Source organism: Pipra filicauda, unplaced genomic scaffold, assembly GCF_003945595.2.
Source record: "Pipra filicauda isolate LSUMZ 115617 unplaced genomic scaffold, ASM394559v2 scaffold135_size2527700_pilon, whole genome shotgun sequence".
In the NCBI taxonomy this organism is placed as follows: domain Eukaryota; kingdom Metazoa; phylum Chordata; class Aves; order Passeriformes; family Pipridae; genus Pipra; species Pipra filicauda.
Window position 1 is genome coordinate 2,216,981 of NW_024103829.1, and position 72,089 is coordinate 2,289,069.

General features: G+C 36.7%; 1 protein-coding gene and 1 long non-coding RNA gene across 12 annotated transcripts; one reads left to right on the forward strand and one right to left on the reverse strand.

Annotated features, from left to right (window-relative positions):
- Positions 1-905: 905 nt before the first annotated feature.
- PTBP2 (polypyrimidine tract binding protein 2) lies at positions 906-50,358 on the reverse strand. Of its 11 annotated transcripts, none has more exons than XM_039378358.1 (17): positions 50,233-50,357; positions 48,633-48,663; positions 36,101-36,176; positions 24,909-25,081; positions 24,359-24,502; positions 21,757-21,771; positions 20,635-20,799; positions 20,448-20,558; positions 19,832-19,856; positions 17,804-17,880; positions 11,351-11,546; positions 5,425-5,564; positions 3,942-3,975; positions 3,408-3,500; positions 2,816-3,032; positions 2,636-2,713; positions 906-2,496 (listed from the first exon to the last, which is right to left on the reverse strand). In XM_039378358.1, exons 1-17 carry the CDS (start codon positions 50,238-50,240, stop codon positions 2,364-2,366), a joined length of 1,716 nt encoding a protein of 571 aa, XP_039234292.1. In that variant the 5' UTR covers positions 50,241-50,357; the 3' UTR covers positions 906-2,363. The 11 variants fall into 11 exon arrangements, with proteins under 11 accessions (XP_039234292.1, XP_039234291.1, XP_039234290.1 ...); XM_039378357.1 differs by having other exon boundaries at positions 906-2,493; positions 5,425-5,579; XM_039378356.1 differs by having other exon boundaries at positions 5,425-5,579.
- A 60-nt stretch (positions 50,359-50,418) lies between these two features.
- Positions 50,419-52,215, forward strand: LOC113998235. Its single transcript, XR_003544391.1, has 3 exons — positions 50,419-50,466; positions 51,409-51,533; positions 52,149-52,215. It is a non-coding gene; the product is annotated as an uncharacterized LOC113998235 (long non-coding RNA).
- Positions 52,216-72,089: the final 19,874 nt, after the last annotated feature.

The following is a 72,089-nucleotide window of genomic DNA, read 5'->3' on the forward strand; positions in this document are numbered from 1 at the left end:
ATATATTGGGTGTAATTCTGATAAAACAGGAAGAATCCAGTGCATTTTATTTAACATATTAAGACTACTGCAAGCCCTACGTTATACCATGACCTTTAAAAAGCCGATAGCTATTTACTGATTTGAAAGTCAACCCAGAGAACAGACATCAGTTCACAAGGTATTCCAACATCAGTATATCTACAGTGGTTGTACTGGAGAAGTGAAAGAAAAATGCTTTGATTTGAACATTGACAGCTTTTACCAAATGCTCCAGGATCATACAGCTACTCTTTAATGGAGACTGTGTAAAATCCTATTTCTAATCGAAGAGAAAAAAACCCACAACAATCAGTTCAAAGTAATATAAAGAAACGCTACTGAAGTGTCCAAACTGTTTTCACATTAATTTGAACCCATGGCTCTGAAAAGGTGAAATATCCTGGTCTCAAATATGTATGGTCCACTAATCTCATGTTAAATTTTGTTACTTTCACCCATGAATATACCATATGATTAGTAGAAAATCTTTAGCAGACACAAAAAAAATGAAAGATGAAACTTGCAGCAAGAGAGCATGGCAAACCTGAGAGATCTATTAGTGCATAAATTTGCTTAAAAACTAAAAAGATAGAAAGAGAGAGCTAACGAACTACAATAAAAGTTATGTCTTTAAAGCAGTAGGTTATAACAGGGTGGGAAATGTTTAATATGCACATATACCTGCAAAGGGGTCACTATCTTTCTGAAAATAAAGAGCTGATATTTGTCACAGCATCAGATTTATGGTAAAAAGCCATAAAGAGTAGTTTTTAATATTATGCTTTTCCCACCCTGGCAGAGAATAAACATGAATTTAGAAGCACAGTAGAAGTGAAAAACAAAGAAGAGGAGAGAGAGAAAGCAGCAGAGAAAGACAGAAAAGGTGAATACAGAGCTACAGAAGTGTTTATTGAGCATGCTACAGAGGTAAGCAGAGTACACACAAAATGAAATTAAACAACCATCAAACCTCCCAACTTTGTTAGAAAATTAATTTTTAATTGTGCCACTTCCAAACTATACTGAATTTTACAATTCTAAAGATGTAAAAACTCAACTAATAGAAAATATACATGACCTTTTTTTCCTCTACATAGGTAACAGAATCTATGAATCTTGAAACTAAGTACATCAATTTCAAAAAGTATTGGTCATTTAAACAGAATCAAGGTAACAGTTCAGACTGACAGAGAACTGCTTTCAAATTAAGTGGATCTGCAGATTCTGAGTCATGTTTATAGTAAAGTCAGATCAATTTCTAAATACAAAATATTTTGAAGAGATTTATTAAAACTGAATATTACAATGCAAGGTAAATTAAGACTAAAGGCACATAAACTTTGGTCCCACCTGGTTGTCAGTTTTAGGAAACTGCCACAAAATTTCCTGCAAGCATTTGCAGCAAACTTTCTTCATCATTGAAAAATACATGCACCATTTCCTGAACTAGCTTGACCAGTCTGTACATGCTCAGAAATCCACAACCATATTCCATATCTTAATTACAAACTAAAGATGGCAATATATATTGAAATGCACATAAGTCATGTCAACTTCAAAAACATCTACGAAAAATATTCAGCCACAAACAAGACATTACTTAGTGCTGACATTTATATGATACATCCCACAAGAGTGTGTACAAAAAGGTTAAGATTCCACAATGCTTTTCACGTAGGGCTCAAAGTCACAGAAGTCACTTTTTGTCCTTTGAGAAATTAATATTCTGTACCTTGTTAATTTTAACTAATGCCTACATTCATAACTGAATCTAGACCAGAACAATGTAATACAAAAGGCCTTTTAAAAAAAAACACAAAGCAAAAAGTAGCAAAAAATCAAATAATGTAATTTTACTCTGTCAGCATAATGCATCTAATCCAATTAAAAAGAAAAATAAGTGACAAGCCAGCATATAAAGAAATCAAGCAGGAGAAACAAAAACTTAACCTTTTTACACACCCCTGCCTAAACATATTTAAATTATCATGTAACAATGTGCCCCAGACAACCAAATTTGCTTTTTACTAGTTATGCAATTCCAGCAGTACTAGTTTTCCTTTTTAAGGCACGTACGTCAACTAAGTTGAAAAAATGTGGTATTATCTTGAAATCTTTTAAACAAAACAATGGTTTATCTAAAGAACAGTTGACTACAGCAGTTAATATCACTGCTTTTTATTTTTTTTAATTTTTTAATTTTGAAAACAATCAAGGAATGATAACAGCATGAAAAAAAAAATAAAAAAACAGAAGACAAACTCTGGTCCCCACTTTCCTGAACAGTCAATAGGTGACAACACCAAACAATGCAATACACCTTCATTCTCAATCTGCCTTTTTTAAATAGTTGACTTAGAGAAAGAAACTCTCAGATGGTGACTTTCTCCCAAATTGTAATTGTGAAGATCAATCAAAGCCTGAATAGCTTCTTCTACTGTTGACATCTGAAGAAGTGCCATCTTGTGATCTCTTCTGAAACAAAATAATGGAATTAGGAACTTGAACACCACAGTGGTTGCTTCTAATGTTTGCTATCTGATATGTGCTTTTTCTTAAGATGTGCTGCAAAAACTCTTCTGTCAGAGCTATGTGTAGCAGAAAAGCTACTTACTGAAAAAATTTAAATGCTTTCACAGTGCCTCCGGTGTTAGCAAACAATGTGCGTAGATCCTCTTCCGCTACTGATGGTCTACAGACAGAAAGAAAATAAGCATAAGCAGGGAATCATTAGTCAATTCAGTGTGTTGTGAAGCACATTAATATTACTGGCTTACTGACAGTGGACACTTACGGAATATTGGACAGATGAAGTGTTGCAGAAGGAGGGAATATATTTTGAAAGTTCTTTGAACCAGGTTTCTTGAAGCGATGCAAAGGTGAATTACCAAAATCTTTAGTCAGCCCTTGGTCATCAAGTCCCTCTCGAGGTAGTTGTACTGTGTGATGTTTAGAAAGGGTAACCCGAATAATCTTTCCATACATTTTTTGTCCATTAAGATGGCTCATGGCTGAAAAAGACAAGTTTACTCAATTGAGTGTTACTTCCGATAGCTTGTGGTACATCACACAAGCAAGAAAAACACCCAAGCAAATCAAAAGGTCTATTATGCTAAAAGACTGAAATCAAGAATTAGGTCTGCAGACGCTTCAAGAATATTCAATTTTATTTAAAGATAATAATGTGATTCAGCTGTTGAATTCATTTAGGATATCGTGCAGACCTTCTGGAACACAAGTGCATGCAATAAGATTTTGGATCTGGTGGGTAACCAGGATAAAAGACAAACTGATAAATAATAAACACACTTAGTTCACCTGATCTTAAACAGCCTGGTTTCCAAATACTTAGACTAAAGAGAAAATAAACAGAAAACTAATCTTACCCAGCTGTGACTGGTTTCCATCAGCCATCTGTATAAGAGCACTATCTTTCTTATTGTATAAAATCTTCACGCGCTGCACATCACCATAAACACCTTTTCAAAGTCAAAAGTAACCCAAAAGAAAAAGTTCATTTTAAAGCCAGTCACCTAAGTAATATATTTTGACATATCAATGGAACATTCAGACAGCAACAAGATCACTCACTCAAACTCAACACACTCACAAATGAATAAAGGAGATAAAGATTTCGAATAGTGAATTTTGAAAAGAATAATTTCTGAAAAACCCTCAAAGCTATGTGAATGATATTAAATTAAAGATCATGCAAAATATATTAGCATGCATTAAAAGAAAAACTGTCTATGGAGAGTTTTAAACAGCAAAAGAAAAATAGCAAAAGATTTACTATTCAACTTTAAGCCAAAGTGCTAGCTACAAATAAGAATTAAGGTGAAATAAAAAACCAACCAAACAAAAACCATAAAAATCAAAATCAAATCAATAATAAAAGTATAGTGCTAACAATAACATACCGAAGAGGGTAAACAGACTTTGGGGCGTAACCATCTTTAGAAGGAGAGAAGAGCAAGCAGCGTAAGACAAGAAGAGAGAAGAGTCGAGGAAGAGCGGAGATGAACAGATCATCCATAACGAAGGGTGGTTCCCGCAGAATGGTGAGGTGGTCATGGATCATGGTTTCAAGGCGGTTAATTGGGGCAAGTTGGTCCGAGGAACATTTTGTTCAAGCACAGAAGCATGAACATAGGGAATGAAGACAGGGAACATAGACAAAGACGAGGAGAAGGGCAAGACAGGGAAGGGCACGGGGATTTGGGTAAAGACAAGGAACGGGAAGTTGAACACAAAGGGAAAAGGATGAAATGGGGGAGGGAATACAGCAATGCAGAAGAAAAAAAAATAAGGAAGTGGGGAACAAAAAAAAAATAAAATATAGGTCAGTACATAGGAAATGCAGGAATTTGGTCAGAAAATGGTTGGTTTATGTACTGTACAAGAAAAACTGAGTAAAATGTAGTCACCCAAGACAAATATGGGTAAAGTACATTCATATTAAGAGTAAACTACAGCATTTCATCTCAACATGAAAATAAATTAAAAAAAGCATGCAATAGAAATTTTAAAATTTAAACTTTAACTGCGTAAGCATGGCTGGTTATGAAATGCAGGCAAAAAATCTTTCAAAATGGCACTCTGATCTAAAACATTTTAACATGCAAGACTGTGGATGACAAAATAGTATCAGATGATAAATAAAGCTTCATGATTTACAGTGACAGAGGCCAGTTAAAAATGGAACAGCTAGACTGATACAAACTTCCCACATTTCATACCAGCTTTCACAGCCATCAAAATAAATGTAAAGGACAGTAAAAATGCAAAACTAAATTAATCCCTTTAGATTTCAGAGTTAGCAAGAAAGATATAGTTAAGGTGAAAATGCTTTGCTACCACATTTTTTTTTTTTTAAAGACAAATGAGTAACTGCAAAGAAAAAAAATTACTAAGAGAGACTGGAAGAGTGCCTCGTCAAGATCTTTGGGAGAACCTTCAAAGAAAAATGTGTTAGAGTAGTTTACATAAATTAAGACCTCAAAATGTGAGATAAAAGCATGAAATGAAACAGCAAACAATTAGAAACAAAACAGAAATTCTAGTTTACATGATTATAATTGCAAAAGAAATCACAGTTGCTATTTTGTAAAAATAAAGCTTTCAATTCAAATGTCAAACATGCAGTGGAGTTACCACATTTTTCTTAGGAAAAAAAACAGGTAGCTGACTATAAAAGGATATTTAAAGTTGTTAGCTACCTAGGAAAACAAATGTATTTAACAATAATGGCTTTAAAAGTAACTTTGGGGATTATTAAAAAAAAAGAACAAAAAATACTTCGAGCTTAAAATCCAAATGTAAGAGGACAAATGCAAAGAAATTATAAAATACTGACAAATGAAGTGTGACTGAAGAGTGGAAAAGTAAAATTGTTTTACTGACCTCTTCATTTAAATTGCTAACCAGGAGGACTGTATTGCCACCAGCTGCAACTCCAGGCATTCCTACACGACCAGCAGCAGCAGCTGCAGCTGCAGCAGCAGCATTTGGAATAGCCAAAGGACTCAGAGCCCCTGGAACAGCTGCAACAGGAAGCCCTAATTTTAAAATAAAGCGTATTTTACGAAACACACACAAGTCGTTTAAAAAGAAGTTCCTATATCAACACAAGTGTTGCATACAACACTCTACACAGCAGACGATTCCACTCTTAAAGTAATTCAAATGGTTGTAAAATGGGTTGCTAAATTAACATAAAGAGAAATGTGGCGTTTTTTAATTCAGATCAAGTCCACAAAGTTATGAGGTGTAAAAATACTTTCTTTTCAAATCAACATTATTGTGTACCAAAACAGTTTCCATTGCGCTCCACAACGCTTCAAGAGTCTAGTTTATCAAAGTGGTCTAAAGTAAACGTTGATTAAATCAGTGAGAATAAACACTAATTGTGCTCTCTGCATCATGACATCTTTCTTTTCCATCACCCTTTGAGAGACATTCCTCACTTCCATTTGATGCTTGACTAAATATGCAACACTGCAGGTGGCCACATAAAAAGGTGTATGTATCTCTCACAGCCTCAGCACAAAGGTGAGGAAGAAACCTTCTAAATTCAAGATTCAAGATGCTCCATGGCTTTTGTGATCCAATTCTCTGAAGAAGCACATAATTATTAGCTAAACCTTCTGTTGTGCTTTCATTTTTTATTCTTTCAAGGAAACTCGGACCCTGTAGACACATGTTGGTTTTGTCTGGTCAAGTCCCTGGAGTACCAGAAAAGTGTGTCACTCCCAGGATTCATGAAAGGTTCTTGTGATAAACATGCACTATACATAGTTATATAGGAACAGCTTTATCATATTTGATCAACACTGTATTTGCACATCATATACAGTCCAGTAAAGGGGCACTAATTTAGCAAAATATGTTTCCAGGACAGTAAGGCACGACATGTCCACCTGAAGGAAAACAACTGATTTTACACTAGGTCAATAGCAGTCACATAAGTTTTAGAAAACGTCAAGCTACTATGTCTTACTAGAGCATATCAAATCTTCTAGTACGTCTAGGCACCTCTCCCTAGCCTTAGGAAGCTTTAAGCCAGTCCAATATTTTTAGAAATAAAGGAATCTAGAGACGACTAGTGAAGTTTTAATGGTTCTTTCCCTAGCTAGGCACAGCATAGTTGAGTAATTCATAATTTAAAAGGCAAAATTCTTCATGGAATTCAAATTCTTAATTTTCAGTTAAAACCAAAGATTAATTTAACACTATTCCTACAAAAATATTTTGAATTATTATCCTTCAAAATGATTAGTAAGAATCTTAAAAGAGGCACTAGCAGAAAGTGTTAACAAGGAAAGCCAGAGATGACAGCAAGGGATAAAGATGAACCCTAAGCACAACAACATATTTCCAGCTGTAATATTAAACATATATAAACTGGGGGTAAAGTATTATTTCTTATCAGTATTTGTGATAAGTAGTTCTTACATAAAATATTTTCTTTGTCATGGTTCAGTATAATACAGCTGTTGTTTATCCGAAGGTTTTTTTACATAACATCTGTAACTTTTTTGGAGGGAATGAGGAGGGAGATTATAGATACATTTTTATATGTGAGGTACAAAAACAGAAAAAGAAAAAAACATCGCTTCTGATAATTCACTTGCAACCAGCTCATTTTGTCCACTAGTAATTCTCTCCTTCTTTCAAAAGATAATAAGACTCATTGAAAATATGTCCAATTTACAGTCTCAAAGATTTCTGACACCTTATTTCATCACAGCCAAGGATGTAGTAGATGAATGAGTAATGATGCGTGTGGGTTAGGATCATCTATTTGATTGATATGTTTCTAACTGATTACATAGCACACATAGATCTCATTTCTCGGAAAGGTCAGACAAATTACAAAGTCACAGCAAACAATTCTTGTTCTGTAGACTCCACTGCACTCTGATTTGCCATTCTGATTTAAGCAAGTCGAAGATTTTTAATAAATAAGAACAGCTTCTATTATGATTATTAGTCACAATGTAACACACTGTTTAAGATTTGAGGACTTATCTGAAACTACTTAGAAATGTTAGCTACTTTGTTAACATGTTCAACCAGTATTAGACATCTTTGTCCCTAGCTTTATTTTAGCTTCCAACAACTATAGATTACAGGTTTTTGTTTTTTCAAGATATTAATGAAAACATACAAATATTATATACCTTTTTCCTCAACGAAGTTGAAATACATGTCACATTATTTATCTTCCCTCAGTTTACCCTTTTGCATTACTTCTGAAATGCAAATTAGTAATGGTATTTTAATAGTAGGCAAATTAAAGCTAAACTAAAGATATAGTATGAACTTACGTGAAAACCACAGGAAGTGGTAGTCATATCAATGCAGGTAAGCACAACTGTGACTGAGAACTGGATTTAGTCCCTGGTCCTGTTATGAACCCTTTTTGTGGCTCTATGTCAAGTAACCACCATCTTTTTGTAACAGATATTGACCTGATTCTCATACTTAGCCTGAGTGGCTTTGAGGAAGATAACAGGTTCTTTTAAAATCTCTGCATAACAGCTTACAAAGCTGCAAGTGTTACTACAGTACATCCTAAAGTTACGTTTACTGAAGAGGAAGTTTCCTTCTATCCAGAAGGAAACTGAGATATGTAATGGTTTAGTATTAATGCACATTTAAACATCAAGAGTAACAAGATTCACATCCTGTCACTAAAACTCAACTCACAAAATTATGTTAAACCTAAATCTCACTTTTGACACGTGAATTACAGTATACTGTTAAAAAGCCAAAAACAAAAAGGCACCCAAGTTTTGTACAAGTCTCCAGCATATATTAGCTTATTACAAGCAAAAGGCAGAAGTGAGTCCTTACCACATTTACTGTTAGTGATCTCATTATATACATAGAGCAGCTAGAGCAAGCATTTTTACAAGAATGCCACAGGTTCAACTCATGGTATTCATTTTGAGCATGCAAAAGAACCTGAAGAGCATCACATTAAACTCAAAACAGAGCCTGGCTCCCTCGTGGGGGAACACGCCCTCCGGGAATCACATATGAATAGGGCATGGCAGACACTGAGTATACACTGAAGACATCTTTATCAGCATTATAGAAAGAAATTCAACATTAAGATAAAAAAAGATGAGGAGGAAGGTTGCTGCTATCTTTCTGCCACATTTCACATATCATAGTTCGCCAACCTCCATCTTCTATGACTCTTTAAGTCTTCCCACCCTTCTCCTTTCGAGACCTGAACAAAAACGCAGCTATAATTTCTACGCACAAGCATATATTTTCAGGTTTTGAGTTTTTCTATCCTCTGTCCTCTTATTTACATCACTTAAATTTTGTGCCTTTTTACACAGTTAGCAGCCCAGAATGAGAACCCTGTTCTTCCATATTCAAACTAGGCCATTCCCATTCTAACAACTATCCTAAATTACCAAGGCACCAACAGTATTGTGGAGTCTTTTTGTGAAGTTTTTCAGCTGCAGAGCTCAAATTCCGTAAAACCAGTAAAAAATGCCATCTAAAAAAATTCCTCTAATAGCTATCCCCATTTGACAGAGGATGAAGATTTAATACACCAAGCTCAGCCAACTGGCAACAAGCAGTTAGAAAATATACCCAGTTCCCTTAAGTCTCTTTCAAAACAATGAATGCTTTTACAGAAGAAAAAGTCAACCATGATATATAATCTCCACTACCCATCAAAATAAACATGACTGACTTCACTGATGCTCTGAAAATGTTTCACAGCTGCAATGAAAGTTACTCATGTCATGTACCTTTTATTTTCCTGCTGCTTGGAAAAACAGTACGTTTAAAGAGGTGCATCCAGAGAGTAAGAAATAAAATATTTAATTAGTTATTATGACTGTCATCTTCATAATTTTACTAGAAACTACCTTTAATATACACAAAAGAATGAGTGATTAAAATCAAAATGTTAGAGAACTTGTGTAGTTTTGCAGACAATCACAAAAGCATCTAGGTGACTTTCAGGCCTAAACCACTAAAAAATAAAATCTGCTAAAGTCACCTGGATAACTGGAGAAAGTACAAGAAGCCCAGTTAAACATATCTAGAGTAATGCAATGATCCGAGCATCCTCTGAGTGTGATTTCACTATGCCAAGCAAATTAAACCTGTTAATTTGATGCATACTGTAAGTATTATATACAAAGAAACATGTAAGTAAGCCTGAGGCTAGAAAGCAACTTCTCGGGATTCAGGAAAATGTCAGAATTAGTTACATAAGTAGTGCTGCATTTGGCACTGTTTTATAACTCACGAATCTTTACTCTCTCCTCTCCTAAATCCCTGCCTTACAACAGCTAGTATTACAGGTCTCATTTAATAAGCATCTTTATTTTGCTTTTGTCCTCTTACTACTCATACTGCAGCCCCATGCCTACGTTCTAGTCATTATGCGCTGACAAAAGAATTACTAACTGCCTCAAGGGTTTTTCTACAGCACTCATCTCTATAGTGTCAAACTTCCTCACAAACACTCATCCGCTTTCCCTACTGAACCATGAAATGAGAGATTTTAATATTTAAACTATGGGAAGTTAAAAGAGAAAAAAAAGAAAATAAACTTTAGCTACATGTTTTTCTGAGACTTTGGATTCCTATGATATTTTTTTACTTTCCAGAACTTTTGCTGTAGCTGCAAGTGATACATTTTGCAAGTCATACTGGAGATGTGAACTCAAGCACTTTGAAATTTGTAGGAAGTGGGTCTGTAGGTACTTTACAACTAGATATGAAAAGTATCCTTCAGGTAATCTGATTTCAGAAAAGGGGAAAATACAGCACAGCATTCAGTAGCCCTAACTATAGTATTCATCCTCTTCCTGGGCTTACATCATTCACTAAGCGTCTTCTACCTTTTGCAACATACCGAGAACAGAGGCCCCTCTTTTCTACATTAACTCAGACTTACTTGAATTTGGCCCAGCCTGTACAAAAAACTATGAAATCTATGTTATTCTGATGTTTTCTTCAGAATAAAAACGGGAAATTACAAAAGAAAAAAAAAAGAAAAAGACTAAGTGGGAAGAACAATGATCACAACATACTCAATCAGCTTTTATGGAAGTAATGATTCTTTATCTGAGTACTATTACATTTTTAAAAAGTGAAAGGTGTTCTCACCAAAAAACAGCAATTTGACAGAAGTAGGAGTATGCATTGATTATTTTGGTAATAGTCAGAAGATAAGATACATCTGTATTTTTCCCAGATCATTTCACCAAGTTATGATGAACTCAAAGGCCTACAGAATATTAGAACTCAAGTACCATAGCACTAGAAGTGCAACTACAGATTTTTTCCTTTTATTCACAAAATCTGCAGATTTAGCACCATAGTGTTTGGGTTTTTTAACCAAAGAGCATAATCTTTCCTTACTGAAGGTAACCAACAAAATCTTATTTTCATAATCTGATATTACAAACATTTGCATGAAGGAATCACACAAATCATGTTAAGTCTCTCTAACAAAGTTGGTGGGAGAGTGAGCAAGGTGGCCAGTAGCAACTGACAGGAACATACGAAAGAAGGACAGACAGATTTGGGACTAAAGTTGTACTACTTTGACTTTTCCTAATACTTTTTGCATTTCTCATTTTGTCATGCATTCTCCCATTCATTTTTGCAGTACTTCTAAGACAATATAATTTGTTACTATAATTCAGACTGCAATACAGACTGAACCCTGAGTGGGCCTTTGGATACTATTGCAATTTAAGACCTTTAGTTGTTAGAAGGATTAGTAAACATTTTCATCAAGTGGCTTTGCAATACAGAAGAACAATGAATGTCAGCATCGTACCTAGAAGAGAGGTCTCCTTTGCAAATGCTGCAGCAATAGCTGGGTCCAGTGTTGGCTGTCCATCACCAGATGGAAGGTCAGGACGAGTGTAGTCCCTGCTTTTGTCGTTGTTGTACTTGACATTCAAATTCACCAGTTTGGAAAAATCAATCCGTAGGGTACAGCAAGCATTATAAATATTTTGACCATCTAAGGCCTGTAAAAAGGATCACAATTTATTTCAAAGACACACAATACAGGTTGGTTGCACAACATTTTTTTTTTTTTAAACAGGGTGAGTGTATAGATGCTTATCCATCTTGCTGTCTAGTTTAAGACCGATTAAGATTAAAACGCATTAACCTCTCAAAATGATTCCAGGAAGGTCGATGTTTACCTCTTTTACCTAGAAACTGATTATGCACCACAAAAACAAACATTTTAATGCTGTGGAACTTAAATTTTGTTTGTTGAATACAGCTAATTAACCAGTACAGCTTAAATTCAGACAAAAGGCCAAATAGATTTCTCAAGGGGGGGGGGGGGGGGGGAAAAAAAAAAAAAAAAATCAAGAATCTCATAAGTACTCAATAATATGGAAAGTTGACCTAAGGAAAAAAAAATAAAATCTAGACTTAACTACCATGTTAGACAGTTATCTGTTAAAACAGAATATATACACTGTTCTTGCATGCTTTCCTTCTCCTACTAAAGGTAATTAGTGCCAAAATGGAATGATAAGCAACTTTAACTGCTAACCTGATGTTACTAACACTTTTTTAAAAAAATCCCATTTTCACAATTGATGAGTACTTCTGAAATGCCTATGAACAGTGAAATTCACATGAACTCTGAACACACCACCACTTAGAACTCTATGAAAACAGTCTCTAAAAAAGCCAATACAAACGTTTTCTCCATCTTCACTGTATATCATGCAAATTGATATACTTGGATTTTAGTCCATTTACATTTTGGGCATACCTTCCTTTCAGTTGAAGCACTAACATTAAATATTGGGAGATTTAAAAAAATGGAAACTTTTGTAACAAAGTCAGTTTAATTCTTAAAAAATGCTAGAACATGAAGATACAACTATACAACTCACCTTAAGAACTAGCATTCAATCAAGTCATTATGTTAGCTATAAGACAACCTTATATATATACACATGGTGAAAAAACCAAATAAATCACATTTTCAAATACAAAAATCAGATCTTTTATTTCTCTACATTAATGATGGACTGAAATATATCCCTTCTGGACCCAAGCTTGGTTACACCTGCAATGTACTTTCCCAATATGTTCAAGTTATGGTAAGACTTACTATTTTGAGCTAAGCAGTGCACAAACCTAGTGTGCCTGCTGGCTATGGAAGCAACATAGCTGTTTTCATACAGTGATACATCTGGAAACTGAACATCTTGAAGACAACCCTCTGCTACGTCTGGGTCAGCAAGGCTGTCCCTACAAAATGTATTATCACAGCTGACATCTCTAGGGCTCATGAAATCACTTAAAAGAATTACCTCCATTAGCAGTCAATGGAAAAAATATGTAAGTCCACATAATAAGAACTTCCAAATTATGGGAAAATAAAATCATACAGAAAAAAAGTATAGAAACTGGACAATGTACACTTCATTTCAACAAATACTTAGCAATTAAAGAGAAACTCCTTTAATTGAAATTTAATTGCTTGAAATTTAATTGTCTGAAACTCAGCTTAAAAAATGCTTTATACAGTATTGGAAAAGGAAAATCTACTGTCCTTTTTATAGAATACAAGCTACATTGTTGGGGTGGTGGTGGGTACCACCATTACAGCACAGAGAATTTGCTAGCTCCTTTATACAGAATCCAAGCCTCCAAATGCTGGTATTTCAGAAAAGAATCTCACCTTAACACTTACACCTAAAAAAGTATATACTGAGAATCAGTCATCACTATTAGAAGACTTCTTATCTTCTAAAATCCACTAAGATATGGATTAGTTCAGTTTACACAGCCAGAGTTTATATACTGTCAAAGACAATGCCATTGCCATCGAGGAAATACCCATTTCACATAATGAAGAAAACAGGTACATATGAGACCGAAAGGGAGTATCCTTTAGCTTTGTCCAAATAACAGGACCGTGACAGAAAGCTGCAAGTCTTTAAAACACAATCAAGATTCATCCTATACCTCTGAGTGGAGTCTGCTGACTTATAGTTGGCAAAAGACTATTAAATTGATGAAAATATTTTAGACTTAAAAAGTGGCAAACCAAGATATCCCTGTGTTAGTAGTTTCCAGAGTAGTCAGTGTTTAAAAGGAGTTCCATAAGTAGCTAAAACTTCTACTGAAACAGCACAAACTCCTCTTTCTGATAAATACAAAGAGACCTAAGTACATACAAAAGGTACTGCAGAAGAGAAATGCCTTGTAGTTGAGACACATATAGCCTGAAAGAACATCCTGAACCAGAAAGGAAGGAGATGCACTCTTAATGAGCACTGTACTCACACTCCAGGAAAGGCTCCAAGCACCAAATCCAAACCAAAAATACCTCACCCCACCCACCTCTACCAATAGCATCACAAACCTCTAAAAACATTGCTACCATCCAGCATTTTTTTCAAGATTAACTGTTCACATGTAAATTCGCAACTATGAATGTGTAACCTGAGCTCCTTCTTGTATAACAATAAAACAATGTGCAACAAACCCTCAAACCCTGTTCCTCTCAGGCAGACATCCTGAAAAACATGAGAAGGCCAGCCATACTGTTAGTGAATGTACATACAGACATTATCTCAAAGACCTCTATTTATGCTAAGAAAATTCTTTCAGTATTTATACATACATTCACATGGGACACCATGCCACACCACACACATGCCAAATCAAGGAGGATCGAGTATCATGGGACCCTTCTACAAATCTGAGTGTCATTCTTTATCTTGCCTGTGCCAGCAAACCCAAAACCAAAGCCTGAACAACGGAAGTATCAAAACTTCCGTAATCATACAATACTAGGAGTGTAATGATACCAAATAATTGCTAGGCCCCTGCCATTCCTCCCTCTCTGTTTTTATTAAAAAGTACCCTCCTCTTGGACTTTCACAAAGGGGAAAATGATTCTGATGAGTTGCTCATCAAGAATCAATCAAGAATTGCCAACAGCTTGTCAGCAGACAATGGACAGATTCATTTAGGAGCTGTAGTATTTAGGAGCACACAAACTAGAAGGCTAGTAAGCACATGCAGAAAACAAATAGAAAACAGCAATTTAAGAACAAACAAAAATCCCTTTCTCAATCAGACTGACACATAATCCAAAGAGAAAGGCACAGGCCTGAACTGACACAATGACGTCAACTCCATAGTGCAAACAGAGTCATCCATACAAGTTTCTCTATGGCCACTTATACTGTATTTTGGGGAAGGGGAAAAAAACCACCAATACAAAAACCCAAACCAACCCCCCCCCCCCAAAAAAAAACAACCCCCAAAAAACCAATAAAAACCCCACACCAAAGACAACTCCTAATAACCAAATATGCCCCATGGCTCTACATCAGCCACAGAAATTAAAAAAATGAGCCAATCAGAAATAATGAAACTCACGTTATCCAATACTAGTGAGAGTTCCAAAATAGTGGAATATTCCTAGTATTCCTAGACAACTACTATAATAGAAACGTTCAAAATATTCAGAAAGGGTCTCAACAACCGGGGTTATACTCACAGAGAATCTATAATCTGCTCAGGTCTCAAGGCAGCACTTTTTACTGAAGGCAAGGATAGGCAAACAAGGCCTAATACAGAAAATAGCAGAAATAGCCTGTGGAAGTCTTAAGGATCCACAATAGAGTACTATGACTGTCTGCCACAGACAGTAAAAAAGATTGTACAGGAAACGTCAATTAAATGGAGGTCTGCACCACAAAACACAATACTCTCCCAATTTCTTGAAAATAATGTCAAATCATCCTCTCTTTTTGCTCATAGCAATCAGAAGGATGAAGAGATGAAAACTGCTGAGAAAAGAACTGCAGACTAAGAGGTGAGACAAGAGACTGTTCCAATGGGAAAAAAAGTTAAAGGAGTTCAATAACTAATATTACAGAATTTTCTGATGCTGATGACACAATCAACCAAAACAGAGCTTTTCTGCAAAAGGACAGTAATGAATTCTATCTAGCCAACCTGGGCACATGACATTAGGATCTCTCATTTCACAACATGACTGGATGTTGAAAGAAGTGGTAATGGCAGCAAAGGTGATCTCAGAGGGCAAAAGCACTCTACAAAATTACCAAGTGTTGTAACACCCTGAATGAGTGATGCAGCTTTATGCAGGTAAGACTCAGATTTATCAGTAGGCTTCAAAGTTGAAGAACCTTCCTAGAATCACTACTTTCCTCAGGCTTCCCTCACCTAAATGAAGGGGTTTCTGATGCAATCAATGAAATTCACTGCTGCTCTTCACGTGTTCAGGGTTCAAGATGCCAGAAAATCCTTGTGAAAGAAGAGTCCCTTCAAAAGTGCTATATTGATAGGAACTATGCTTTGATGAGCTTCTCCTAAGGCCTTATAGACCATCAATCTGTGGAATGAAACTCCCCCACAGGAGGTGGTCAAAGCAGCCCTCTAAAAATCAGGAAGATATACTCTTTAGCTAATTCACACATGGTACCTATAAGACTGACAAGAACATAGTCTGGAAAACAGAAAATGATTTGACATTTTAATATTCTCATTTCCCAGTTCAGAAACTGAGCCCAGAGACTAAGAAGGTATTTTTGGAAACACAAGACTTCAAGCCACAACAAATATTGTATCTGCCCCTCATGCTGTCAAGCACTGCAGGTATCATTCAAGACCAGAAATATACCTCTTTCAGGATGAGGGTAGCTGGAAAGCATTTACCAAGGTCCAATAAAGAAAAATCTAATTAGAGTGGGAAAAAAAAAAAACATGGCAGAGAAGAGCAACACAACAAAACTACTGCCTTCTCTCCATAATCATGAAATACAGGGAAAATTTAGTCCCTACTCTCTCTCTTCCCAAAGCAGAAAAAACGAAAGACAAGATCTTTAGAAGGACATAACAGCTTAAGGCATAAAAAAACCAGGAAGCAATACTTACAAAATATACTCCAGCTCAAATAAGTATCTCCAAGTAACTGAAGGTCATGCGGTAAATATTTCTTGGGAGAAATGTGTCCCAAGTGCATCCTACAGATACATATCTGAATGAAATTAATTTCTTTTGAGAGAAGTGTCTTGAATACAAGAAGTTTCTGTGGCTAAAAAGTCTATGTAAAATCATTCCATTCTCAAAAATTATGTGCAGTTCTTTGACTGAAGGACCTGTTGCTGCACTTCCTGGGCTTTCTGATACAGCACTCCAGTACTCTTCTGTTTACCTGAATGCTACTTATCATTTTTGAGCACAAATTGTGCTCCTCAGGATTAAAGATGTCCAAAAATGCTTAATACAATAATAGCGGATAATAGCGCTGAAGTTAAGTACCTGATCTAGAGGTGTCCATTCTTCCATTCTGCATAGATTTTAGGGCAATGTAGCCTAGCAGAGATCTTTTGCATATCAGTGCAGAGTTACTCTGAAGCTGTAAGTCAAAACAACTGGAAAGATGACATCTTGAATGTACAGTCAAATCTCACTGGAATCTCTGCAGAGGTACTCAATCACCTATGGGCCAAGTAAGGTTCAACTGGCTAACTATAACAGAAACTCTCAATTAGACTAGTGATATTTTTAACTTGTGTTAAGATGACTATCATGCACTATGTATGAGTTTCAGTTAATCATCTACAGACGAGGCATTAATAACTGTTAATATCCATGATTTGGCAAGAATACTTTCAGTACACTTACACAAAGGCATCACTCTGAATTAGCCAGCTATTCAGACAAACACCAGCACTCTAATCTTTCCACGGTGTATCAAACTACTGATATTCAAATATTTAAGTTTGCTGCTTATCCTGAGACTACTCACCATTTACAATGAAAATGAGCTATTTTTTTATGCTGCAATATCTCCTTACACATACAGACATCTCCAGGACAAAACCTTCTTCATTAGGAGAAACAGCAGTTCAATGTGCTCTACTGTTGCACGTTATGAGTTCCTTCTCCACCCCTGGCTAAACTGCTGCATTACAGCTGCATTACACCTGAAGTTTGCAGTCTTCACCCTCACTTGCCAGTATAACGAACCTATAATGATCCAATCTGAGGGTGATGATGAAACATGTATCAGCGTAGGCACTATCTACTTTTACAGGAAATGAGCTTCTCACAAAACAAGTGGAGCAGGAATGCAATTTTTCACTAGTTGCTCATTCAAATAGCAAAAGACACCCCACAGGGCTAGAGGTTTCGTACTGTACATTCTTGTCAGTGTCACTATCTTCTCAGAACCTTCAAATGCATAGCATCTCTCCTTGGTACTTACATCACTTGAGTTTTTCAAATTGCTCTTTAACTTCCTTAATAAGTCTTCAATTTCTATTAAGGCCACATTCTGATTTCCTGTGAAGAGTGCCAGTGGAAAATTAAATTTCCCCATTACCTTCTATAGTCAAAATGGATGGAAAACAAATTGAAAACTTTTTTACTCTTATACCATGCTTTTAATTTTGAATTCCATGCAACTTAGGTGTAGCTGCCATATCCTCTTGCTTTTACTTTTACTATATTTCCAGACATATTTAAACTGAAGTCCTATCGTCTGACTGCTTCTTTCCTTTACGTACATTTGTTCTGGTGGCACTTCACATTTTATCACAGTAGCTCAAACATAAGAACTGTATTTATTTTACTCTAGGGTGAGGGCAATGGGGAAATCAAACCTTCCTTAAAATTTAGCTTCCTTCAATAACTGCAGTTGGTATCACTCTTAGCATTTTGTCTATTTATGTACAGATTGGTTAAAATATGAAACTATAAACGCAAGACCGTTTCAATTTGTCACTAAGGCTCTAAGGTCACTCTGACAATGACTGTACATGCAGAAGTTACTTATTCAATGAAGTTTAGTCATTCACACGTGAGCTACCACTAGTCAACAGGTACCCTAATCAAAACATGCAAAACTGGAGAAACAAATACATGCTTTTTCTTTTTTAATTATGACCAATACAGTATCCCACGAGCTAGTATCAGTTTGCCAGAAGTCAACAACAGCAAGAGATTCTTAGGCTCCTTTCATACTTTTACATACCTCACTCTTTAGTTATTTGTCATCTTTTAATAATATATTCCTAGAATTATACTGATAATTTTCAAATCACTACAGTCCATTCCACAGATGTCATGTTTCCATTAAGTCTTCTGATAATATATGTAAGACTCAAAAAATGAAGTCAAAAGACTTATCATTTGATGTCACATTTTGCATCAAAAATGCACTTTAAAAGCAGCAATAACATCTATGACTGAAAATGACCTTTCCAAAGATGAACCAAAATTGAATTACAACCTTCTGCAACAAACACATTTAGCAGTCAACTGTTTATTGAATATTTCAAATATGAATCTCAATGTCTAGAATTGATTTCTGCAGCATTTGTAGGTTCTGTACTACTACATCTAGCTTCTGTACTACTATTCTAAACCTACTTAAAACCTGCAAGGTGTATCCCACCCATACAAATTCTTACGTAGCACAGTGACATATCTGCATCTCCTTCTACTCTGAGGCACAATCTAATATTTGATATTCCTTCAATTCTGAAAAGGACATCCCTAATTTAAATTGTGCTCCAGATCTACAAGTATTTCCAGACTGCTTTTCAGGAGTAGATTATGCTAAAATAGATCACCATAATCAAGCTGCAAACCATCTTATCTCTTCTCTCTTCTTCTGTTTTCCTCAATAGCATGAAAACTTACACTCTGTTTTTTGAAAATGTCTCATTTTTTGAGATTCCCTGTCCTGACCAGCTCACAGTTTTTTACTTAATGCCCAGTATTTCATTTGGTGATAAGGACAAAAATTACCATCCTCCACCACTTAATGAAGTCTTTATTTCAATACAGTCCTTATTCTTTACAACAGAAAATTAAGTCCATTTTTGTCTTTCCTCTACTAAGAGATATTAATTGCTAACTTACCCTGAGGTGTGAGCTTTTCGCTTTTGTGAAATTCTCAGCTATTCTGTCATCTATGGGCAATAAGCACTTTCTATGCTGCCAAGCAAAACCTAACCAGCACATCAATTTTAATCAGCCTTCCTCAAACCCAGACTGCATGTGAAGGTTTGAAAACATAAATTAATTCCACTTATCTCTTGAAAGTTATCATAATAATAAAAATCTAGCCTTCACCTTTGGTTTGACTTTCCTATTGCCACAAATGTGAACATATCCCATTCAATTAATTAAAAACATCTGGTCTAGATGACATGCTGTTGATTTTTGTCATAATTTATCCATAGGCTCTCTCCTGCCATAATGAGTAAAACCAGTTACCTGTTCTTACCTCTGCTACAGGACAGGAGAATTTCCTATAAAACAAAAGCAAGATCCTGCTCATCCGTCACTGCTGCAAAGCTTCTTCACAGTCTGGTCACAGGCAAAACTGCACTCACTCTTCTGGGTATTTACGGTTATAACGGAGTCTAGATTATTTTTTTAGGATACTATAACTAAATACTTTCACAAACCTATAACTAATCCACAAAGCACATCTTTGTTTTGATGCTTAGAAGGTATCTAACAACAACCCAATGGCTTACTATATTTGCTGCTTAGAGTGAATTAATTATGCATCACTGTTAAATCCCACATTTTTATTTTCGGTTGACATTTTCACAATTGCAGTCTTGCATGTTATTTCATCTCTGTGCAGTCTTATTATAATATTTGTTCATACAGATGTATAAAATACTTTAGACACAGTATCTGTAAATAAACTATTGTGTGAAAACTGATTTCACACAGTGTAACAACATTATATAATAACTCCCAATTATTTTTTAATCTCAAAAAATTGACCCAACTGGTGGAGGTGTATGACATGTTATTCTGTTAGATTAACATTTTACAGTGCTTAGAGTACAGGACTATCTCCAGACTTAAAAGACAACTATACTTACTTGTTTTGCTTGCTGTGCGTTTACTGGATCACCAAACTGCAGTAAAGCTTGAAACTGGTTATTCTTTGTGAATGTGATTATCTTCAATACAGCACCAAATTTAGAGAATATCTGCCGAAAACATCACAGAGTTTTACACATGCGTTCCTCTCAATCATAGCTTAAGTTAAAATGAAATTTGACTTACCTGATGAAGAACATCCAGGGTTACTGGATAGTACATATTGTCAATAATTATTCTAAGTACTGGACTTTGCGCCGGAGTCACTGCACTCTCACTAACAGTGGTCCCACTAATGGGAGCATTTGTTGCCTGCACAGCCGTCACTGCTTGAAGAACAGCTTGGGCCCGCTTTAAAAAAAAAAAAAAAAAGACAGAAGAGAGATTAATATTTCAAGATAATAGCTTGAAATTAATTAGTAATATTAATATAGTTAACTCCAGAAACATAAAATACTCCACTTATTTAAAACTCAGAGCTACAGACATAACACAATGTAAGTGCAATGCAGTCTGACTCTGTGAGAAGAGACAACAAAAATGAAAACATCAATTAATCCTTATGTCACAGTAAGGAGGGGCTTCAAATGGCACCAATATCAGTCTTTCTAGTAGCAAGCTTATTGTTCTACTAGTAAGGATAAAGGAAGTGAGGATTTTGTAGGTTTCAAGACTCTTTATTTCCTTTAAAGGAAATAAAACTAAATAAACCCACAAACCAACAAACAAAAAAACCCAACCCTACAAAAACCAGAAGTATCTTATTTTTCAAAAGACTGTATCACAGTTAACATTTTACTGCCATTTTAATTATGTAGAAGGCTCTGAGAGAAAAGAAAAATGCTAAACTAAACTTCCAAACTTCTCAGTTTTAACACAATGAAATAATAACAAGACTGACAAATGTCAGAAAGTAGCATCCAAGAGGTAAACAAACTGGTGTCTGTTATCCACTCTCTTTTGTAAAAAGAAAAACAAAATCCTCTCCATGTGTGGGGATTTTTTGGTTTTTAAACACAAGCAGGATTTTAGAAATTCAAAGGTAACCACAGGATGATATCACATGAACACACATCTATGTAACTACTTCCACTGCCAAAGCTGACAGTATCAGAAAGATTAGATGTCTTTTTCTGAGAAAGAAAAAGTGCAGAAAAAAGGGTTCCATTTAATACTTTCATTACAGTAGCCTTATGAAGCAAAACAATACAAAACAAGAGAGACAAGTGAGCATGCCAGGTAAAAATAATAACCACCATATTTTAAAGGTATTAGAGCTACTACACATTTTCATGTCTCACAACTTACATGATACTCCTCATACTGAAACGAATCAATGAATAAGGAAAGTGGGGGGGAAGGAAAAAAAGAAGACCTAGTGAACACCAGTTGGGAAAACAAACTTTACCTCTACATTTAACATTAATTACTGTAACTCTGTGAAAACATCTTTTGATAACAACACTTCTTTTCCCTAACATATGAAACACACAACTTTCAAGCTGGCCAGATATTTGGCTGAGTTGCATAATTACTTCCTATTCTTCCTATAAGCACAGAAGCACATATGAGATAAAACACACTCTTAAAATGACTAGAAAAGTTTAGACTGTATAACCCAAGGAACTAAAACTTGTGAAGTCAAATTTAACATAAGACTAACTTGTCAGCACTGTCTATGCTTATACACTACATTTCATTCCGCTAGAATTAATGTGAATACATGAAGGAATAGAGGACTTAGCAGTGGTAAATGATGAGTATTTTGTCAAACAAGTTAAAAATAACAACAAAAATAACATTATATATAAATAGCCGATTTGAAGACATACAAGTAGCATGCAAAGTTTTTTTTTTTATTTTTGCAAAACTTAAATTAATTTTCAGAGATCAGATATACCACTGAAAGTATAACATTTATTTCTAAATGTTGCAATGTCTATGCAGAAGGACTAAACCCATGCATTTATGACAGGAGGATGATTAAAGAGATCTACAGTTACAGAGGTCATTCTATTCTCAATTCTCCTGAGTCTAGAAACTGCACAAAATAAAGTAAGAGATATTTGTTTTATATCTGAGTTTAAATGCTCCTCTTGGTGTTTTGATGTCTCACAGGAAAAGGATTTTCATAGAATTACAAACTGAAATGAAAACTTCAATGGTCTCTTTTGAATCTGTTTATTCAGAACCAACTCATTCTGAGCATACAAGTAAAAATAATCTCCAAAGCTACTATTACTGAGAAGTTCAGAAAAGCTCAGTTCAGTGGAACCTCTCCAGCCAAGGCTTGGCTGTCTAAAGTATTCCTTGGTTAAACAGGTTTTTTTAATATCTTCTTTATAAATAACATACTTGCACCTTCCTCCAGTTTTTTTATCCTATCTTTCCAGTTACACATACTAACATTCTGACTTCTTCACATCTTCCTGCTTGAACATCCAGAAAAAGATAACTTCAAAATGAATCTGAGCTGATGAGAAAGCCTTCAAATATAGATTAAAAATTTTAAGTTTTGAGTATCCAAAAGAACACCAGATTACACAAGTAATACCTGCACCATCTTTATCTTTTCTTACAGAAAAAAGAATATCCAACCATCTTATACTTTATAGAATGCCTCATGAGATACTAGAATACTTACTGCCAATTACGTATTTATATCATTTAGTTCTAAATTAAACTTAGTTTTAAGTTCCCAAAGACTTGGAATATATGTTAAGACTGGATATTAATATGTATGGTGGCATAAAAGCTGCTGAACAGTCAGCACATCCTATAGGTTGGAAAGGTGAATATGTGAAGTACGAAACCAGTGTCAGGAGAGAAACCAGAGGACAACGTAAGAACGTTGCTTAGGGAATATGTCCATCCACTGTATGTGCAGACAGAATTCATCCTCTACTCCACTTTTTCAAAAGTAAATGAAAGTATTTATTTTTCTTTTTAACTGACAATTGCTGGGTTGGGGAGTCTCGATTTTTAAAAAGCACTTTTAGCAGATAATCAAAAGATTCTAAGGAACAAGAATGTTTAGAAAGATCAACAGGAAAATCAACACTGTACTTGATGTGAAACAAAAGGTTTTTCAACAGATTACCCTGAAATTGTTTTCAAAGGCAACAGCTATAACTGTACTATTTATGTGTCCTAAGAGAAGACACAATTAACAGAAACTGTAACTTGGCACTTACACTGTTTTTGTATCATCAAAAAGGCAACACAAAAAATTAATCTTAAAATAACTATCTGATTTGTGGTAAGTTGAGTGCCTTTTATCCCTCTATAGTTTGTACGAAATGGTCACTATCTTACTTTTTCTAATTCTTATGTTCTACTAAAAACAGACATATGTATCTATATTTATTGTGAAGTAGGTCCTGTAGAGGCAAGAGTAAACTGTTTTTTGTTATTAAGTACATATGTCTCTAGAGCAATCATTATGGTATTCTTCTCCAGGAACAGCAGATCACATGAACTGAGGTTACCAGCGCTACTGGAGTGATCATTAAAAGCACTGGAATGTAGGCATTGGCATTAACCATTACCACTGGGGAAATTCAAATCAGCATTGCAATCTCAGGTGTCAGAATTAAAAAGTTAATTTTATTATCCTACAGTCTCTAAACTAAGACAATAACTTTAAAGTTATTTAAAGGTAAAACACCCCTCAGAATATTTTTACTTCAAGGGAAAATTAAGAAAATTCATCATAATGGAAAGATCACAGAGAAAGCAGAACCCCTCCAAGTGTCACAAAATGGAATGCTCATAGTAAAGACTACAGTAGCGTTAGAATGTCAGCAAAACCAAACAATTTAAACATATGTCACATGAGCCAAGAACACATGCCATGCCTCATCCTCTACGGTGTGTGTTTTTTTCTAATACTATTGAACAGTAGATGTACCTGGTTAAGTGTGTTATCAGTCTTTAGTTCTTTATGATTGGAATATTGGATATAAATAGGTTGGTTACGAAGATGAGGTGTCACAGCAGAGTAGTAATTAACCATAGTGATAGCTGCCTCTTCTGTAGCAAGTTCCAAAAATGCCTGTAATGAAAACAGTTAACTTTCAGTATTTACAAATCAGATAATCTTCATATTAGCAGCATATTAAAAAAACACTGGGTTTGATAACACATTTTAACAAATATCAGTCTTCAGAAAATGTTATTCTCTATATACTAATGTTATTTCCTAAGCTACTTGATCTCCAAAAATTCATCTGTGAAGACACAGGAATAAGTCCTTATCTTACAGCTAACTTTCTGCTTTAGTTAGCTGCCAACCATTTCCCGATTCACCCCAAAATTTACTAAAAGGTGGTGTAAGTTCATTAAAAAACTGAAAGGAACAAAAGCTCTTTTTTTCTTTACTCCTTACTGTTATATGACTTATTTCAACAACATTTTAACAATACATTTTGAAATCAGACATATTAAAAGCAACGAATTACCTGATTTTTCCCTTTCAGCATCAGGATGTTGGTTACTTTACCAAAGGGTAAACCTAAAGCAATAACTTCTGTTTCTGTCACTTCCCCAGGCAATTTCCTGATATGAAGAACACGAGAAGGAGCCCCATCCATTTTATCATCACCTTTGAATTTCTTGTTGTCATTACCATTAGCTGAAAGACATATTCAGACTGTATTTGAAAAGTTTACTGATATTATTAGTTATTTATTAAAAAATGCTTTCAATCATAAACATGAAGTTATAAGTAAGCCAGCTCTTTATTTGGTCTAAATAAAATTCAAGGGGTCAGAACAAATTCTGCAGAGATAAACGTTAGTGTCATGAAAGGTGGACTGTGTGAGACTAACTTAGTAGCCCTCTGTAATAACTCATTTTCCAAATAAGACAAAAACCACAGCAAAACCTTCACTTTAACTGAAGCAACTCATATAAAACCACGTAAGAATATTAATCATGACTCAAAAGGGCTCACATAAGAACTCTAAAGTACACTAAAAAAGACCAATTAGTGGTTTAACCAGAATTTTTTTGAAAGACAAAAAATGGTGGTGAATAGCTGACAGAAGATAGGCTAAAGTGAAGTTTTTTTAAGAATGTTTGCACTAAGGACCTGGATAGAAAAAGTAGAAAAGTATCAAAGCAAGACAGTAAGCCATTATTAACACTGGGAAGGATCACACTGTAGAAAGTTGATGACCCAGAGGACTGACATCCCAAAATCTGATGAAATCCACAATTTAAGGACAAACTAGAAAAATGTCCATTAAGAACTACTAGCTTGCTCACAGAAAAAGAAAAACCAATGAACCTGATGCTGCCATCACAGATGGGGGTAGAGGAAGAATCAGGGAAGTATTAATACCAGTGTACAAAGCACCAGACACATTATTTGGAATACTGTCCAGAATTCTTGCATAGAATTCCAGCAAAATTCCACCTTGAGTTCCTTTTTCTTGAACATATCTAATACCTAGCTAACCAGTTGGATGGAAGAAGTCTTGCTTTTGAATGCAGGTCAGAAAAAAATTATTTGCTTTGCTTAAAAACCATGCTAGTGGAGCAAGCATCAGAGAGGCAAGAGGTAAAGAAGATCAGTGTCATAAGATATATAGATATTAATGAATTAATCAATGCTGAAAATCAGCCACATTCAGATATGAGCAAAGCAAGTGCAAAGACTTCCTTTTCTCTACTTTTGGACATAAAAAATGCAATATATTTAGATTTATCTAAATATAAAAGTCAAGATACTCTCTTAGTTAAAAATATTATGCCTTAGAGGCAAGGTCATGCTTTAATTCCACATCCCCACTCTGTATCACTACCCCCTCACCCCCAAAAAAAAATTTCCACAACTGAGCTTTCTAAAAAGTTCTTGCACTACAGAACACTAAGCATTTTCCAACTTACTACAGCAGAAGAAAAACAACAAAAACCCAGCGACATTTGAAACTGGTAGAAATTCAGCTAGAGGTATCTCCAACTGACAGTGCTAGAAGGGCTCAAATCCATGCAATAGTATGTATTTTATTTTGGTCTGCTGCACAGAAAGACAAATTTGATGGAACATAGGAGAGTAAAATTTAAAAAATACACACTGAACTAGGATCTCAAGTCTATCCTTAGTCTGCATAATGCTCTAACTTGTATCATTTTGGAAAACATGGTGAGATTGAGCTTCCAAGTAGCCAGGTTTTAACTCTTCAAAATTATACAATACGATGCTTTGTCTCAAAGGGACAGGCAGTCAAAGTTTATGAAAATTACTTCTATTTTTCACCTGAGGCTCATCATGCAACAGTCCTCCCTAGTCATCAATTTCAATTTCTATTAAAAAAAAAAAAAAAAAAGGAAGAAACAAGGTGAAGTGGGATAGGCTGGACAATGCACTGCCAACAAACTTGCAAAAAGTAAAAGAATTACAGTGATACTAAAACCGCATGTCCAATGCCCTTCATACTTAAGCTTTCTCATAATTTCAATTCATTACAAGTTTCAAAAATTAAATATGAAACATTAACAATGAGAAATGAGAAAATGAAAATAAAGTTTTTTAAATGAAAGCATTTTCTGAAACTGATTAAGAAACCTCTGGTTTTATTACACCACCAGAAAAATATACACCGTGAATGCTCAGATCACTGCTTAGAGAGCTGTTTTGTCTTTTGTGCGGTTTTAAACATACAACCTTGACATATTAACTTTTCCACAGCAAGAATAATTCCAAGAATTATTTTTTAAAAGAAAGCTTTTATTTGAATTAGGTTTTAGGTAGTCCCAGCATTTTTAGTAAAAGTATCACTGGTCAGTATATAAAGACTCATATATATGCATATGAAATGTTCCTTTAAGAATTATTTAACACAATGATTTAATAATTATTGTATTATCCAAATAGATTGATTTTCCATCTATTAGCATTGCTATCCAATATTGGCATTTTACACAGTTATTCAACTTTTGTTGCAGTAGGTTTAAAGTTTAAAATAAATATTTTGTTGTACTAAATATATATTTTTTTTCCTAAAGAGCAGTTAACAACTTTAATTTAACTCATGTATACAAATCTCACACAATTTTATCTTTTAAACTCTCTTAAACATCTACTAAACTATTCTTTAAACTTTTTTTACTTACTGTAAAAAAAAAAAAAGCTATGTAGAGAAGTGCCTACGCAAAAGCGTCTATATGAAAAAGTACATAAATATCTTAAAGTAGTATATACAAAAAGATACAGAATTAGGCACTAAGGAATGTATGGCAATGAGATAAATGGGGTGTGGAAGGGAAAGGATGGGAGGACTGGCAACAAGCATTCTCTGTGCCATGTAATTGCCCAAAGACAATTTTCAGCAGTTGGGCAAGTAACCATGACAAAAGCTCGTTATTACTTTTTGACAGGGGCATATCTTGTACAATGAAAGCTGAACATGTGGGAAAAAAATGAAGCCCACCATCTTAAAGTAAAATTTATGCCAAATTTAACAGTGGATTTTGGAAGTCGGAAGAAATTAACACATCAGTTGTTGAAAGCAAAGAGAACATATACTTCTTCTACTTTTGATCATTCAGCATAGCCTAACACTAATTTACCGTTTCAGTAATGACAGTAATAAAGTGTCATATACTAAATACACATGCACATACACAAGTGAATTTTTCAAAACATTCGTGGAACAAATTAAATTTAGTTTTTAGAAGAGTTATTGAGAGTTTCTGGCACTGTATGAAACCCTTCTCCTTAACTGTAGTCTCTGATTTATCATTATAAATGGTAATTCTCAGCTGAAGACACGTCATTAAATTGCACTTGGGAACAGAAAACCAGGTTTCCAACATGGGAACTCAACTTGTATAGAGCCGCTGAAAGGTGAACTCAACTACTGTTGAAACAAAAATTTCATTCTCTAACAGTTGTATTGGCATAATCAGCATCCATAAAGGTCAAAAAGTAAGTCAAGAGGAACAAGGTACTTGAGGAATAACATGGTCTTTTGGTAGAAATGGAGTCTATGGCTAAGCAAGCAACCCAAAAGACCCTTCCCTATACAGCAGTTAAAACAAAATTGCTGAAAACTATGGGGAGGTCAAGGGATATTGTTAGGGGAAACCTCAAAAGCTGACTAATAACTACAGCTGAGAAACTGCTATTAAACTGGAAGTTTACTGGCAAGTAGTTATTTCATCATGTAGTTTGGCTTTCATCAGACTTGAATACCCTGATGCAAATCAAGCATCTTGTGCTAACATTTTAACAAATATAAAGATGCACTGAAAAGGACCATGCTACAACATTTGGGGGAAAAAAGTTTTCAAAAAATCACAGTGGGAATGGCTAAAACACAGTGTTAGTATTAGTTCATTTACTAATCAAGTTACAGTCTTAAATATATAGTTAAAAAAATATAATCAAAAAATCAGAACCATAACCCTGAATCATAGAAACATTTTGGTTAGAGAAGACCTTTAAGATCGAGTCCAACCACTAATCCTGCACTGCCAAGTTGCATTGAAGCATGTCCCCAAGCACCATATCTACAAATCTTTTAAATACCTTCAGGGATGGTTATATTCAATTCAGACTACCAAAATCCCCCATGTTCTGTAACAACCTTTGTACTCATCAAGTCCTCTTCAGCTCTCCACTAAGGAGAAGAAAAATTAGTTTTCAGGTGACATCAGATGTGTACTTCTACACAAAATCTTATCTCTACTAACGGCATTCAAAGCATTATTTTCCCATATAAATAGGATACTACAGTTTAAATATAATTGATATATAAGCCACATCCCTGCTGCACAGTTCTTTCAACTCAGTATAAATCAACTCGTTGAAACTGAATGCTTACGAGCTGACAAAGCCTATAAATGGCTACAATCTGAGCAACTTGGGTCCTAATTTTCAGTTAGAAACTTCTATTTTATTAAACACAGAAAAACCTATATAAAAAAGCAACAGAATGAACTGCAATATACACAAGGCATATTTTAAGTCCAAGTCATTCATTCAAGCTATGAAGATTCAATGCTCCCAAGCAGTTTTTGCAGAAAAACTGATCTTCAAGTTCAGCATCGCTGCTAGCAAAGACTGAACAGTTTACTTCCTGATGACAACTATTTTTGAAAAAATATTTTTCATAAAATTTCATCCTAGAGGACTTTCTCTGCACAAATTTTTTTTTATTTGTTGAGAAATACACAAATAACATCTAAGAGTTCTGACATCTTTATTTTAGGTACTTTATTTTAGGCCTTCCTGGAACACTTATTTTGTTGTCCAGTACAATGAGTTTGTATGTAGTAGAGGCAAGAAGCTTACTAACAGCAGTATTCATTACTGATGCTAATGTAGAAAGTACTTCTTGTTTCACCTTGGCTAAATATGCGAAATTTAATGTTATCAGCAAGTGGAACAACATAGGACACATATTAAGATAGGAAATAAGTAACTAAGAGAAAGGCAGTGGAATTATGAAGACATCTAGTTTACAGTTGTGGATTATGACCACACAAAAATATTAAATGTTGCACTGGCTACCGAACACAATCATCTGCCTCAAACAACCAGCTATGGAAACTGTAGATAATTACAAATTGAGAGGGTATAACAGAGATCATGTGGTTTCATTTCTGGAAGGTTCTTTCCTTAAATATATGTACCCGGCCCTGATGTAAGTGACAGAATGTAAGAAAAGGAGACCTGTTGTCTGATCCAGTGACAAACTTCTCCACAAGTGCCAACAGGTTCCCAAAACCAAAAAAATAGGATCTTTGTTTTAATACACAAATCTTCAAAAGCTCAAATTAAAGATAAAATCTGGAATTTAAAATGCTTGAAAGAAAAAAAAGGAGATACTTTGCCCAAAAATAAGGTAGAGACACATAGAATATGAACTTGTCTGAAGTCTGCATTTGTTAATCTTAAAATTAGAGATTACATGGTCATTGTTAATTATGCTTTGGTTGGTGGAGGTTTTTTGTTGTTTACCACGGACGTGGGTCATGTGCAAATGAAAATCTTGACCAATCAACTAGCTTTTAGTACAAAGAATATTCCTTAACAGGAGCATGAGCTTAAAGAAGTAAACAAGGTGAAACAATTAAGAAATGTAACTACACAGCTTTTATCTGGCACATCTGCACATAGGCTGCACCCCTATTTCAAAATCCACTGAGCATTATGTTTTCTAAGTAACGATGATAACACATTTACAATATGATATAGTGGCTTTTCAGTGTTGCACAGCCTAAAACTAATACACTTCAATTTAGCCCTTAAAAATATATAAAAATACTACAGCTAGAGTAAAATCCAACTGAAGTGGAACAACAATGAACTACCATGGCATAGGGATGCAGACAGAAATCACCTAAATTAATAATAATAGCCACATTTAATTTCTCTCATCCTGAGGTTTTTTTTATTTTTGTTTCTTAATTTACAAAAAGATCATATTGTTCAGACATTCAGAGCACTAAAATGTAGCTCATCTACGTGCATATCTGTAGAAAAATGTAAATTATACTATATTATTAAATTATTATACTTTCCAATCACATGTGATGTACTTCTTCAAATCTTTCCAATTATTATTAACTGTAATCAATTTACAAACTTCAGAAGTAAATTATCTATGTTTAGGCATCATTAATGTTAACTAATAACCAATTTTACTTAATGGGCTATCAAAAATGGCACATCTATGTTTATTCCCCAAGTTAAACACAGCGCTTGAAATATTATTAGCTTGTATGCCTCAGTGCTAAGTATTCTGTTAATACAATGAATTACCTACCAAAGTCACTGCTAACATTCCCTGCTAATTAAGATCAAGATTAATAGTATCATTTAAAGCTCCAGGAGTTTGGTGAGCTCAGTTGCAAAAGGATTTTTGGAATGTTTCTACTGATTTACCTTAAACACACAAACGTGAACAATGAAATTGGTGGCACCTGTAACAAGAAAATCTGACAATTTCTCTGTTTCAATCCCTTGTCTTTGACAAGCCAATTTTCACAGAACTGTCATTAACATCTTTTACTTTTTATCTACATCCCTTAAAAATGTTACATTTACAGTTCATGGCATGAGCAGCCTCATACAGGTAACTATTCCTAGAACTTCCATTAAGTACTACTCCATCTGAACAGCAAAAGCCTCACAAGTTCAGCATAAAAGCAACCCATTACAGAGGAAACACCTTTCGTAGTTCTTAAAGAGAAGGGACTTTTTCTTCAATTTAAAAGCTGCAGAATAAACAACTGCAGTTATGTATTTACTGAACATAAGCACTGACAGGTAAAAAAGTTATTTATGTACAATCATTTACAATGTGCATTACTAATGTCTTCAAAAACATCCAGAGTCAAAAATATTTTTTAAATATCCTGGTTTCAGCTCTGGTTTCTCAGAATCCTGTTACCAAATCATTTTAGTTTACCCAAACAGCCTTTCCAGTCATTGTGCACCAACATGAAAAAAATTAACTCACAGATCTTTATGACAAGGTTATGCTCTACAAAGAGATCAGAATCAAGCAAGATAAGATAGAAAATACAAATAAACTTTAAAAATATTTTTCAGAAAAGCTAAAGGAAAACACTAGTAGTAGTTCAAGCAGTAGCAGTAGGCCTGTAGTTCCGACAGTACAACTTCAACATATTAGTGTCAGTTGGTGTCAAAAAGGTCAGAAACTTAAACATCTAACATAAAAAAAGAACTTCTTAGAAAAGCTTAGATATTTGCTGACCTGGAACTTTACAGGCTGTCTTCCCTTGCTACAAATTCTAATCTAGTAGATGGGATCCTTCCCTCAATGTTTACAGACTGCTGTTCTGCCATACTATTCAAACTAGTTTAGGAAAAAAAATAAATCTTGTACATTTAAAAACAAATGCTTATCTGAAATTCCACAATTCCACAATGACAGGAATCAAATTATGTTCAGGAGATACAACGGTTCTGAATTAAGTGATAAAAGAACTCACACAGGAGTCACGCTCATCGCAGTCTTTCTTTTAAGGCTGCTCTATGCAAAAGACACAGAAGGTACCTAAGACAGTAACTTCACTTGTAGTGAATGTTAATACAACATATTGTCAATCTCCTCTTACCTGTACGGTCTTGAAGGTGGATACTGATGACACAAATGCTTAGGAAAGGCCCAAGGATCGAGCCTTGGATTTTGAGCCATGCCCAACACAGTAGGCTTTTCCTTATTTCATATTGTTTATAAAATTATGAGTGGTTCAAATAATCAATAAGAACACAAATGAAATGTTTGCCCACCAATTTCACATATTTCTTTCACAAAAAAATATGACAGGATTCATATGTAATACTCTCTATAGGGCAGAGAAACCATTCCTCTCATGCCTTTCACTAAGAAAAAATTAGAGTAAGAGTATTCATAAAAGCATTAAAGTACTACAGTATTCTGACTGAATGGCAGCTGAATACAAAAAAACACTAATGGAACAGTTACCATGATAAAAGGGTAGGAAGTTGGTTTTTAAAAACTCATCTTCAGTCTCACCCATAATGACACAGCCCTCAGTTCTACCAAAAACACACACTTCCATAAAAAGTTACATTTGTTTTATAACTTAAGCATTTTGGTTTAGGTTAATGTTTCTATAGCACAGATTTAGAAAGAAATGAGGCTGTGATTGACAAGGTTTTGCTCTAAGTTCTGCCCTGCTAGGGCACTACTAGCGACAACTGGTTTTTTTGATTGTGTATACTTTTACCAATGAGGCTCAGAGGATTACAAACTGTCTCTTTCTTCTGTTGATCTCTGTATCTGCTTGAAAAAATATCATGGGATCAGATACTGGAAATATCAAGGTCAAAACCAGAATAGGTTTCTAGATACATCGGAAAACAATGGCCAGGTCTGATAAAATCATGACACTTCCCAACTCTAAGAATGAAAGGGCATTATCCCTAAAAGGCATATCAGTTTTAAGAGCTACAGAATAGGCCGATTTCTACAATGTGTCTCATTTACACAGAACTTAATAAGTGATCACAGATCTCTTAAGCCCTAGAAAATCTGAGAAAGATTCCTCATTACCATGCCTTGGCTACAGCAAAATAAACTCTATTCACAGAAGTTTTAAATTCTTCTAAAGAGAACAGTAATAGCAGAACTGAAGCAAAAGGAGGACATTAATTCAGACATAAAGAACATTTGAACTCACTGGGTTTCAGGAGGTGGTGACAGAAAAATTAACACACGAGTTTCCATTTCAGATCTAATTAATTCTGAGTTTACAATCTGAACTTGTAAACTGTGCAAGTCTGGAAAAAGTACTTCCAGGTCCACAATAAGCCAGACAGCTACAGGAGGATATATTCAGAAATAATACTGAACTGTGGATTTATCCTACTCTACAGGGTTTTTTATGCTATTTAAAAAAGGCAGGTAGAAGTTAAATTTTAATACAATAACAAGAAACTGTTTTAAAAAAAATATCTCCAAATAAACTAGCCCCCTTTCCACTGACCTCTGTGGAGAATTATTTGAATTACAGGACTGTATTCAGAGTGTGGGTTTTTGTTTGTTTGTGATTATTTTTCCACCAACCTCCTTTATGTACTACACAACTTATACGAAACCTTTTACAACAATCAACTGCTACTACAGGAGCCAGGTCACTGCTCTGGCCGCTGCTGCTTGCTAATGAGATCGTTTCTTGAGAAGTCACTCATCCTTCTGGATGCAAAAACAACAAAAAAACCCCAAACAAAACACACACACAAAAAAAGGAACACACACACAAAAACCCAAAACACCCATACAACAAAGAAACTCACAAGAATAAAACCCAAACCCTAAATCAGCTTAAAATGGGTGGAAATAAAAACAAGATGGGAATGAACATCTGTATTTGTTAAATACATCAAACTCCCAAGTTAACCTCATGAGATCAAAACAGCCTTTTCCATTTTAAGAACTTTTCACAAAGAGAAGAATTTCTATGTAAAGGCTGCTTAGACAAGCTTCTGCACTTTTTCTTCTGAAAACTCCAAATTATAATAATTCAATTATTTTCCTTTAGCCTTTTTTTCCTTTGATAAATTAAGTTGCATTTAGTTTTCCTGAACTAAAAGTTTTTCTGAAAATATATGTGGAAAATTATGTAATATTTAGAACTTTGTCCTCGTAACAGTGCTCTCCCTCCCCCTGCCCAAATCCAAACTCTTACACATACAACTTGAACTCCTTTTCATTCTAGTTTCTCATTTGAGTTAAGAAAATTGCTGAAGCACTAATTAATATCCAGGACTGCAGAGGACACCAAGAAAATGAAAACAAGAGGGACCTCTTCCAGAACCAGAAGAAAGAAAGAAAAACAAATGTTCTGGTGTTTCAAAATGGCTATAAATGTACTACACTGCACTTTTGATCTATTCCAAAGTATCATCACCTTTTCACCTCTGGTTACAGACCTGCCAATGGAAGTGGTTCTCCTCCTCCTCCCAACACTGCACTGTGTTTATCAACTGTGCAATCACATGACTGATCCATGTGCAAGCACATGACTGCTCCAAGGGAAAACATCATTTTGTTAGTATAGTTAAATGCTGGATTAGTTTATTCTGCAAGTTTATTAGCACTCCAACAGAAGAGAGTATAGCAGAAACATGTGAAGTTGGGTGAGGTTTTTTTCTGCTTGTGCTAAGGATGTAGGATGAGAAAGCATAGAGCTACCCATTCTGGCAACAGCTGCTACCACAGCACCCTAAATATAACAGGAAATTGCATCCTGAATCCCAATCTCTTACTAATAGATTAAATGGAAAGAGTCTGCTACTAAAATCAGTGATTACAGTGCTCAGAACATAAATACAGAAAATAAGGCACAGTAAAGCAGTGAACCAGACAACTAATTGGAAAGCCCAGCAACCCTCTGATACCATGAATCAATTCCTCCACATCTCTACAGAAAAAAACCCCAACAAACCAAACACAAAAAAACAACTGACAAGATGAAAAAAAAAAAAAAGGCAAGACCTCTAAAATAAGCTTTCCAAGGGAATTCAATGCACATTCAACATACAGGAGCATCAACTGCAAAAGAAGACATTTTAATAAGTGCCAAAAACCTATCTTGCATCACCAGAAATTTGATTAAGGAATAACCACACTCACTTTGCACTGACATTCACCACTGCAATCTCAAACTGTAGGAGCAAAGTGAAGCTTCCTGCTTTAGCAGTCAATCAGAACAGAGGAAAACTCTGCTCTCCTGAATCCATACTGTAGTACGAAACTGGCACAGTGCTCTTCCCTGTAATGCCCAGACTTGCAGGTGTCTAAGTGTGAAAAAGTTGATGCCACAGAGGAGTTAAGCTGTTTACCTTTGCTTGGCACTTGGGATTCCTTATTTTAAAAGCAGCTGTACAAGACAAGTGTAATTTTTCATCCCATCACTCACCAACAATTTAGTGTGCAGACATCTCAAAGTTGCCTACTGTTTTGTGGGATTATTCTTCTCAGATACCCAAGGTTTGTGTATATATAAGGTCACTATAGTCTAATACATGCCAACAGTTTATCCCTCTATAGCACGACAGATTCTTGTTTCAGTGTTCTCCCCTTGTAAAAAGGAAATGAGTCCAAGTATAAATTATAGATTTCTCCTTTGAAAGGGCATCACTTACCAGTAACTACCATGCTGCTCATGTTAGAGTTCGGGCTATTGAGTACACTGCCTGAAAGAAGTTCGTCAGATCCTCTCTAAAAAGAAAGAGACAGTAAGAGATTTTTTTCCTCTATTTTGTGATTTTTAAAGATGATACTTCCTCTTTTCAGATAAGTGCAACAACTTGAAATCTAAGTAAAACGGTATATTTACATGGCAATCTGAAATGAGAGCAGCTTAAGCACAGTTGTTTAACCCACCACTGAAATGAAGCCATCTCTAGACACAATGAGAACTGCTGAACAATAATTTTGTCCAGCATTTCAAACTAAATTATTATTATGATTAAATATAGTCTATTTCAATAACATTTAAATTAACTCATAGTTTTATACTTTAATACACATATATATTTAATTATTATATCTAGCTGAAACTACAAAGGAAATCTATACAAATCGAAATATGGAGTTCAGTTCAATTCTGACACCCCTATATAAAAAAAAAAAAAAATTTGTCTTCACAGGAAATGATCAATTTTCATTTTGGGGACATCCATTTGTTCTGCAAAACACAATTTAGGGCAGAGAATTACATCTTCATTGTAATTCTTAAAACATGACAAATATCAATTAATGAATGACTTGAAAGTGGGCTGCAAAAATCAGAGGAGGGTTTATACTGAAAACACACAAGATAAGCCTTTCTTCTCAAATTATTTGTAAGGTGGGCATTTGATGTAACTGAAGAGACTTATGCTTTTCACACCTTTTTCTTTCCTTTTTTTTTTCTTTTACCATCCAGCCCCCTTCATCCCTCAAGACTTAACCTCCCAAAAAGCCTACAAAATATTTACATGATCTTTCAATAAAAAAAAATTTAAAGCATCCTTTGAATATTATCTTTAATTTCTTGTAGGTTCTATCCCCACTTAAAAAGTATTTCCACAGCACCCTTAAGACTAATCCAGATCACAGCTAAAATGGAAAAGATGAAAGGAAACAAGTTACTACCCATCTTTATAAAAATAAATATTTTCACCTCTGTTGTGGATACTACAACAGAATCATGACTAGTTAGTGAATATGTTTTACAGAGCACCTCAATAATGCATAATAAATTAATCTGAGGCTATCACCTTTCTAGACAGCACAACTGAAAGAGATGTATAAAAACCAAACCTTTACCATTTAATCATATTGCACTGTGTCCACACACAGAACAGTATGTTAAAGTTTATACAGGTATATGCACACATAGAGCCATTAAAGTTTATGTAGTTTTCAACATCAGAATCTTTATACAATTTATTGAATGCTCTAAGCTCTTAAGGGTACGTAGCAAGTAACAAAGCCGTGCCTATCAGATCAGCAACAGAGTTCCTTTAAAATTGCATCGTACCTAATACCAAGATTAGGTAGGACCATGAGAAGGACTAAGTCTTGTCCTTTTCAATATAAGGATGCATTTTTAATCAGATATAGCCAAGGAAGAATTTAGCTAGACAAAGCTGAGAAGCAAGATAGAGAAGTTATAGAAACTCTGTTATTCAAACCACATTGCTTTCTACTATAAATACAATACACTAAACAGGGGCACCCACTGTGAGCTGAAACATAGAGATTCCTTCTTTCTCTTTAATGTTCTATTTTCTAACGTAATGTTCAAGATTACTAGCAGCACTAGCTTACTGAGTGGTAACAGCAGTTTTTTCTGCTTGCAGCTACCCACCTAGCCTTGCCTGTGAGCCCCTGTCTGCAGCCTGGACAGCTCAACTCAAGAGGCAGAAGTAGCAGCAGAGACAGTCAAGCTGCTTAACATAATTCAGCAGCATTTTTTCCCCCTCAATATGACAGACATTAATTTGCAATGGTACAGCAGTTACTACATAAACAGCTGAAGCAACCCCAGTACCAAATGAATGCTCTTCCCAGAACATGCAGGAACTTTACAATTCTGAAATATCTCAAATTTGAGCTGTCTTCAGCTTCAGAAAGTTACTTACAAGAGCAACTGCTGAATGAAAGAACGCAAGTGTGACTGCATACACTTCTGGCTCCTAGTAAATCAGGCTTTCAAAAAGCACAAATTACTCAATAGAGTGGATATTCAGTTACTGTTTCATGAACAGTTCTCTCTTCATTTTGAAACATATCATTTTACATTTCATGAATACCTTCATAGTCAATCACAAGATTTTAGCATTGCACTTGAAAGTTTTAACATTTTTGCTTCAGAAGAATAAATAAATAAATAAATATGAAGTTCTTACATTGGCCTGTATCATAATTCTACACTTGTCTTATCCGCATAAATTAGTGTTCAAAAGTCTGATTCACAAATGAACAGATTCATATGTGGAATGTTCTTCCAGCCCCCCATGAAATCACAAATGTACAGCAACCCTCTGCTAACTCACTCCCATACATACTTGTCAACCTTTGGGTCAAAGACCTCTCTTACCGTGTGAGTAATCATCTTTACTAGATATACATGCCTGTTTTTCCTAATTGCTTCTTAAGCAGCTTAGTCAGCTCTATACTTCATTCAATGTGTAACTTTAAAACCAGCTATGCAGCAAAAGACACATGATGTACTTGGACACAGAATGATTAAATTACAAAATCAAAACCAGTAACTGCCTGGTAATTGTGATTTACTTCAAAAGGGTTCTCTGAAGATGCTGGTTTTCTAATAAAGCAATTTAATATAAGCATCCCAAGTAAGCCAATGTGTGCTCTTAGACTGGCACTACTACGTGACACAAGCATTTCCTGAATTACACAGACATAAATACTTATTTTACTTACATTTATTCAGCAGAGATGAGATTTTATTCAATTTGTTCTTTGGGGTGCCTGGATTTGGTTTTATGTGCATCTTCTCTCAGAGGGTGCTAAGACACAAAGGACTGGCATCTTGCTCCAAGAGCAAAGCTTTTCGTAACTCTGCTATGTCACAGACACAACTCTGCTACAAATTTCAAGAACTAATTTTCCAAGCATCCTGAATATTTAATTAGTCTTATTTTCAAGCACAGCGGTTCTGCTAGTTAAATCATGCAAAATAAAGAACCCTTTAAACTAAATTAGGTAATTGTATTGAGTGTTTCAGAGGTTAAGGAAACTAAAGTCAGATCTTCGAAGAACATAGTGAATCAGATTCAAGAAGGATGGAAGATCCAAGAGCAATGTTCACTTCATTTTTTCCCCATCTGTGCAAACTGCTGAGTTTAAAGAATCAAAGCAAGTTTGAGATTGTGTAACAATACTGAAGATCACGAACACATAGATGGCAGAAACATTCACATCCAAGTTAAAATAACAAACAAACAAAAACCACCACAATGATTTTATTTCATCACAGACTGCAAAGAAATGTTACTGTAATAGCAACATGATAGAGACTAATTTAATATCCATTTTAGCATGAGGTAAGGAGATTATAAAGGACAAAATAAGAAGTACAAACTGCTATTATACTATTAATAGGTCATCTTCTGACATGCAGTCCTCAACAGTACAAGTTTTCACTGCCTTGTTTCTATTCCTACGAATGTTAAGAAGATTAATCTACATTAATCTTCCATAAAAGCTAACCACTAACTACTCATATCAGAGATATTTAGAACATTTCTTTATGAAACCAGCATCTGCAAAAATACTAGTACAAAAAAAAATCTCAAGGGAATTGCCAAACTAACATCTTGCAGTGAGTGAACCTTGAATTTATTACAGTCAATACTGTCCTTTCAACGAAGCTCATGTTATCACACCCTTGCCCCCATGAGGGCATTTCCATCCGTGGTGTGAAAACATCATGTTAATGTATAGCTTCAATCAATGGAATTATGTAAAACTGACACGTAGGACTCACTTTCAAAAAAAGACAGAAAATACACCAGCTCACACTTTTAATACATAATTAAAATGCAAAATTATATATACAAAAATTATTTTATATACTGTAAATTGAAGATACCATTTCGGTATTTTAGTTGATTTCCCTAAATGAATAGTTATTGTATATGCTGTCACTTTTAGAATTTACAATATCAAGTATACAAAGAAAAAGAAGCCCCTAGCTTAGCAAATTATTCTCCTAGCTCCTTGCTTTAATAGTCATAGCTAACCCAAAATCCCTCACTACACAAGCTGGATTTACATAGAAGGATTTCAGATTTTGCCCCCCCTCCCCTGAAGAGACCACTATAAAGCTTCATGCTATCACAGGTTATGTTAAGTAGCTATTTAATTTCAGGAAGTCATTACAGGCATACTATCCTTCCAGGCTAATCAAAATTATACTACATAGAAGTCTTTGCCAACTATTGTCCTCACATGCCAGATAGGGCTTTAAATATTTCAGACATTGCCCAGATTTTACTACATCCAAGGTACAACCAGAGAGTAACAACTTTGGCTTGAGAGTTACTAAAGCGATTTAGTCTTTTATGCATGCAAGTACTTTTTGAAAACTGTTTATGACCAAGAAACATGAGCTACTTTCCCAATAATTCAGGGCTATGGAGACGGATCAGCAGTTACGGCTGAACCTAACACAGCAGTGTATTACAGAAGGCATATTACAAATGTGTGTAGAAGCACTACAATACTACAAGAACACTAAACCAATACTATTAGAAACAGTAAAAAAGTGACAAAACTGCACTTTGTTAAGAAGTCAACAGTATCATCTAAAATAACTTCTGAAATTTGCACTGGAAAATATAAAGACGACACTCAAAGATATTGAAAAATACATTTTCTGATAAATCCCCTCATTTGTGGCATTCAAATTTGTTGATATTAAAAACCTTTCTCAAAAAACATGATGCTTCTGCCCTCCCCATTTCCCTCTCTCCCCCTTCTCCCCCAGGTGAAAGAAAAATAGGAAAACTTTAGTTGCACTGCACATTTACCACAGTCATTCTCAGCCTACAGGCACAAATTTCCCAAGGGGTATGACAAGCCAGGAGACAGATCTCATGATTTAAGGAAATCCAACAGCACTGTAAAATACTTCATTTCTAACAATATCTGGGAACAATTTAAGAGCGAGCCAGAAACCTGATAGTATGGGAGAGGAATAAAAGGACATGACAATTTCAACCAAGACATTAAGCATTCCCCTCTAACAGATACACACCTGCAAACACACTACTTTAGTATCTGAATTAACTTTAGGGACTGGACATTGGAAAAAACAGAACAACACATTTTAAGCCCCCCAACACAACATTTATAAACTTCATGTGTGATGGATCAGAATTCAACGAATGCTTCATTTTTAACACGATATATTTTTAATGAATCCCTGCATAAATATATCCTCACATACTCTTTGGTGAAGAAGAAACACCTGATCTGCCTTATGCTCTGACTACATGCACTAATATAGATTACCCTAATGAATTTGTTGCACCTCTTATATGTACAGGATCACAGAAGACCCGTTCAGGACAAGACAAGCCAAGTCCAAATGTACAATCCAAAAGAAACTCCATGCAGGTTCATAAATACTTTACACACTGTTTAAACTTTAAGCTTGTTATCACTTCACCAGAAGCTTACACGAAAGGAGTACACCTACTTGATTTTTTTTTAAGGGTTACACTATTTAAATATATTAGCATGAAATCTTATCAAATAAGGTCATGCACTCCATGGGTGCTTAATAACTCACTTGTAACTTAATACCGAATGAAAATCCAAATGTTAACTGGATACAATATGACCACCTTTCCATACTTACTGCTCTCCATATATTTACTTTTTCACGCTACTTCAATTCTTTTCCATACTCTTCTCAGCCAAGCATATATTGTTCACATAGCCAAACAACTAACTTTGCCATTTTAACACTCTCAGTTTTTCAGTAAGAAAGGATCTAGGAGAAAATTAAGCTTTTATTCTTGCAACTATTCACATAGTATATGCTATGTACCTCATTCATAAAAACATTTAAAGTTTGTAGGAATTGAGAGCAATCAACGGAATTTGAAAAGTCTTTAAGATGGAAAGGAGACAATTCTCAACTCCCCTGAAAAGAGCCAAATTTCTCAAAGCACCAAAAGATCAAGATGGACTATTAAACCAAAAAGCCAAAGAGTAAAGAATTAAATCTCCACTTGCACCATGTCACACAGCCCCATCTGGAAACCTCCAAACTTTCAACTGTAAGGAAAGACGCCAGGCAAGAACCTTGTTTCAAATGAATCGACACTTCAAAGATCAAGGAGAAAGTACGCTAACAAGATCGTTTATTCCAGCATTTCAGACTTTCTATTCCACTTTTACCAGGAAAGAAAGTGTTACTCTCAAACAGCTGTACATTACTGGTAGTACAATAGGTGAGAACAACTTACTAGAGCTATGATCTGGATGTTCTCTGCTTTCCAGATAGAGAATCATGGCACCCAGATGTACAGATTTGGTCCTTCAGTAGCTGTTTCTACACCTCAAGGTGGGATCAACATGGAAGGTATTTCCTACTAAATTATCTGCTATTTCCAATAATAAATTAAAAGCACTAGTACTAGTTTGTCTGTAACTCAATACTCATGTTAAACATTTATAGAACTGATTTTATGAAAAGCTAAATACAGCTGCATGTACTTGCAGCTATAAAAAAATACCCAAACCTCTAAATCAAACATCACAGTCACATTAACAGCTTGTGAAACCACAGCCTCATTTGAACCAACTACCATCAAATGCAGCAATCCTACCTTCCCCCTGGCCCCAGCACTTGTTCGCATTCCGTCCTTCCCAATTCTATATTGCTACAAGCACTTATACAACCGCACGCTTTGGTACAAATCTGAGTAAAAAGATGTAACTCACTATTGTGTCAGCTTAGCTTTATCCTGGTTGTTCCCAAGAGAGGTCTGTGAATTGGCTACCTAAACATCTGTTGCTCAAGTATTACAGTGACAGAAAAAACTGGAATGAAGCTTGATTTGCTTATGAAAACATGGCTCAAAGCTTTAAGAAATGGGAAAGGTATTTTCATGCTGGTATTAGCTCATATTTTTCAGATCATAGAACCATAGAATATGCCGAGCTGGAAGGGACCCACAAGGATCACGGATTCTGACTCCTGGCCCTGCACAGGACCATCCCAAAGCATTTCTCTTTGTACAACTCCCCCATTAAGATGCAAATATAAGTGTTCTGTTACAAATAAAGAATAGGTGATTTCCAATTAGTGACAGACATTAAAACACATCAAATAGATATAGTAAATCTTCCTTACATCGATGCATACTTACTACAGAGCACAAACTAATTTTCAGCATTCTTCCTTTCCTTCCACTTTCAGTTCTCCTTATTTTTTCACATATATTACAGTGGTAGAATGAGCATTAAAAAAAAAAAAAAGGTACAAAGAAAAAAGAATTGGAGTAAACTGTTTTGAGAATAAATACAAAAGCCACTTCAAACAGGGTCAATTTATAAAAGTTATGCTACAAAGAGAGCAAATATCTTTCACCGTAGGAAGTTATTTTTTGTCACCAAGGACATGCCACTGCTGAAGAGACAAATCCAGAAGCCAGTTCTAAACTTCTGAACATGGTCACACCATTCTTACTTCACTGCTATAATGTTCCACACCTTTTTTTGCTGTCTACTGCTACTATCACGACTAAGTATCATTCAACACAAAAGTTGTTTAGAAACATTATCCTAGCTAACACAAAACAGTTTCTCCAATTCATAAACAGTCCATTTTTCTCAAATCACTGCCTTTGTCTAATCTACTAGTAATTATATTACACATGAAAATATAGCTCAAAACTATAATTCTAATATTTTAAATACAATAAAACAAACAATCACATGGCATTTGTCTGTAAGAATGAATTAATTTTTTATCCTACCACTTCCTTCATTTTAAGTAGCCAAAATGACAACAGCGAAGGCAAAAGATTTCAGAAAAAAAACTGAAAGGAACAAGCTACTGAAACAAATTTTTCCACTTCTTAAATTTAGTCTTCTGACAACTTGCTAGAATTTCTGACTTTTCAATACAAATTTTCATTATACAGTGTACAGATGAAATAAGTCACAAAGTACCCACGGTATTTGTTTCCACCATGAAGAAACTCTCAGTTAGTAGTAGCAAAAAAGGGTCAGTGTTCTATAATTTTGTAAGAGAAGACTACCCCTCAGAACTTGAGTTAAAAAAACCAAAGTGGACAATGCTTCAAGAGTACTTTACAGATTGCTACTTTGTGCTCTCTCCCTTCTCTCCGTCAGTTCCTATCTCTCCTGGTTTTAGCTACTCTCCTTCCCCCATACTACTATACTCCTCCATGTTAAGTTTCAGCAACCAGGAAATAGGGGGACTTTGTGATCCCTTACTGTCTGGAAAACTTAAAAAATACTAGGACAGTGCTTTTGAGCATCTTCTACCCACCCCTAACATAACCAACTAAATACACATTAATTATTCCCTCTTTTCTTAAGGGCACTGACTTTGGGAGAAAAAGGCCATCCCCACATCTTTAAACATTACAAAATTATGTTTATTAGAATATGAGTTTTCCATCCTAGCTATAATTGGGCCTGTCTATGCTTGGCAACTGAAGCTCTCTGTTTTTGGCTAGTATAGCCCAAAATATTCTCAACAATGTCAAGAATTCCCAAATGCTGAAGCCAAACAATGCATCCATGAAGAAATGACTGCTTCTTTTCTCCTCTCAGGTAGAAGCACACCTCAGCCATTCTGAAACATGCATTCCATATACACAAAATGAGTCACTCAATTGTTCAGGCCCCATTTACTGCACAGCTACACGTCATCCAGGAGAAAGATGATACATTAGACTGAAGTGGCACACACTGAAATACAGTAGAAGAGATCATCCTCAACATGCACCCAAAATTCACTTAAGTTATTCCCTGTACCTGTGTGACATATATTCTTTACATCGTGTTTTACACCCCTCCAGAGTCTTTTAATTACTCCAGAGAAGAGATACATTATATACTTCATACATGGCTCTACCACTCCAAGCACCTAATCACTTTACTTACAAGATTAAAGCATTGTAACTGCAAAGAGAACACAGGAGAGCAATTCAAAGTACAGTTATTAGATGCTGATTATTAAATACTCAAATCTATACAGCCAGTGAGCAATGAGAAGATTGAGACTAGTAGCTAACTAGCAAGCCATTTTATTTTTAGTAACTTAGGATCTCATGTAATAAGAGCAGAGCAACTGTAATGTAACTTTTTTAAACAAAAATGCAAACATTTTATATAACATGGCAATTTTTAAAACTGTGCATGAAGAAATCCATAACATGTATAGAACTTCTTCAAGAAACTGAAAATTTTTGAAAAAATTGAACTATGTAATATACTAGCATTACTGGAATTCTTAGCTCTCTTCTATTCAAGTACACTTTACACAAACTGCTTATATACAATGTGAGTTCACAAACTAACAGACAGAACTAAAGTTCATTCTTTCTGCATTACTTTGTAAATAGTAATGTAAGGGGTGAACTGTGTGCAGTGACACTTCTTTGCCTCCATGAATTCTAGGTAAGCAAAACAAGACATTACAGACCAAATCAGAGTTATTTCATATGTATTTACAAGATGACTGGGTTTTAATATGTTCTAATGCTTTCAGAAATTAAAGCACACTGCTCCTCTGACAGATTTTAGCTAGGAAGTGTGTTCCCATTACATATTTTGAGTTGCACAAATCCCCACATTTACTGTATGCAAACCAAGTTTTCAAATAGTATTTGTCATTTTTTCCACCTCCATTCCAAGTTTTATGTTTTCATCCGCTTTTGCTGTTATTTTCTGGTGACTCAACATGTAAATAAAATGAAGACTGAACATCAGATGAAGAAAAATGTCTTAAATCAAGTGTACGGCACAAATAAATGGCAATAGCTTCAAATTTATCAGCTTCACTTGCAGGTAACTCAGACTATAAATTTCTTAATAAAACATTATAAGCAAGCATTCCTTCTACTATATACTTGCCTTGCCCATATGAAGTCCTCAAAGCTCAAAGCCCTCTTTTAATTGAAAAACAATACCCACACTACAGTAGTTAACTCCTGTTACTCTTTTACAAATGGGTTTAAAAATATAAGTAACATGCTCACTTTTCTGTTTAAGAGAGAAACCAGCCAGACAATAGTTAATAAAATTTTCAAATTTGTATTGACATGACTGATGATAAAATAAAGCAAATTTTCCAAACAGAAGAGTCTTATATCACAATTCATTTCTCTAAGTGTAACTGAATATATCGCAACATGCTGTATAACTGACCAGCATATATACTGTAGGTGAAAAATCTCAAGAAACCATTGGTTGAAACTAATATCCTGGATAAGTTGATTTCACACAGGTAAATCCCTGCTCACCTCCCATGCCTATCCAGTCACAATAAAAGCAGCACTGGAATAGCATTAAAACTGCTGATGCAATTCCTTAGATTCAAAACTTAATGTTTACACATTTCCATAGCACTCCAAAGAAAAGATAACAGCCAAGGAAAGGCCGGATGAATGATCCCAGTTGTTTATACACACCTATAGTAAAGCATTCCTCAACTTTAAAACTTCAGTGCATCAAGGGCAGTGAAGAGAACAAAAAGGAAAAATGTTTCACATGGCCTTCCACAAAACATGACTGAAGCTGGCATTAAGACTGCTACCTACACTGTATATATCAATTAGAAAGAAATTCCATTTTCCATTATTAGTATCTTGAGATAATTAGAGAAGCTCCAGAATACAATCCAGTTTACTCCTCCCATATTTAACAGCTTTTTCAGAAAATCATCACCTTTATTTATTCCCACTACTTCCATGCACAGACTGTTTTCTTTTAAAATCTGAACAGCAAGTCTATTTTTACAAGGCAAAGAGCACAATTTTTTGACACTTCCGTGCCTTTCCTTGTATTTATTTTAATTACTGCCTTCAATACACCTGGCTTGCTTTCTTATATTCATAATATAACTTCTATAATCTCATAATCTCATAATATAACTTCTATAATCAACAGAAAGAAGCAGTTACGTCCTCTGGAGTGTCTTCGTTTCACTGTCTGGCTAGTATCTGAAAGAATGGTTCCAAAATTGCAACATATTTCATAACGCTCAAATTCTCATCAACACTCAAGTTGCTCATAGTAAAGAATGAAAGGGATACTGAATCCATTTACTTCTCCTGAAGTGAGAACGTCAGAATCCAAGGTTCAAGTAATACGTGGTTTACCTGAAACTGCTTCTTCACTAGATGGGACTGAGGGCAATTTATGGATTTATTTTTTTTTTTTTTGCCTCAAAGCAAATGATCAGTTTACTTCAGAAAAACTTGGAACTTCCTTAGGTATTCCTCCAAACTACTAAATACATTCTTAAACTTTAATCAGTCCTCCCAGGCAACAAAGAAACAATCATGCCAGTTCATATTTCTATTGTGATTAGCTCCCACAGAAGTGCTTTAATAACTACACTTGACTCACGACTCAGAGAGTGATTTTAAGTCTGTCTCCAACACCGCATGAACATATGGAGCCAGATGGGTCCAGAGACCATATAACTGACTTCTTATAGCTCTTCCTAGAAGCAAGCCTGCTCAGGAACATAATACAGGTACATCTGACAGAACAGCTGCTGTATCTATAGGCTGGCTGTATTACGTAGGAACTAGTCCAAATCCAGCAGGACTGATACTGAATCTGCACACCTGAGCCTTACTAGACAAAGCCTGACTTAGCAAGCAGTTAACGCAGATCAGCTTCAGGTGAAAAGTTAGGTAAGTAACACAAGCTAAAAAGTCCCTGACCACATGTGAAGAGTTAACTGTATGCACTAGTAAACTTTTATGTTCCTACCACTGAAAGAATTGCTCATAAGCATTCATTAAAGTTCCCTTGTCTCGTATATCTTTGCTTTCTCATTATTTCTTAGTCTGCTACTATGAAGTAAAGATCTAATTCCTGAGACAGATTTGAATAAAAAACCTGAAATAAATAGTAAATTAACAACCCTTTTCCTTGCTATTAAAAAAAAGATAAGTTCATAACCAAACTTGAGAAATAAAAAGTAAAGCAAAGCAAACACCCGCTTCTGTGTCTACATAACAAATTCTACCTTCCATATTTCTGAGTCCTATTACAGGCAGTCACTTCTTTTTTAACTTCAGCGGTAAGTGTTTTTAAATAAGGAGGGGGAGGGAGAGAAGAAAACACGACTTTTACAGGCACCACGCAACAATGAGAAAGTGTTGTTTGAAAAAAATACGCAAAACTAAACTTTAAAATAAGAAGCTGACACCACTACATTAATCTAGAATCACTGTTTACAGTTCAGTGCCTAGAACGGTCTTTTATGTAGAGCCCTCGATTTACCCCTGGGGATTTTTGGTTAATAAAGCATATACTGCTGACTGGATATCAGCTCACAATGACTAGCTAAAATCTTCCAATTTGCAATACTGATACTCAAAGTAGTTAATTTTGTATCAACAGTTTGCCCCCTTATTTGTTAAGTGTACATCCTACCTTCACACCAACTGCAACATCAGTGACAATGCTGTAAAAAAAAAAAAACAAACAAGAACACAAGTTAACCAATTTATCTTCAAATTCAACTTTTCAATGTATTGCAATGACAAAATAATGAGGAAACAAATAGCCAACAACTTTCCTGATCAAGAAACTGTGTTCCAAGAACACAGCAGGACTGAGAGGGGAAGTACAAAAGAAACCTACAAAAGCCACTGCGCTCCCCCAGACTACAGGCTTCTCCAAAAGAGTACAAAGTTTCAAGTAAACGTCACTCCAGTGCAGCACTGTCAGGAAATTTCTTTAGGAGACTCGGGTCTCCGGACTACACGTGGACCACAGGGTGGAAATAAAATAATTTGAAAGCAAGCACAGAACTTTTCTCAAACATCTCTGCTAACTAGACAGCTAATTCAGCAACACAGCCCGCCCTAGAGATCTTCTTAAACCAGAAAGCAACAAAAACATTTTTTTTAAAATTAGCTTGGAAAAAAAAGGAATGCGTTGGCAGTTACACTTATATGAAATTTAATGAGGTACACCCATACAAAACTCTGCAAGAAGTATGTCAAGGTCCACCTTTTTCTTAGAGGTTATGACATCATCACTCTGTGTAACACAATCCCAACAGAAATGTAAGTCCACACGAAGAAAAAAAAAAAGAAAACAGGAATATATGAGAGCATTCCACCATGTAGTACTCATTAGTGACAAGACTGTTCAGACAGGATTTGTAAAACCTAACATTATAACCACAATTAACTATAAAAAGCCTTTAGAACTCTCACAGTTGAAAGGTTATATGCTTTAAGCATACCAAAGAGATGGCTTCTCTGTTTGAAGTAGAGTAAACAACTTAATAGGAAATGCGTGAGCTAGAAGCTGTTGTATTTACACTGACGAGGGCTACAACCAGCAGCCCCATTTTCCAAATCCAACAAAAAGCAGGCCTTGTGTGTGGTGCCTGCCCACCCCAGCCCTCGCTGTCCCGCATGGTCGAGTCCTTCCAACCTTCCCTTCTTTGGCTCTTACAGCCAGACCACAGCATATACAAAGACATCTTTCTACCTGGGGAGGGGAGAAGCCAAAGGGCTTATTAGGCAGTTTCTGAAAACAAAAGAGCTCGACATCTGGCTCCCGCTGGTATCGCTCCTCCCCCCCAGCCAGCTCCAAAACAAACCCGAGCCCCGCAGCGTGCCCCTCGTCACCCCCCGCCCGGGGGCAGACAAGGCATAGGCGGGAGAGCAAGAGGGAGCGAGAGGCTCTGGAGGGGCCGATGGGGGTAGATCGCGGTGCCTCTTCACGTCGAGACGCGCCGTATCGGGCACCGCACTGAGCAGAGGGCGGCCCCAATCCGTCGGCGACTCGAGCGGGGGATCCTACCGGGGGGTTACGGAGACGCTGAGCCCCGTCTTGCCCCGCTCCCAGCCTGCACGGAGATCTCAGGCTCCAGCCGTCCCGCGGCGGGCAGCCCGCCGCTCCCCACACCCTCAGAGACGCCCGTCGTCAGCCAGCGAGGCACCGGGACAGGTCCCAGCACCGACCGGCAGCAGCAGCGCGGCAGCCCCTCGCCCCCAACGCCCCGGCCCTCACTCACCCGTCCATTGCCGAGCAGGACAGAGCGCGGGCAGCGGGACAGGAGCCGCGCACGGGGAGGCTGCGAGAAAATGGCGGCCTGGCCTGCACGGAAACCGCCGAGCGTTGCCGAGTGCCGGGCTCCGCTCCGCGTCCGCCGCCGCTACCGCGCACGCGCCGGCCGCCCGCGCATGCGCCTTGCGCGCCGGTGAAGCTTTTGCCCTCAGCCGCCCGGCCCGAGCCGGCTCGTGAGGCGGTGCGAGCCTGCCCCGCCCGGGGCGGGAACGGGGCGGGGGAGTCCCTCACACACACGGCGGGTCCGGCACCCGCATCCCGGGTCCGTCACGCGCGTCCCGAGGGGCGGCTCCCGCTCCTCCCGCCCCGGCGCCCCGCTTCGGGACTGCGGGGTTGGGGGGGTCACACGACAGCGCCCAGGCCGCTGGGGGCGGCGGGGGCGGACCCGCCCCGGGCGTTCCTCAGGCCGTGGCCGTTCCCGGCCGCCCCGCCCGGGGCCGGGGCTGAGCCGCCGGCTCCCACTTGTTGCGTGGAGGGTTCCCGCGCTTGTTGCCAGCGTTTCCCAGCGCCGGGATCTGGTCCCGTGTCCTCACGGAAAATGTTCAGATGGCCTGGGCAGCCCCGTGCACTCCGTCCCCCTACAGGGAGCCCTGTCCCCAGCGCTCGGTGCCCTCGGCTGCGCAGTCACTGACAGGGAAACAACGTTGACTATATTGCTGATCACTAATACTATTTAAAAAATAATTAAGATGAACGTACAAATCAACCATTGCAGTGAGCTGGGTTGTTTCCTCACAGAAATCCCTGTCGCTGTGGTTTTCTATAAACTATCACATCAGGGTACAAACTATTTGCTCTGCCTGGCCATTAGGAAATACACTATTTTTCCCCCTTATTTTTTGGCAGGTCTCAATGTTTCATCACAAATCTCAAAATGTTTGATACAGGGTTTCTAGAAAGAGCTGTGTGTGAGACAGTCCTGGATTGCATTCAAACAAAAAGTCGAACTAAAGGTTTTATACCTATGAAAGAAAATTTGAAAATGTGCTCCAAATGTTCCTATAAGATCCCAAACACAGAAGAATACTAAAAAGTATTCAAAACGTCTTCTGTCATTTTTATATTTTCAAAAATATGTTTTTAGGAAGTAGTCCCTTACTTGATTGCACTTTATTTTTTTCAGGTTACTGTAAGTGCCTTGGAGTCTGTCACTGAAACTATTACAATGAAGATGATAAAGAATTTAGGAACCAAAAAACTATGCATACCTCCATAACTAGAAAATTTTCAGTATGCTTTAATACCCCTGTATCCTTCTTCTCTACGGTGACCTCATGAATAGCTTAATAACTGACTTAACATTTGTATGTAGGAGTACATACAAATCCTCATTCTACTCTGTGACTTTTTGTTGTTCTGTTCTGGAAAAGTCACTCTGGTTCTCTGCAGCAACCAGTTTACTAGGTGGAAAATAGCTCAGTTTTATATTTGTAAAAGTACTAATCCTTCTACTTCTTAGTTATTAATAGAAAAGGTGTCTTTCCATTTGACTGCTCTGTCTCACTGCCTGACTTGCTTACCTCCATTGCCTTTATAGTAATGCCATCTTCAAACCTTATATTCTCTTCTGTAACATTCCTGTTTTCTTCTTCTTTCCTGACACCTAGCAGAATCTATCTAATTAAGTGAGCTAATTCTCATTCAGTTTATCCTCTGAGTTAGATGCTCTTCCCTATAAGGGAGACTGAGGAGCTCCTGTTGAGTGTTTATAGCAGAAAAGGCACTGGAACGGAGTTTGCAAATTTGAGTTTGAAACAATGGATGTGACTTTATAGAGAAAAGCTCTGCCCCTCCCCACCCAAACCATCAATAAAGTGATAATTAATCAATCAGGATTTTACCTTAACCATAACCCTAACCTAGAGCATTTAATTTTAGAAGGGAAAAAAAGATACCAACATTCAGTGTGTTACTAATAAAATACCATGACACTCTCTTGCTCAGGTGTTTGTGCAATGTGGTATTCCACTTTCCTCTTCAAGTAGCTTCGCCTTTTTATACTATTAGATCACTTTTAGTATGCTTTTGGGTGCCTGATGAAATGTCTGCCATATTTGGGACATTGTGATAGCACAAATAATGACTTGGTCATCTGTCTTCTCTGTTGCTAAAGTATGTCTTTGCTTTTTTTTTCTAATGTTTTAGAAGGTCAGAAAAAGATTGCTGCAAAAAAACACCCCCTTGTCCTTATGACCTGTCAACTTTCTGCTGAAGTCCTGCATCAGATATTTCAGAAGGCAGCTGAAATGTCCAATGGGACAATCATTCAGTAAAACACCTCAAGCAAAACCCTCCACATTCAGTTGTTACATTACAAAACACGAGGGCTTAAATCCTCAATCCATTTTATTCTAACAAAAGTTTAAGTGAAGATACTTCTATAGGCTGTACAAAAGTTCCAAAAGTTTTCTTTTGAAATCCTAGTAATCTTACTGCTGTAATAATATTTTGTTTTCCAAAATAGTTTCCTTTGACTGATACACTTAGATGTTTCACTTTGATTGGTTGTTGCCTTTTTATTTCAAGAACAGCTAATAGCTGTGTAGTTCAATAGCATTATGAGTAGTTAATGCTTAGTGGAAGATTTTAGGAACTAGAAAGCACACAAAGATATCTTCTGCTGTATGTTGTCTCAAATTGAATCTCTGGAGCTACTGGGGAAAAAACCCAGCATCCACATTCTCAGAGAATATCTTGTCCAAGAACGTGCCTGAGTACTTTTTGACACCTGCAGCATTCTAGGGCAACAGATTATGCAATTTTGGAAATCTCTGTGTGAAAAATATTTTTTTGTTTGTGTCAGGCCCACTGCCTAATAATTTCCTTTGATGTCCACTAGTCCTTTTCTTTTAAAAAATAGATAAGTTTCCCCATTCACCTAAACATGCCATTCATGAATGCATATAGCTTCGTCATATTTTCTTCAGTTCTATTTCCAGAGTCCTAGTAAATTTAATGTCTTCCCTATTAGAAGTCATTCCATGTTTTCAATAATTTGTTTTGCCTTTTTATACACCTTTCCTAATTCTGTTCTATAAGACCATAATGGTCATCATTATTCAAGTTACAAATCCAATGGCTTTATATAGGTGCATAATGAGTGCTTTCTGGTTTTATATTCTTTTTCTTTTTTGATAATACCAATCTCATTTGCATGTTTGAATGCTACACAGCCATGAGCTGCTGTTTTCACACCCCCCCACAACTCAAGCACTCTTTGCTGTGTGGAAGCCATTCATTTAGATTCCAGGACTTTGCATATATATTTTGGCTTTTTTTCTCCCTTGAATATTACTTCCATTTTTCAGCACAGAATTCAACTTGCCATTTCATCATTCAGTCACACAGTATCATGAGAGCTTTCCACAATTCTTCACGGTCAGCTTTTGTTTTTATTACCATGAATAATTCAGCATCATCAGCAAACTTGGTCGCCTCAATAATCACTCTTTTTTCCAGATCATTTAAGAATATGCCGAACAGCACAGGTCCCTGTGGTACTCTACCACTGACCTCCCTCTACTGTGAAAAAAATAGACCATTTTTCTTGTCCTTCATTTAATATCTTTTAATAATGTAGTATTAATAACTAATAATTAAAAATTTATTAATATATAAAATAATATACCTGTTAATACTGTATCACCTTAGTTTCTTTTGAGAACCTTGGGCAGAGAATTTCAACAAACTCTTTTTTTTTAAATTATATCATACTGTTTCAATCAGACTATGTGAAAACTCGAACTTAGTGACTCCTTCAATGAACATGATACTTCTTACTATTAGATGCACTTACACAGTAACCATTTTTCCCTATCTCCAAACTAAATAGCCCTGTCTATTTAGTTTCTCCATATTATTAACAGTAGTGTCATTAAATGGTGTTGCTTAGAACAACAGATCCTCTGGATATTATGGGAAAGGTTGATCATTTGGTGTACCAGTCTTTGTTACATTAAACCACGTTAATCTATCTTAAGCCAGTCCTTATCATCTTCATAAATTCCCCAGATGCCTTTGAGCAAAGTCCAAACATTTATTAGCAGCTATTCATCTTTTTGTGGTCCTGTAAACAATGTCCTTAATCAACATTTCTTCTCAGCAGTCTACATTGATTTACTTTGTTTTCTTAATCAAAGTTTTGAAGCTATTGTGCAGTTCTTACAAGCACAGTGCCCTCAATAAATGTCTCTTTTTCAAGTTCAAGTCAGAACTCATCTTGCTGGTCTGAATCCCACAGGCTGCTCTACAGCATTTTATTTCTAGCGTCCTTGCTAGAAAGACAGCTTATCTTGGGCGGGCTGGGAGTGTAACTGCTCTCTACTGTATCAAACACTGAAACGTGTGACACAGCTCATACTGTACGTCAGTGAATGTTCGTATAGGTTCAGAGGCCTATATTTGACTCCGAGATTATTATCTGTCTGCCTACTTTCCCTCTCTTGCTTGTACCATATCCACCTGGAAATTTATTTTCCATAGCAAATTCACCTTCTTCTATCACCGTGATTAAATACATGTACATTTACTTTCTTCAGGACTGGAGAACAGTTTTACTTTTTATTACAAATATTATATGCCATTGGTGATTGCAAATATCTTTCATTCCATAGGGTTTTCTTGTTTTTTGTCTTAGCTGATTGGTGGTGGATTGAAGATCATGTTGTGGGTCGTGTACAGCCATGGCTGAAGCTCTGGGAAGAGTGCTGTTTTCCGTTAGGGAAAAGAAGTGAAATGAATTGTTGGGGTTTTTTTTCTGAATGTAAAGGTGTTTGTTGAGGTTATAAAACAAAAGGTGGAAGTTCTCTTCTTCTTGACCTAAAAAAATGTAAAGATCTTTCTGTTGTCACAAACAGATGTCTAAGTGCTGGCCTGGCGCTCTACAAGACACAGGTGAAATATTCCAACACCAAAGCCATGATTGCTCTCCAAGTACCTAGTAAAGTAATTTAATGGGTAGTGAGAACCTAGTTGTCCCCTGGCCACAGTATGGTTGAGCAGTACTGATGAGGGCTGCTCCCTAATGATGGTGCTTTTACCAGCCTGGATCTTTACATTGTAGATGGCATAGCTTTCCTGCCTACCAGGCTGTCACAAAACCCACTAAAAAAAACCCCCAAGCACTGTACTTTTAAAATCACGTGTGGGTTACATGAAAGACCCACAATCAGAAAAGATTTAATTCTTAGAGACTCCTTCCTTACTACAATAGCTTTTGCCAACCAGTACTGCAGGTAACAAAGGTTCTCCACTTGAGGATCAGACAAGGTATAGATTTAGGGACTTCAAGATGATTTTTATTTTTAAGCTGAAGTGATGCTACCTAAATTTTGGCTAATGATACTCATGTAAGGGCATGGCTAACTTAACCGAGCTCAAGCATTTAGTCTAGCAATGCCCTGGCAAGCTGTTTGTGCAAATTGGTGCCCAGTCTGGCATGATGTCTCAGCAAGCAGGTGGTGACTAGTAGCTGAGAGGTGGCAAACATTAACCCCTCATCCAATATGCCTGCTTTTGCAGGGGGGACTTTTCTTCTGTTCCAGTGCAAAAACAATGTAGATCCACTGCTGCAGGTGATCTGAACTCATCTGGTTTGACTTTGCACTGAAGCAATCTAGACAGTCATTTTTATCAGACAAACGATCTCAAGCCCCCAGCCCTCCTGCCTCCAGCTGCTCATTTGCAGTCTGAGAGCCTTACCTGCTCTATGCCCTGCAGACAGGAGCAAGCACAGGCCAGAGGTTTCAGCCACAGCCCAAGTCAATATCCCAAAAATGGGCTTACATGCAAACTGAAGGGTGTACTAAGGTGTATTGTGACTCGCTCTCTATCTAACTCACAGACCGGCATCAGACAGAATACTTTTTAACATACACAGTGAGCCCAGTCTTGAACAAAATCTGAGGTTGTCTAGTTTTACAAACATAATTATGATTAGTAAAAAGGTGACAAAAAAAGTAATGGACAATACAACTCTTTTGAAAAAACTCAACACCAGCAAGGAAAAGATTCCAAATCCCCAATAACATAGTAGTAAATTAAAGCAATACATTCTCAAACAAATAAAGAAAACTTATAGCAATTTCAAAGAATGTTCTTTGCACAGCTGGACTGAAATGGGACTTTTGCTATTGATTTCAGGAATACCAGAACTTGAACTCTGAACTCAAATGATTTAAAAGGAGTAAAAAGTGTCTCACAGTAATTTTTAAAAGGCCATGTAAGTGACAGATGAGCTCACCTTTCCACTTTACTCTTTGATGTTTTTTTTTCTACAGTTTTTCCAAAACTGGGCTCTTGCTATATCCCATCCTACAGAAGTTCTTCCAAATGCTTTTGTACCTTGTGTAAGAACACATTATGTTCCTCGGCTTTTTTGATAGGGATTATTTTATGGGCTTCTACAAGACTGTGTAAATTATCAAAAAGAATATCATAGAGGAAAAAATATTTCCAAGCAGATGCTGTCCATGGTGGCAAAAGATATTTAAAATGGAAACCTTTTAAGTGTTACAGAAAAATGTCTTCAAGGAGGACACCCCAGAAATGTGGCTGTTTTTTAGGAAATGAAAATCTTCAAAGGAGACACCTCTTTCTGTGAGGAAATCCTCAAAGGGGCATTCCTCCAAAGTGAGAATCTTTGAAAATGAAATCTCTTAACTGATCTGAAAACTTTGAAAGCAATAAACCATTCCTAAAACCAAAAGCAATATTTTCTTTGGCAGAGTATAGAGTGTTCTTAAAGAGAACTGCACCATCATTAACTATAGAAGTAATCAATGCCTACTTCTCTTACAAGAAGGAATAAGTATTATTTAAAATCCTTAACATCATCACAAAGTTATTAAAATAAATTTTTACAACATTTTTAACAATAAAAAGTATTGGTGGCAGCATACTCTCATCACTGGGCAGGCAGTTGCTGACTTAAAAATAGCTTCTTCGTTTTTAAAGGTATAAGTAAGAAAGTCCATGGAGTGGAGCTTGTTGGAAATATTTCTGTGAATTATATTGCCATGGAGTAATACCTTTTTTTTTTTTTTTTCAAGTAAGACAGAAAATGGCAGCTTTGCAGTATAATTTTCTAGTTCAGAATAGTATAATTTTTGAAATCTGGACTATTTTTCCAGGATTGAAATCCATTTCCCAGTGTTTTCCAGCTGGCACAGTCCATGGAATGCTTTCTGGTCAAAAGCTTTACAGGGAAGTGATGTAGGAGCGTGGATGTGACAACAAAGTAAAGTAAATAGCCTATATATATAACTTAGAAAGGAAACAATGAAAAGGCAATTTGTTCATTTTGCCATATTGAAACATCATGGCCTTTAAGATGACTGCAGTTGAAGCAGTACTTTGAGCAATGCAAGGAGATGGATCTATAGTATCATTTAAAGAGGCTGACTGCTGTGGCACTAGACAAGCTATTGGACTGTGAGTGAACTGCATTTGACCCAAAGCCAAGGGTAAGCCAGAATAATTTGCAGGATAAGACACTGGAGTTTAAAGCATCCTGGAGAGACACAATCTTTTTTGAATTAAGAAATTCAGAAATTAACAAATAAAATACATCTTTGCTTGCCTGAGCGGCCATTTTCTCTCTTACTCACAAGACTCATGGAAGCAACATTCTATTTGTCTTCTACTCCTGGCTGTGTGGACCTACAATGGTACCAACCACCCTCTCACAGTTCCTACACTCAAAAATATTCAACAACACAGTGTCTCCTCCACTCTCCCTTGTTATCTTTTCATGCTGTCCTCACACACTCCTCATTTCAGGATTTGGGTATCATAGAGACCCTTAGGAAAATGTAGCTAAGGTGATACATTGTGGCATTCTGGTTTTTAATTGCTTTACTGTACGTACTTTTCCCACTGGTCTGTTTGTCTAGCAGCAAATTTAACTGGGATCACTTAGGCATCTTTCTATATTAAATATTCTAGATAAAATTATTCTTTCAGATCTACTCAACTGAAATACTTTTTAGCATATCAATTTCACAGAACTGTGATTTCTGTAGTGTGCAGTACTGGGAGGTTCAATACGTATACATACGAGGCAAATTTGACCCAATCGGCATAGCCTATATGACAGAGTTCTTTAATAACAGCTTATAACTGGGATGTGGGTTTGAGTTTTAGGAAAAAAAAAAAAAGACAACTACAAAAAGTAGAAGTTGTTTGCATGCTAAAAGGTACTGTGAATACTGGTTTTGCTAATAGCAGGAAAAATTATCCAGACTGCAAGGACCAATTTCAGTGCTCAGTTGCTAGTACAGTCTTTTCAGTTACTGAATGCAGGCAGTCAGTGCAGCTGGCAATGCTTGGAGAATTAAAGTAAAAGCTACAAATACCTTGTGAGACTGTTCGAAGACAATCTGCCCAAATAACTGCACATAAAAACCTTTCTGTAGCGCTGCCTCTCAAAGCACCAAAACTCCCCAACTTGGCTGCAGGCTTCCCTTCCCTGCCCTCCTGGCCACTGAAGCAGAGAGCAGCCCACGCTGTGGACACTGGACACATTCTCCACCTCTCTGCAGCTAACATGCAGCTCTCAGAGCTGCTTTAGGCTGGGACCTTAACTGCAGGCACTATTGAGCTTTTCTGCATCTAAAACTCTCTCAGCATTGTAGCCAGTGCCTCATATCAATCCATGAGAAAATAAAAAAGCCCCTTTCCCAGGCTCTTGCTCAAGCCCAGACTGGTAAATTTACTCCCACCCTCTAAACAATATTTTTGGAGGGGTGTGTACCCCTGCAGCTGTGGTATGGCACAGCTACTCTGGTGAGCATGGAGCTGTGGTGTCACAGCATGAATGCCTGAATAAAATGAGACTTCACTGTCACAAGTAGAATTAGTGACTTCTGCTGTGCCTTAGGTTACAAGGCTAAAAAAGCATCAGAAAGCAATCCATAAACTAATGTTTTGTGGTTTTTTTCTATTTTTCATGCTCCACAGGAATTTCGTGGTATGTTAGCTGTAATTTAAAGTTGACCTGCTACAGCAAACAAAAATATCACTTATGGCGAAGTACAGGCAACAGATTGAGCCATCTCAGTAATCTTCCTTGTCAAACCTAACTCTTCTTGTCTTTTTAATTTGGAAATGATAGAAAACAATTCAAATGTTTCTGAGGTCGCAAATATTCCTCTCTAGACTAAATGATATTTTCCATTTGAAAATTGTAATTTGCTCTATCGACCATACAAAGCAGATACAGTTTCCATTCTTATGTAGCATAAACGGTTTCACAAGAATTAAGTGGTAAAAGGCACATCAACTCACTGGAAATCTGAAAATGGGTGCCGAGTAGAAGAGTTAAAGATTAGATATGGAAGTCAGAAATAATCCTGTTCTTAAATTCATTATGTATCTAGAATGGATGTTATTCTTTTTTAAATTTCAGTTTGCCATCCCCCAAATTAATTAACTTTATAATTTTGAGAGTAATCTTCTGTGTAGTCTGCTGTCCTTTAGCAGTGCTGATGTAGCTGGAGAACAAGAGCAGCTTGTCACACTGCATTACTAACTGTCTGTTTGCAAACTTTAGAGAATTTCTGGCCATGTGTGACATAATATCTTATTAACCTTTTGCAATATCTGAATCCAACAAAGATATCTGCATTTTCAGAATAAATAGCAGCTATCAACTCCTCCTATGAACAGCAGCAACTTTTAAGAAATATCATCAGCAGTATCAGATGCAGTCCAGTGCTATGTTGTCTCTTCAAGGCTTAGACCATAGCAATCATCTTTATGTCAAATTTACATATCTGTATTTCTTTACTAATTTCTTAGTTCAGCTATCAGTCCAATATTGTGCTTGTTGTCTAATGTGGTACTTAGCAGAAGAAAAATATGATTTTAAAAGGGCAAAATTGACAATTCACAACCATTGTAGTCACAGAGCATGTAAAGTAGAAGTCATCATCTTGCAATAAGTAATCAAAATACTGTATTGCTGCAGTCCTAGTGCAGGTTTTCAAAGGAATTGGAGTCAGGGTAGTCACATCCCTCCTGTTTTCTGCACAAGGGCAGGCAGAGTTAAGCCTTGGCCTCGGGGCACAGGAGCTCACTGGCTAAGTGAGAAAGGATCAAGGCCACTGACACATCCAAGTGCTTGTCAGGGTGAATGGGGTATTTGGAGGCACAAAAGATCTCCTGGCTCTAACCCAACCTGAGGCAATGCAGCTTGCTCCGATTAAAGGCGTGCACTGCTGAACAAAATATGGCTCTGCACAAACACTGTCCTAAAAACTGTAGAGACTGTTTACATATCTCTAGACTCCTTTTTTCAGCTCAGTCTTATTATTTTAGTTCAGACAGAAATTGCCCTGCACTGATTTTCATTCTTCCTTGCCTTCAAAATGTTGCTGAGATCATCCCACACTTAAAGCTTAGGGACCATCTTAAGGACCACCTTAAGCTTAAGGGCCTAAACCTTCAAAACTCTGGATTTTGATTGTCTATCAGTGCTAAAGGTATGTTCTTAATGGTAGAGAAACAGCAGGCCTACACGCTCTGTTGAAAAAGAAAGTTTTAGTACAAAACATGTTCTTATTCAGACACCACATATTTTCATTACCAGTAAAGAGTATAGTAAAACACCAGGCTATCATTATAGTATCCAAGGTATGTCTGCTCCTCAGCTTGCTTCTTACCTGCAGCATGCTTCCTCAGTCTGTCACTTTTGGAATTAGATGCGATGGCCTATCCAGTGCCCTGTTGAAACCATACTCATCTGGACAAAGCATTCATTGTGCAGGTTGAGAGAAACAAAAATGCAAAGCCAACAAAACTTCATGACTAATTTCCACAGTCTTCTGTCTTCACTTTTTGGCTTTGCTTTATTTTTTTCCTTAACAACATAAGCAAAACAAAGCAGGCTTGACTGAAGTACTGTTCTGGAGAGGTTTGCAATAAGATGTTAAGTTTTAATAACACATAAGCACCTCTCATCCAAAGATCACAAATGCTATACCAGTATAAATTAAGTCTCACAAGTCCTCTGTAAGACATATAATAATTATTATTATTATATATTTTCGTTGTTGGACGAACTGATTAATTTCAAGTCACAAGAGCAGCAGCATAGTAGCAGAAGAAGAAAAGGAGCTTTAGGGTTGAGTCCAAGACTCTCATTGTAATGGTACCTTCAAAACTGTAACACATACAGATGGATTCTTTGGTAACAGGACAGTCATGCCTTTGAATTTCATATCTGCAACAATAAAATACTTCATTCAAGAAACAAATTGAAATGTACATTTTATGGGACATACAAAAATTGTATTTTGAACTCCCCAAGTATTCAAGAATGCCCAAGGATTCAAAAAGATTCTGATTGGCTACTGGCTCCCTCCTCTGTGGTGGTATTACACTCTATATGCTCAGCTTTCAGTGAAAAATATAATTATTCCAATGGTCACAGAAAGATAGTTTTAAAACCATTTCGCTTCTGGAGGTACAGCCAGCCTGACATATTAAGCTGGCTGAGGCGTGTGAGCTGCCTTTCTAAACCAAGCTGAAACTTCAACTTTGCAATACGAGTATGAAGATTTTTAACTGGTTTAGAGACTATCAGAGTATGTCTAAAACATAGGACATGAAGTCAAACACCTCAAATCTATTATCATCCTAAAATGATCCTAAAATCAACATATCATGCATGGGGTCTATAAAGATCCAGTAATAAGCCAAGAGCATTAATCTCCATAGGTTTTTATAAAGTATGACACATCTACAGATTCAGTGCAGATTTGGACATTATCTTACCAAGAAAGTATATCACTTCTCAATGGCCAATGATTTTTAAGTGGTCTCATTAAGTACGGGAGATTTTGGTGCCCAGTCTTCCAAAGGGAAATAAGCATCTGCGGAAAAGTGGGGGCCCTTAATCACCCAGAACAACTTTGAAATTTCCTCCTAAATTAGCTAAGAATCAATAACACATGGAGCAAAGTAGAGGGAGAGAAGATGTTATTTTGAAAGATCCACTGTGCAGTCCACAAGACAGGGGAGAGGGAAGAAAAGGAAGCTGGCTGGCAGGCATCAGCTGGTGGCTCTCTGCAGCTCAGGATCTGAGGGAAGGCATGTGCATGAATTCCACATGGAATTGTTAGCCACCCACAGCCCGTCAGCTGCATACAGAGAAGAGAGGGTAAGAAGGACAAGCTATTAAATTTTATTTTCAGATAGGTGTACTTCTCTTTCTGTATTTACCATTGTAACTTAGTCTATTTTGGATTTTGAAAAGAAATGCTTCGCTTTAACACAGTTTCCATTAAGAACAAGATTTCAAGGTTAATGGATAAATTCACACCACTCCATCTCTGTAGCTGTAATGATCCATAAATCCAGCTTACTGGAACCCTTTTGGAGTGCCCAGTCTCCATTTCTCTAAGTATTGAAAGCATTAAGCATCTGGTATTGTATTAACTGCACAATTTAGGCAATGGTGAGGCGAGAAGTTCCTTGGATGACCTGCATGAGCCATGCAGGCAGCAGAACATGCAGAAAGAAGAGAGAAGAGTGCCAGAAAATAACTACATTCTGGTCTAGTCTCTACATTTGCAATTGTCAATTAATAAAAGCAGGCAGATTTTAATTAAGCTGAAAGTGGTGTAGAAGTTCCAGTAAAGCAGCACTGACTCCACAGATCTGGCTGCAGAATTTAAGTTTTTCTTAATTCTGGATATATATTCATTATTAAATGTCACAAGAGTGAATGTAGTTTGAAGGTGGGGAGAGCTGCTCCTACGTCCAGGTTTTTACTTAATGTCAATGTAATTGAATTAAGAGAAATTCTAACGTGCCTTGTAACTGAAAAACATTATACACTGTATTAATTTACCCTTCGCTAAAATTCTAACAAAAACTAGAAAACTGCCCTCCTGAAAAGACCAAGAAATAAAGTGACTACAGAAGCCCCACTGTGAAACTGTTATATTTATGCAATGGAATTTCTGATCCAATGAGAGGGAAAGCTGAGGAACAGAAACTTTCCACAATATTTCTTTCACAACCTGCTAGAGCTGCCAGAAGAAATTCCTGGCGGGTGTAATGCTGACCATAGCTGTGAGGCAGCAAGCTTTTAGTTACATACTTGTTTCCTGACTCACACTCCATGGCAGTCTGGCTGCCATGCCTCAGCCTACATCCTTATAAAGAAAGAAGCAGTACTTAAGCACATCATCAATAGCAGCATGACATTAAGAGGGTCAGTCCCTTGCTCGCTGTGCCTCACATTCCTCCCAGACCGGCACAGGACTTTCTTTTTCTCTGAGCACCGTTCATTTAATGTGATACAAATAGAAGAAAATAGCTTGTATAAACACTGTATCAGAGTTATGAGAATGAGTGTGCATGAAATGAGGATATAAGCAAATAGATAAACATTTTTTTTGGTTTTTTAATATGTCTTTTTAAACCCACTAGTGCTGATAACCTAATAGCCAGAATATTAGAAATCAGAGTCTAGAATATCATTTTTATGTGAGAAAGAAATAAAAGAAAAATATTATTTCCAAGTCAAACAGGGCATTTAGTGACGTGCAAAAAAATTAAAATATTTACAAATAAGTGTAGGTCAAGAGTGTCTATTACTCATCTTTGCACAGAGATAGAAATTGAAACTGCAGTGTCAGTACTGGCCAGTCCAGGCTCTTGCTCAAGGAGGGGTTCCTTCCAGAGTCCTTGGCATGTGAAAGAACCAGTCAGGGTTGGAGAGTTAAAGTGACTCATCCAGCAAGTGGTAACACAGATGAGACTGGAGGCCAGCTATGGTGACACTCAGCTCTGAGGAGAAGAGAGGTTCCCTGGCTAGGAGTAAACAAGCTACTTAATTAGTATCTGAATGCTCCCAAACAGTGGAGAACCTCCAGGCAGCAGGTGTGTGACCCAACCCAGGCGTGGGAGACACTGCCTTCCCTCTGGCTGCTGCCCCTGCTCTGCGAGAGAGGTTTTGTATACTGAGCCATCTTTATTTTAGGTTTATTTTGATGTTCTGGCAAGAGAGATTCTCATATCTCTCATCAGGCTGGAACAGTGTGTATTACAAGCTTTGAAAGTGCAGAAAGTGTGATTTATTAATAGCATATGCCAGGCCATGGTGTATTTCTTTAAGCATTGTTTATTCTAGTTTCCTAAGTACATAAAAAATAAACAATGAGGTTTTTCCCTTTAACCAAATTAAAGGTTGACAAAATTTTAATGAATGTTGAGATGAGCACTTCATTACCAAACCTACAGCTTACACTGAGGACATAGTTTTGTTTGAAACAGCAGCTTGCTGGAGCCGTGCTGTGGTGCTTGCTTTTAGAGATGGAGCTTGCAGACAACTGCTCCTTCCTTCAAGTAGCAGTAACTTTCTCATCTGCCTCAAGCAATTCTTTGGGATGTCACACATCAAAACGCAGCTTTTGTTCGTTCATCCTAATAGGTAGCAAAGAGTTCAGAGTTTTTAGGTTCAGAAGACGATGTAGTCTTGTTTTGACCTTTCTCAACATGCTGAATGCCCTCCAGTGCTCTGCAGTGGAGTGTGGCAAGCACAGCAGAATCCCCATCAATCTCACGAAGGGAAGCAGTACAGCTGAGCTAAACCACAGTTTGAGAGCATTGCCCCTGTATATTAAAATCTGATATTGCAGCCCATTTGCTACAATGGTGCGTGGCTCAATAGCAGCAGTTAACCTTGCTGAATATTGAGCAGCGGTTCTGTGTTTCTCAGCACTATCAGTTCACTGACAGCATTTAATATCTTTTAATTAAGAGTGAGTGGAGATAACCATATACCTTAACCAAATGTTGTAAATAAAATACTCTTTTATTTTCTTTTTTTGTTTGAAGTGAGAATGCCATTACCATCCCTATGGCACAAAGCATCCTTTCTAGCTATTGTATTCTCTGGTTAGGATGTAGATACAGTGTTACACTTCCAAACCTGCATAGCCAACAGCTCTTAACTTCCCTTCAACTAATGCCAGGTGCTAAATCTACATAATAGATCATTGCAAAGCTTTGTTTTTATTTATAAAGCTATTGTTCTCCTAGCACTTGTGAGAGGTACATATCATTAACATCATTTGATAGCTCAAGGAGTTAAGAGAGGGTAAGCTACTGTGACTGGCCCAGCAAAGGGATCTGAAGAAACAGAGCTTTTCTCATACCCTCTCAAGCTTCTTGGAGCCAAAATCAAAATCAAGACAAAACATGTTATACTTCCAATTCACTGGGAGATTTTTCAGTGGCCTGCCACTTTGAGGTATGACAAACCTCAGACAGAAGAAGAAAATGTGAGAAGGCAAATGAAGAGTATATGAAGTAAAGCAAAATGTGACCACACCGGGCTGACTGGACAGCTGGATGACTGGCACCAGGGCTCAGGTATCACAGCCACAGACAATACTGCTAAACAGTCAACAAAACACAATTTGCAGAGCAAAGTAGCTGATAGTGCTGCAGAGCTGTATATTGTTGCATGAAGAGAAGCTAAAATTTCTCTTTATGATAAAGTTAATGGTGTATGGTGTGTAAGTTAGTTATATCAACACCTCAAGCACTTCTACAAAACTTAATTTAATATTCCAACTCATTAAAAAATCTTATTATAGAAACCACTTACAGGCTTTATAAACATATTTTCATATTATTAGGAAAAGATCTTGGTAAAGAACAATTTGAATGCAAAATGCACCTGTAGAGTAAATTGCTTGTAGTAAAACTAGCTAAATGAAATTTGCTGTCAGCAAACCTCCCGACTAGTTTCTTTGTCTGAATTATAAATTGACTATGTTTTTGTGTATTTGGACCTTTTTCTAATAGAAAGAGTGGGCCAGAGAATTCAAGCACTTGAGATAATAGTGCAAGCATTGGCCATAATGTCCCCTCTGAGGACCAAAACATCCCAGAGCAGGCAATCACAAGCACGTGCAGTTGATTATAGCAAGTGAGGGAACTCACATCTGTATAAATTTCTCTCTCAAGCTATAAAAATTTTTAATAGTGAAACTGAGAAACTATATTGACTCTTAAAACAAGGCTCTACTATAGTTCTGGTGGAAATGATGGTTTGATCTACGTAGAACAGTATTTGTTATGTTTAGCTACTAGATAATCTAGAGGTTTATTATTTTAATTGATTACCATACTGTGACATTGTGTGGTGATATACCAGTGAAATTACTCATTAAAAGAATGACCTAAAAGTGAGCATGTTTTAACTACATAACTGATTTTTAAATGAGGCAATAGAGTAACAGTGATTAATATATGATTTATCATCAGAATAGAAACCAATAAAGGTTTACATCACCTGTATTCTTCACTAACATTATTTGTAGTTGCTATTCATAGCATGTACATTTTAGAAGCCTATAATATTTGAATCTTATATGACATTTTTATACTTGTGTTTTAAATTTTGTGCACTAACAGGTTCAAGTAGGTAGAATTTTAAATCTTTATAAATAACTAAATTTGTTGCGTTCAATAACACTTTAAACATTAATCTGCAGATCCCTGTTTTAATGAATTTGTGGTGTTTTCTATGTACAAATCAAATGCAAAAGGTCAGCTTATTATCCTCAAAATCTGCTGTGAAGTCATCAGAGAATTAATTTTGTTATTCTGCTGAAGCTGCATGCAATCACCAAGGTTCATACGGGTGAAGTATTATTAAGTTCTGCTCACTGACACATACTGCAATACACAAAATAAGAGCTAAGAAGTGCAGGCCACTGAAATTACTCCTACATGCAATCAGATTGTTTTTTAAAACAAGTTTCTCAAATACTTTGGCAGCAGACCTGTAGGTGCAGCTAATCCTCCATTGCTGCTCCCTGTTTTTTCAAGCATCCTCTCCAGCAGTGCCCCTGTGAGAGCAGTGGTGCCACAGGCAGCCCCCAGGCAGCAGGAATCACCTTGGTGTTTTACACTGAGTTGTAAACAGGCCATGTGGCCTGAGAGAGGGCAGGAATACCTGCTCCATCTTCCATGGCAGCAGGATGGGGTGGGAAAGGATGGGGAGAGGTGGGGACCCAGGGCTTCAGGCCCCAGGGTAGGGCAGGCTGTAAGATATATAGTTAGTGATACACTGCTGATTATGAAAATATACTCCCAGACATCAAGACCTGCAAAGGTGCCCAGGGCAGTGAGATGTGCACCCTTTCCCTTGGTAAACCCTGGGCAAAGGCAGACTGGGCTGGACAGACTGCCCTGATTTTAAACAAACTTTGGAAAGTCAGTATTGCATTTCATACACCTGTGCTATTTTATCATCCTCTAGTGCATTTGTTCATGACCCTTTCATTTATCACAGCAATAGGTCTCACATTTACAAGTATGGAGGACTTAAAAAGAAACAGGGTTTTTTTGTTCTTTTCAATATCCGTTCCATTGATGCTGCCCTTGTGGGCTTTCTGCTGCTGTACCTCACTCCCAATGCAAATGTCATCATCAGGTAAAAATAAACTTTAAGACTACCTAGCAAAGTAGGTTTGTTTGCCTTTAGCAATTTAATATAGCTTCAGCATAAAAGTTTGCCCACATATGGATGAAAAAGCATCAGTGCATCTGTGTGCACTCCGGAGCTGACTTTTCTCTCTTCTGGGCCCATGGGCTGAACTGATTTAAAGGTGCCAGATCATCTTTTAAGTACATAGCCACAAAGTTCAGCCAAGGCTTTGTGGTTAAATCTTAGCTCAAAAGCCAGAAATCTGAAGTGGCAGCACTAAGCCTACAGCCAAAGTGCCTTTAACAGTTCTTTTTTATGGAGACTGTTGACACAGAGTCCAAGAAAAGATGACAGAAAAATGTAGTTGTGATGTAACTATGACCATGCTCCCATGCTTTTTGTAAATGCCTGATATTTAAGCAAAATAACAAATATTCATTCATTACCAGGACTTACTAATATAAGCCAAAGGCAGATTGAAATGTTGGGGTTTTTTCAAGCCACGGATGTTAGGTTATCTCAGGAAAACAACAGCAGGTTCTGAGGCAGAATGCTGAACTTTTTCACTGTATCTGCTGTGCTATCAAATAGGCTGTCATGATCCCAGTTCTTATTGTGATGTGCCAAAAACCCTGGTTTTATATCACTTCTTAGAGTTCCATAACAGGATGTTATTCACTGCTAATGCATTTTGGTTCATATAAATGCGGAAAGAATCTGGGGCAGGTCATAGTGTATCACCCTGTTATTTTGAGTTCATGTACATAATTTACCTCATTCATTGCTACAGGGACTCCACAACTGATAGACAGAGACTCAAATGAAGTTAGAAAAAGAGCATTAGAATTAAAATCTGTACAAAGTACGAACCAGAAAACTCAGATTCAATTTAGGGGATGAGAGTTAGGCTGGAGATGCTTCACCTGCTTCTAATAATGTCATGAGTGCTATGCAAGCAAATAAGTTACATAAGGATTTCCTTGTTTGATGGTGAGCATAAATAAAGAGGAAGAGTGCTCTGATGATGCAAAATTACATACCTCTCTTGAAATAATGGAGCTACAATGAACTAGAGCAGTGCCTGGAGACAGTTTAAGGGTACTGTTTTCATGTAACTTGGCAGGATCACTCAAATCAGTGAAATGAGAAAGAACTGGCAAATAATCAGAAAATATTTTGCCTGTCAAAATTCAAAGCTTCCGTTTCTGGGTTTTCTGAAAAGCAAAGGGTGAGCAGATGGGTTCTGTTTGCTCCTCCTTTAATTCTATCAGTTAAATAGCCAACCAGTGGACTTACAGTTACTGCATCTTGACATGACAGTTAATCTTTACTTCTTTTATGACACTCATATATTAAATATTGGGGATCAGGTTTTATTTACTACTCTCACTTTCTGTAATCCAATAAAATGAGTCTTCCCAGCTGCCCTCAAAGCAAAGTAAATCTTCTTTTCTAAACCATTTGCAAACAAATCCTCAGTGTTCACTGTCAGATCTAAGCTAGGAGGTATTTTATGTGACCACAAGCAGATCACTGTCAACAGAAAAATCAGATGTTACATCTCAAAATATTTTCAAGCGTATTCCACAGAGTAGCATACATGAACATATTTTTTGAAACACAGAAATCTTAGCACAGAGTCCTACCATCCAGTCCACATAGTATATTCCATGTATTTGGACAAAATTCTGTGCTAGGGAAGTCACAATATGTAATTAATAATTACCATATTTCTCTCCACCTGAAATCAGGCCTATTTCCTGATTAAGGTACTGTTCTGCTTGAAAAAAAAAAAAAAGATGCAAAATATCATGAACAGTAATGATTAACTTAAAGTCTTTCTTTGCATATCTGTAATGCTCTGACTCCAAGAATCTCAGATCATGCTTCATAAACTTTAATTGAGCTGCGTATATCATGCCTATGACATAGGAAAAGATTATTCCCCGTGTTTAAAGCTAAATGATAGCAAGACAAATACAGAGACAAATCTTACCCACAAGCAAATGGTCATAGAGTCTCCTTATTGCCTTACCAACATAATACTACTATGCAAGCAGTACTCTGAATTTATTTTATAGATAAGGAACAAGAGGAAGATGCTCTAGCTTTCAATACTAAAGAGCTGGGATCTTCTCCAAGGCACCCAGAAGAAGCAAACAGGAGCGTAGTAAAGCAGGAAGCAGAGGTTCTGCAGCTGCAACCTCTACTGCACCGCCAACAGGCAGCACACAGGTTGGGGCCTGTCTCAGCAACTCCACAGTCTGAAGCATAGGATTTCCCTCCCTGTGTGCATTACCAGACACCATGTTAGTGGCTACAAATGCATCTCTGGTCTTAAGTAACTTAAAATTTCCCATTTCCCGTATTTTTAAAGTTCTCCCCAACAAAAGTGAAATAAGGTATATACATGGAAGCTAAGTCTACTGTCTTGAAATTAAGATTTCTGGGGTAAGCCAAAGATTACAACTTTTCTTTTACATAGCTTACCGTTTCACATCTTAAGCAGTTTCAGATTTTGTGCCATAAACACAGGCAAACTACCAGTCCATGGGTTTCCACTTTTCTAGGTTAACTTCTTGCTTAGATTGTGTGTTGTTGTACTTGTTCCCATTGCTGCTGCTTTGTGGCATCTCCTGGTGACCTGCAGACCCCTACTCCACAGCCCTCTGTCATTCTACATGTGCAGTAGACACTCAGGTGAAATACAGCCACTGCAAATGAAGAGGTCATTTACATAAAATAAGAAATAGGTAGCACAATTAGCTACTGGCAGGGGTAATGTTTTCAAAAGCACATGAAGTAGAAACCCACTGTTGGTAACAACTGGTCTTAGCCAGGTTCTCTCAGTGGTCACCCTCCTCTCTGCTGCCCAAGACATTGTTATCAAACAAGCCCTACTTCCACTTCATGAATACTCTTGTCATTATCAGGAGGACAGGACAAGGCTGTAAATGAAACAGGATGCCCAAGTCATCACTTATTATTCAATTGCAGTACCACATAAACCAAGATGAGCAATGTACAAACAAAAGAATGATCTTGCACCACAGGATGGCATTAAGTGGTCTTAAAAACCAAGTAACAGCTTCACTGAGACAACAGCATTGTTCTGTTTAAGTCAAAGCATAATTCTCAAACAGGTATAATCAAGAGTAACAAGTCAAGTGTGACAAACAGCAGGATACAAAGCATTTTACTTGGAAAAAGAAGGGCATGATTTGATTAGTAGTAATTTTCAACACATATGACTGTCAGTGGTTTTAGCTGCCTCATAAAAAGGCATTTAAAACATTTTTACTAAACTAATATTGGTTTTGTTTCCTAGTGAATGTTCTGGTTTGTATTTCTGCAGGGCAACATCCTTGCTTTTCCAGCAAGCACTTGTTTTCTTTCGGTTAAGCTATGGAGAAAAAAAAGGTCCCAATCTCACCAGGAGAAATCACCTGCCTTTGTTGTTCTGCTCATGACAAAACCATCTGCTCAGGTATTTGTTCTTTAACAGGGAAATAACTCATGCAATTACATTATTTTGATCCTCTTTTCAGGTGTAGATGCTCCTTAAGCTCTTTGCTGTTCTGACCCTACCAAGTACCAACTGGCTTCCTAAGATTCTTGTTCAACTGCTTATTCTGCCATTATGGGACAGCAATACCTCATCAGAAGGAATATTTCTATGAATGGACCCAGTAATATTTTAACTCCAAATGATAACTTGGAATTCCAGTTTGTCCTGTATTCTCCAGAGCTCTCAAAGGTCACATACTGTTAGGCTGAAGCAGTATCTCTGACTGAGTATGTCTGAAAAAGCAGGAAGCAGGGCACCAGGACAGGTATGGTCTCCAGGTCACTCCTGACATTATGGCAGAAGGCTTCCTGACCTGGGGAAACACACATTTCCTGTTGCTGCTGAGCTCATTTTCTTGGCATGTGCATGATAAGCAAGAAAGCATATGAACTCTTAAGAAACAAAGATACTTTTTTAATGCAAATGCTTCCAGTAACTCACAATAAGGATAAGGAAATACAGAAAATATAGAGTACATAAGCAGAATTGTTCTGACACAAAGGAACATTTAGTGAGACTTGCCATAAGGCAGCTGCATCCCTGTGAAGTCAGCAGAACTGTAAAATTACAACATCCAGTGTTTATTGTTTATAATTAGTGACTTATCTCTCCACTTCAACTTCAGTGGTCATGTTACTGTGCAGAAGCCCAGCTCAATTATCCTCATTTATGGATATTTTGAAAACTATCTTCTCCTAGACATTATAATTCAAAATGGTTTTGAGTATGCATGTGTATATTTAAAGGTGGTAATAATATTGGTAGGACACATACAATTTAAAAA

Excerpts from the sequence above, each read along its gene's own strand:
- PTBP2 (XM_039378356.1), bottom strand. Across the intron at positions 25,082-36,100 it reads GAGCAGCATGGTAGTTACTG|CTAATGGTAATGACAACAAG; the intron begins GTAAGTGATGCC and ends TATGTCTTTCAG. Across the intron at positions 19,857-20,447 it reads ACGCACAGCAAGCAAAACAA|GAAATTCTCCTGTCCTGTAG; the intron begins GTAAGTATAGTT and ends TTTGTTTTATAG.